Here is a 72,089-nt window from a genome sequence, read left to right on the forward strand (position 1 = left end):
TGTACTTCTAGATATCTGGCGACTGCCTCTTCTGACCACACCGTCAAGATATGGAATGTTGATGGTTTCACATTAGAGAAAACTCTAGTAGGTATTTATCTGTTACATTCTTCAATGGTGCTCGTTTTAGTGTACAATGGTTAGTAAAAATTGAGCCATATGATAATTGATCTTTTCTATTTCTTTTCTTCCCAGGACATCAACGGTGGGTATGGGACTGTGTTTTCTCAGTGGATGGTGCCTATCTTATAACAGGTATTAGTTCTCAACAACTTTGATAATTTTAAATGACCCCATGTCTTCTCAAGCAGCTTGTAGATAAGGATTGACACTTCATGATTAAGGATTTTCACAAAAACTTTAATTTATAAAATATCATTTTCAAATTTGGATTTGGCAGTTTCCTATCCTTATTGTTAACAATGTAGCCTGACTTGTGCTATAAATTAACATTAGTTTTTTTCTCTCTCGTTTTAAAATTAATAATATCAATAATCCATCATTCGTCTTTGCAGCTTCCTCTGATACAACAGCAAGACTTTGGTCCATGTCCAATGGTGAAGATATCAGGGTGTATCAGGGGCACCACAAAGCAACCATTTGTTGTGCACTCCATGATGGAGCTGAACCTTCTCCTTCCTAAACCTCGATCATCCTTGGCTCATCTACATGCGTGTATGCCTGGAGCGTGCGCAATTACATTATTGTGTTTAATGGAATTGCATAAAATGTTGTGGTGCTAAAAATTTCTCAGGTGCCTATCAAGTATAAATTATTGTGAACACTTATTTGGCACCTAATGTGTATTACTTTTGTAACCACAAAAAATAAAATAAAATGTGTATTACTTTCTTCAAAATCCCTCCACAGTTTGCTGCATCTGGATTTGTCCTGCGTTACCCGGCAGTCTTTTTTCCGATGAACTTGTAGCAGTCGTATTGAACAAGTGAGATCAAAAGTTATGGCTGTTTAATGCAAGCAATCTTTTGCTGGTTTATTTATCACGGGCAAAGGGGGTTTTTTTTTGTTTTTTTGGCTACAGCTGTATAATACAAAACTTCGCATTACTAAGTGGAGGAAAAATTATCAAAAATAGATTTTTTTTGGGTTTGTTCCCCTTGATCTTCTTTTGGTGCTTAATAAACTTCCATTTGTATAAAAACAAAAAAAAAACAAAAAAAAAAACATCCAAAATATACTTTTCACTTTAAAAAAAGGTTAGTATAGTCTGTATAGGGAGGTTCCAGCAAAAATTCTTTGTAACACAGTGAATGAATTCTTAGTCGTTTTTATATTTTATTTGATAACTTAGTCATGTTTAGTGTATACGAATTCTTCATGTTGATTAAAAACCATAGGTAGCTTTCTTAAAATCAGTCAATGTTTAGCAGTAGTACTCGTTGATGGTCATAAAAGATTAATTAACCTAGAGACCTAACATATGGCCAAAACAAAAAAACCTAGAGACCTAACATGATTTTAAGGCCAGTTTATGATATTTGTCCCTATAATGAGTTAATTTTTTTTTCATGTTAGTTCATGTGATTTTAATTTTTCCACTCGTTACCTGTTTTTACCCTTCTTCCTCTTCAGTCTAGTAGTGTCCTCGTTGCAAAATCAGATTTGGCTCAATTTGGCACTCTGAGAATTTTACCAAAACCAATCATAATCTTCGGCTACGAACTTTGTCTCCAATCATTGGCACTAAAGCCCTTAATTTGTCCAAAATCAAGCGCTATTTAGGTCAAAACTCTAGTTCTTCCAAATGCGATTTGGTTTCTAGGGACTCTGAATCAATATTAAATTTAACAAAACCAATTAACCGAAAAACCTAAGACAATGTAATTGTGATTTGCCACTTGAGTCTCTATTAAAAAATCAACTTTGTAAAAAATCAACCATTAAAAATTGTTAGTTATCTAATTGTGATAAAAAAAAAAAGATGAATAAGGCATTTCTAATAAACACAAAGATAATCATGGTATTAATCAAACAGTAAAACCATTTCTGATATTTTACAAGAATGATACTTGAGAGATCCATAAACTTAACTAATAACAAATTAATACAAAGTTAACTATGACCTAGTCTCTTCGAACAATTCATTTTTTAAGCACTACTTCGAAGTTAATATTTGCAAAACATCCGATGGCCTAAAAAACAAAACATTTGCAAAACATCAACCAAATCGAAAGTCTTTTAGCTATTTAATTCTAATTACAATCATTTCAATGCGTTTATTAGAAACACTATATCCATCTATTTATTTAATAATGGTTAGATGACTAAATAATTTTTGATTTAATTAATTTTTTACTTTGATATCTTTGAAATGAGGTTTGGAAAATGAATGAAACAGATTATGAAATTATATCCTGTGGACCGACCAAAGGAGTAGTTAACTTTGCATTAACTTGATAATTAATTAATTTTAGATCACCATAGTAAATACATATATAATATATTATTATATATTCAACTTCTAGATAAAATAAATACCATCAGATCTATTATTAAAACAGATGTTGGACAATAAGTGATTTTGACATTCTGATCCGAACTTTGTTAATAATGTTTAGCCCAAAACACTATGTAAATAGCATACAAACAAGGAGCTGCATTTGGCCCAAACATGTTCATACAAAATTGTTATATATTATACATTAAATCTCAATCTTCTGCATCAAATCAAAAGAACCAGTACCCACCTTCACTGGCAACCCGAGACAGATCCTTGCTGATGGGGTTTCCAAGTCATCAATCAGCCCATGATACGCTGCTTCAACAATGAACTTGGAAGCCATCTCAAAAGACATTTTACTAAAGGGAGATGTTGACTCTGCTATGCCTCCATATCTATTCATTGGACGATAACCACCCGAATGAGTCATGTAGTCCGCTATTAGTGTAAGGTGCCGAATGTTGACAGATATCCCATAAGATTTGAAAACATTCATTATTTCTTTGATGATAGTTGCTCTGGCAGCTTCCACTCCGTAAGTGTTCAGCATAGCATGGATGTTGTTTGAATATATATACCTGACATCAAGAACATCTTTCAATTTCCAAAATGTAACAAAATCCACTCCAGTGGTCTGCAGAGCTGGCATCTCCTTTTTCTCACTGGGTGAAAAACTTTCTTTATTTTCAGGATCCTTCCCGAAGCACATAACTTGACTTTCGTCGCAAGTAATTTGTTTACAGTCGGCAATCTTGCCCGATCTTTGGATATAAACCTTCTGGGCTGTCTTCTGAGCAATCTACATATCCATAATTCAAACAAGATCAATTTCAACACAGGGAAGAAAGGGAATGTATATTAATGAAATATATAGAATTCCCCATGAATCATAACAAGTTTTGGACATGCGTTCTTTTCTTGTGCTGTTTTCATTTCTTTAAAAAAAATTATTTTTTTATTTTGAGAGGGTTCTGGCCACATTAATAGCTTGATAGTTGTCGGAGAAGATAATGTTCAAGCCATTGGTACATTAGACTAGAATCCAATGGTGAGTAAAACAATAAAAGGGGATGGGAGTAGGTGTTAATGTGGTAAAGTTTTGCTAAAGAATGAACAAGAGGAAGGGGATGTTATGGCAAAGAATAAAACTGAAAGTACCTGGGCCAGCAAAATATGAGGTTCTGTGGTAAATTTAAAATGGATCTCAAAGTGGAACCCCTTTGCTGACACAAATATTCTCCTGTCATTCTCCTTAAAATCTGCTGGGCGCTTTTGAATTTTGGCTCCTGATTTGCTTGTTTTCTCCTTTGACTTGGGCTTAGACAGGTCTCCAGCTTCTAAAGGACTTTCAGGCATTTCATCATTTGCATCTAAAATCCCAATCGCATCATCCTTACCAATTTCAACTTCATTTTCCTCATCAATTTCACTTTGATCTCCATCTGACTGATCCCCTTCTTTCGCTTCATCTTCACAGCCATCTTCATAATCCATCTCATCTGTAGCTTGCTGCTTTCGTTTTTGTGCATCCAAACCAAAATCCTCAGCTCCTTCATGTTCATCGTCATCTGCACCACTATTGTCATCATCTTCTTCCTCGCGTTGAGATCTTTTGCCAGAACTATCTTCATCTGTCTCATTTGATGCCTCCGTATGTGAATCAAGCTCCAAACTTTTTATACCACTAATTTTAGAAAGCAAGAGAATGTGATTTTGTATGGCATCCTCCAACGCCCTAACAAACTTATGCTCAAGGATTTCCTCCCAATCTTCTGATAAATCTTCAGCAAATTTTGGAAGATGTTCAGGTATGTGAAGTGCCATCTCAAGCTTATAAATACGGCAAGTCTGATGATCCTGAAGGACAAACGGGATGACAGTTACTTTCATACTTTCTATTATTTCGGCCACAGTGATCTGCTTCAGCTTATCAGCTACATGCTTAGCATCCTCCCTGCACATAACAAAAAGATCTCACAATCAATTTGATATAGAAAGAAAGGGCAGGAGGATTAATGAATTCCATAACATCCGACATTTGAACATAAACTGGTCCAACTGTCTATAAAATCCTTTCCAAGTAAGCTAATACTAGAGTCTTCCAAAACATCTACATTTAGACGTTCCATTTTGCAATGCACAATCGTATGATATGTAAAGGCATTTAAAGTTTAACCATCGGATACCACATGCTCAGCAGGTTTTAGGAGCATTAAAAAACAAAGAAATACATAAGCTCTTACGCTGAAAACAATTCTACAATAGCATTTGACTATTATAAACTCTGCTTTTTGGCACCTCCTTCTCCTGCAAACAAAGAACTACCTTCTTTTATCTTTTTTATTTTTTTTCTTGGGATATTACACTCTTCGAATAATTCATTTTCTATAAATTAGAGGCTAGTTTAAGATTTTCAAGTGTAAGCAACTTTTAGAGTACTAGCGGTAAGAATGAGATGAAAATTTCAATATTAACTTAGGCCAAAATAGAGTAGGTTTGGCATGCATGAATAAATTGAGTGCAAGACAATTACAAGGTATCACCAAGGATAATTTTGTATTTTCTCAAAGTTGCAAATATTTGAGACAATAAAAACCCTTATCATCACTATCCCTACTTTAACTATGAAATCAAAGCCCTTTGTAAAAATCTTATAACAAGTTGTGTAAAAGAATACTTCAAGACTTAAGAAAATACATCAATGTACCCAGTCTTTACTACAATAGACTAAAAAAAAAATGAATGTAGTGCACAAAGGCCAATTAAAGGGACTCACATCGATCTCCCCATTTGCAATGGACACGTCATAACTGGAGTCTTGATATCATCTGAAGCAGTCATCAAGATCTCTTGGAGACGTGGGATTCCAAGGGTCACATTCATTTCACCTCTCCCGGCAAGATGGAAAGTATTCAGTCTGAAAAATTGATAGCATTGATCATATAGAAGGGACACCATATCCATATACACAAAAATAATTCTTGCCTACAAACAGAAACAAAGAAGCACCTCTCATTCTCAAATGCCCTTTTGAATAAGGGTTTTGTAGTTACTCACTAAAATTCTGACAAATGAAGTAGCCATCTTGGTTTAAGATTGAACATAGTTTGGAACTCAACAACATTTTTATGGTCTTCCCCCTCCTAAATGTTGTGCATCCAAAGGCAAGGCACATGTTATAAATTCAGTGACCATTCATCCTTCTTAGACCAAAAACTATGTCCAGGAAAGTAAAAGAAGATTGAATTTAACCTTATCTCAATTCATACCCTTATCCAAAGGCCTTAAGGGGATGCACTATCATAAATACAAGAGAGCAACACCCCCTTTCCAAAAAAAGAAAAAAAGAAAACAGATTGGACACATAAGACTTGCAGGCCTTAAGGGGATGCACTATCATAAATAATTTTACACTCAAATTATTTAGAACTTGTAGGCCTTCAATAGTTTGTGAATTTTTTTACGGTGAAATTGTAAGTTTAAACATGACAAACTTGATTCTGTAATACAAAAACCTCAGCATGCTGCTTGTACATAATTGACTTACAATAGGAGCAAAGAAGATTAGATCGTGCAATAATCAAGGATCAATTGAGTTCATGTAGTAGACCAGTATAAAACCCCAGTTCTTCCCAACCAGCATCCTAGGAGGATGAATGTGAAGCCTTCAGACTCTTGAATGAAGTTATTACTTACTCGGGCCAGATGCTTTGATTTTATATCATTCTATTTTGCATTGAAAACTCTGATTATTGTCTCTTTACTTGGAAGGGAAGCTGGTGGATTAAGGTACCACCTTGGGTAGCTTTCTTTGTTTGAGCAGCCTCTTTAGAGAGGATTTTAACTATTGATATTCTCATTAAAAGAGGATGGGTTACTAGTTGGTGTTGTTTGTTTGCACATGCAGTAAACTCAGTAAACCATCTTTTGATGCATCATCCTCTCTCTTGGGAGTTGTGGGCTTAGGCAATGTTGATCCCTGTTCTTGAGTTAATATTGTCTTGGAAGGGAGGTTTTGCAAAGAGGATTAATAGGTCGGAGAGTACCCCCTTGGTGTTTGTTGTGGTCTTTGTTTGCAATGCTAATTAGATCTGTTTTTCAAGGGTGAAATATTCTCAAAGGAAGGTTAGGATTTTTTCTTGAGAGTGTTGTTCTTTGGGTTGAAAGGTTATTCCACTTCACCTTTTTATCTTTTTTTTTTTTTTTTTTTTTTTACACTTTCTAGATGCTTGTGATGTTTGTTCGCATATTTTATACTCTATGACACCCTTTGGCATTTTTTTCAGAAATTTCTATACTGACTTCTCTTTTTAGGGTTTAGGGTGCAACAAAGTAACACTATTTTAGAAACCTTCGGCAAATTGTATAGTTTATCATGCCCTTTGGTGTTTTTTTCAATAACAACTATACTTGGTCTTTTAGGGAAAAAAAAAGAAATAAGCCTTTCATATACTTTGATGCAGCAACCAAGACTTTCACCTTTTAAGAGGTCCCATTTAATTTACAACATAGCATGTGATCCTGTCATTTTAGTACTAAGAAAACTATTTAAGCTGCTTCTTATCATGAAATTATAAGATTCACATAAATAATATTCCCTCCCGAAACAGCACGGAAATGAATATTACGTGGGGTGCAAGTGGTGTCAAAAGATTCCAGACCCCTGCCCCCCACCGTTTTTCAAAAGATTTAAACCTAATACCTACCTCAGTCCCAGCCTATCCCTTGCAACTTGAGAAAAAACTGAGGGCATCTATAAATAGTAGAGAATGAAAACCATTAAAATAATAATGAGAAAAATAGAAAGAAAACTTACGTCATTTGTGTTGATGGTTCTCCCACAGACTGAGCAGCAAGAACACCAACTGGTTCTCCTGGTTGAGCAAGACTAGAGAGGTATTTGTGCTCCATTAACTTCAAGAAATCTTCTTGGTTTAAAAAGTTAAGATTTTGCTCCTTCAAGGACAAATTATGTACAAACTTCTCTGCTTTATATTTGAGAGCAGAAGGCAACTTCTCAATATAAGGATTGAATTTATCAATTTGACGAAAACATTTCTTGTCGAACATTTCTTTATTCTGAGAAAAAGAATAAATTGGAAACAAAATAAATAACTGGAAAAAGGTCTTGCAAGGAATTCAGAATCAGAAACTCAGGAACAAGTTCTTACTGCTGCCAGTGATTCAAATTTTTGAATAAAGCTTGTTAAATGGACATCAACACCATCTTCTCCATAACGAAATTGAATAATGGAACCATCAGCATCACGGACAGTATGGTCATAACAAACTTTAAGGCACTCAAGATTTTTTATTAGGCATCTTTGCAAGTATCCACTACGAGATGTTTTGACAGCCGTATCAACCAACCTATGCAAATAAAGACCGTAGTTAGAGAATAAACAATCAATCACAAGGACACAATCACAGCCCATGTAAACATATGTCAAAGTGATCCTATGATGAAAACTATATCTAAAAAGGATGATCTGAATGGACATTTATATTTAGGAAATTTAAAATTACAGGTAGAGTAAGTGGCTGAAAACAGGGCCACTTAAGGGTCCTTGGCATAAATACACACACACACACACATAAATACCATATGCTACCACAACCATTTGCAGGCTATACCATGTCCATCAACAAGGCCACTTAAGGGTCCTTGGCAAAAACAAAAAATGGGGGACTTTTTTACATGCCCAAAAAAACAAAAACTTAAAAATATATATATATATATTTTTTGTCATTTGTAAATGTCATACATCAATAAAATGAAGGCCAAAATAATTTAGATTAAGAAAATAATTAATTTAAGGAATCAAAGTTCAACTTAGAAATTGAAAAAATTAAACATCAAATCAAAAAATAGCGGTAAACTACACTTTAGGTCCCTGTGTTTTGACCTGAGATCAATTTTGGTCCTTGTGTTTTATGTTGCTTACAATCTTAGGACAATTCTGAAATTTCGTGAGTTAATTCAAGAAATCCCAGTTTTTCAATTCTCATTTATCCATTAGGTTTATTGAAAAAAATTCGATGGAGGATTGAAAGACACCATCTTATGGTTATTTGATAGAGAAATCGAGGCTCACAAATTCTTTAGGTTTTGAGTTCTAGGTTTGGGATTTATTTGATTTCTTATTTGAGTTTCAAGTTTCAAATTCAAGGAATTATACATGATTTTTAAGCCATCTTGAGTTAAAACCTACAAGTTTAAACAAGTTTTGAGTTGTAATTTGAAGTGAATTTGAGAAAAAATAAAAAAATGTCCAACATTGTTAACGGTTTAAACCACATGGACCAAATTGGCAACTTTTAAACCACAAGGACCAAAATTGATTTCGGGTCAAAACACAAAGCCCAAACATGCAGTTTACCCAAAATATAGATAGAAAAGGTGCTTTGCAACGCCAGTAGACCAAGGTCCGAAATTCCAAACAATGTATATAGTTTTGTTAAAGGTGTACACGGATAGATAAGAGGGAGCAGATAGGTTTAAAGGAGAAATTTCAAGATTGGGAAAAAGCACCAATACAGGATCTACACAAGTGAATACAAAACCAATTAATACAAACTCAACCCTACTGATAAGAGACACACTATATGCCTCCACTTTATTCAGTGAACTACAATGCAATCAAGTGTGTAATTACAAAACACGGTCACACAAGAACAGTATATAATTAAAATGATAAATCATAAGATGAAAACTAACAGCTTACAATTTTTTGTTGAAATCTTACATTCAAATTTATATCAAATAATAATATTGTGGAACAGAGAGATTTAGTCACACTCAGCTATTAATTATCCCTTTCTACTATAAAGATTAAAGAGATTTGGAGTCCAAGAAACATCCACAAAGATGTAGTGGAGCACTCACATAATCTAAATCCCAATGGTGAATCCCAAATGTGAACCTTATTTTTTTATACACTAGTTTGTAAATAGATTGTATTATTTCCCCTAGAACCAGAAGGGAATATTTCTTCCCTGTTATGGATAAAAATTTTTTGCATCACCAAATAAGATTGCAGAAGCATAGCAATGACATCACGAATCTCTCCATTAGTAGTTGTGTCAATAAACATTCAAGAAAGCTATAGATAGTAATGGTTACGACATTTGGGAACTAGCTTACTTGCACAATGTGGATTTCAAAAAATAAGGGAAGGAAAAGGGTAGGGGAATGGGAATGGGAAGGGAGTTTCTTCTATTTATCTCGTTTTCCCAGAGTATAGAAGCTTTTTAGAAGAACACCAACGGAGTGTCATCCAAATATGCAAGGAAAAGGAGTGATACCTTTCCCTATGGTTATACAGTACTTATATGTAGGGAGAGGAAGAAGAGAAAAGATGTACAAAACGTTATAAACACATGATACAATAAACATGAAATAAAATAATTCTCATTTATATTTTATGATGGGTGATTTTTTCCCAGTTTGATGTTTCATTTCTCTCCCAATCCACTCATCTAGAGATGGATTAATTGGGCCGAAGGGAAAAGAAACCACCCAAATCCTCTCTCTTTCCTCTAAATATATTCCTTCACTTCCCTTCTTTTCTTCTACTTCCCCGAGGAAGAAGAAAAAAAGATGTCTTAGTTTCGCTTTCTTTAGGTCTAGAAACTCAGAACATGTACCTAAAACTTTGATGGAAAACCGCACAGTTTCATAGCCAGCAGTACAATGATACTTCAGGCAGCACATCAAGTACAAGTACTGACACAAGGCTTTTAACTTCCATAAAAAAAATTAGAAAAAAAAGAAGAAGAAGAAGAAGATATTTGACAGTTTTGCATGATAAGAAAGAAGCTAGTAAAATATATGCATGCAAGACAGGTTATTTGCGTATTTGGTAATGCACAATAAAATCACATAATGCTTAGGAAAAAAAGAGAGGATTATGATTTCAACTGAAGACAACTTAGATAAGGTTGGGAAAGGAAGAAGTTTGAATTACCCTTCACGGCCAGCCATGCAATGGAAATAATACTCCTGAGGACGAAGACCGGTAAGAAAACGATCAATAATAAAGCCTCCAGCTCGAGGTGACCAATCCCATGGGGGAAAGCAAGGTAAGGTCTTTCCAGAAACCATTTGAGGGACCCGTTTTCCTTCTAGCTCTTGCTGACCCAAATATGAAGTTATTTGTTGGAGATTAGCCTAATAAAAATGGTAAAGAATATTAAATCTATATACAAAGTCTCCTGAATTATATTAATAAAATATTTGAAGAAGATAAGTATCTCTTTTTTTAAGAAGAAAGACAATAAATAACTCTTTAGCTCACATATGGTAAAAAGTCGACCCTGGAATCCACTTCCATTGAATCATAACTAACATAGCATGTTGCACTGATCCGAAATGATACAGAAATACGATTACTCTCTTTATCCCTTGAGTTGGGACTTTGGTTTTGGGTGGAATTTAATTGATGTGGATGTTGGGGAATTATCTTTGATGCTACCGCTGTTGGAAAATGCTCGATTTTATCCTTCTAGAAGGTGGAGTTTAGATCCTTCATGTATCCAAATTTATTCTACTGAGTTCCCAATTTTTGATGCTTTTGATCAGACCTGGAAAGTGAAAATTCCTACGAAGGTTAAGATTTTTGATTGGACTGTGGCCCTTGGAAAGGTAAACACTTGCAATATGGTTCAAAGAAGAAGACCGGGCTCTTGCTTGTCTCCAAATTGGTGCATAATGAGTAAAAGGGGAGGGGGGAACTGTGGATCATGTTTCTATGCATTGCCCAAAGTGCTCTAAGTCTATGGTTGAAACTTTTTAGAGAGGTGAACATAAGCTCGGTTGTACTTGAACCAAATGGGTGTCTTACTTTGTTAAGTGAAAAAACATAAAGTTCAAGGGGGTGGTAAGAACTTCTGTGGGGATGCTTGGTGCTTGCTGTTATGTCGGTTATTTGACTGGAAAGAAATAAAAGAATTTTTTAAGATAATTTGGGAATGAGCAGGAGAAATTATGGCACAGAGTTAACTTTTGGGCTTCACCTTGGGCATCACAACTTCAGAATTTAGAGATCTCTCTTTCTCCACTATTTTGCTTGATTGGAAGGATGCAGTGTGTTAAAATGCTTAGAGTCCAAGGTTTTATATTTTGCTTTGACTTGTTTTTAACTCTATTCTATAGTTGCTGAAAGTTTTTAGTTTTTCTAGATGTTTACTTCAAATGTTTTACTGCATTTGTAAGTCATAAGAAATGCATCTGATTATAATAATGCAAAAGCACTATCATATTGCACAAAACTCCTAGCATGAATAAGTATGAAGCAAACACCAAAAACTTACCACACTACCTTTAGCCCCAGATGTTGTCATAAGATAGATACAATTCTTAACAGACGGTTTTGATAACCCTTTCAACAATAATTGTTTGAAGACGTCAGAGTTGGAGGTTTTGTTATTAAGTTGACTAATCATTCTCCTCTCCAAGGATGCCAAGCCAGATTCTCCATTACTGCGTATGAATTTTTCAATAGTCAATTGCAGTATCACTGGATCTGCAAATTTGATCAAGACGTACCACACCATTAAAACAAATTATTTAAGAATAATAGGAAGGGAAAAAACAGTGATGTAAACAACTTTAGCAAAGAAATTTTATCATTGAAAATTTGACTGTTAATACTCTAATCCTTTATCCTATTAATCGTCGGTTTAAACCATAGTATGTATTTTATTAAAACAATACCTTGTACGTGCCTAATTGTTACTATATACAGGGTGCCTAATGTAGGCACCTAATCATTACTATAAACATCACCCTGTAGGTGCCCGTACCCAAAACTCGAGAGTTAAAACCTAAAATATTGAACCATGTCGAGAAATGGATCAAAATGGCAAAAAATCATAAAAGACCCATGTCCACTATCATCATGTCTTTCCATCAGTGCTACACTGGACAAAATCTACACATCGAAGGCTACAAAACTCAAATCATTTCATATCCTACGAATGGCAACTGGTGGTTTTTTGCAGTCCTTTCGGGCCCAAATCAAGAATGGAAGTCCAGCTCCTAGTTCTCTAAGAACATTAGATTTAAACCCTATGTGATTTAACGGGCATGAACGTCAAACATAACTTTTCCTCCTTAAGCAGAGTGAAAAAGCTTAAATACAATTGAGCTCAGGTTCAGGTAAGCCGAGCCTCAACCCAGCCCAACCCAATTTGTTTAGTTGAATTTGGGCTCGGGCTTTTATAAACTCATCAATTCGGGTTCAAAGGCCAGGTTGGGTTTGAGCAGGTTCAGGTTGGCCCAATCCAAGCTGCAGCCTTATCACAACCATCCTTCTCCTCCTCACCTCCTCACCTCCCAACCCACAAACCCATCTCAGCCTTTCATGCAGCTGACATTTCAAAGTCCTCTAAACCACCACCACAGCCCACTGTCCAAGAAGATCATTGACGGCTCAAAGGCCAAGAAGGAACTCAACTCGATCCTCAACACCCTCAAGACCTTCCCAGCAATTCTTTTTGCTGGTGAAGCCAATAACTTGGAAGAGAAATTGGGTCATGCTTTATTCCAAGATACCTAGAAACCCTATCGAAAATTTCAGTCCAGTCCAAGTTGCACCCCTACACAATCATCCTTTTCCTCCTCACCTCCCAACCCACAAACCCATCTCAGCCATTCATGCAGCTGACCTTTCAAAGTCCTCTAAACCACCACCAAAGCTCACTGTCCAACCCAACCCAAGCAGATCATTGACAGCTCAAAGGCCAAGAAGGCCCTGCAACTCCCTGACTGCACAGATCAACTTGATCATCAACACCCTCAAGATCTTCCCAGCAAGTCTTTTTTCTGGTGAAGCCAACAGCTTGGAAGAGAGGTCGGATCATACTTTATTTAAAAAAATAATAATATTAATTCCAAATACCTAGAAACTGTGTTGAAAATGTCAGTGGGTACTTCGGCACAATATTGTGGAAATGAGACATTTTACCTCAGATTTTCACAAATATTAAAAAGAACGGACATCTCAGCAATAGGGTGGAAGCTATATTGTCAACTGGATAGATATACTTCCACCCCTACTGATGTTGGGATATATAAAATCCCGAAAAGTCAAAGGACATTTTGGTGTGTGGCTTCACATTCTAAACATTGCTTCACCTCATTCATACAATAACTTCACAATCATCAACTGACAATATCGTACCTTTTCTTTTATCATCTTTGACCTCGATAAACTCGCGGAAAACATTTTCACCAAGCTCTTCGCAACTTTCAAGTTGTTCCTTCATTTCTGTGTCTTTGCTTTCCATTAGCAAAAGATCATCAACTCCACATGTGAACCCATGCATCTGGACCATAACATCATAATGCAAAGTTTACCAAAGTTGCTAAAAGAATAAATTAATGCTAAACGGGAAATAAAATTCAGAATATCACAGCCAATTAAATATTGAACCCAACTAACCTGCAAAAAAATAGTAAATAAATGACTCAACACAGAAAGCAATTTGCCTGCAGTATTTGAGCCATAAAGCTCCTGCACTGTATGGACCAAACCATAATCACCAAACTGAGCCTTGTCAATCACGCCACGCACCAAGTTGTTTCTATAGATTAATAAATTATTCTCATCTGGCTCCTCTTTTTCCCTTGATGTAACTTTATCAGCTTCCTTTTTTTTTCTTGGTTTCTTCTCTTTCTCCGGTCCATCTTTATTAGATTTCTCTTCTCCTTCAAGAGTTTCACAGTTAAAAAAACCACGCGGGATTTTTGCATCTTTTTCAACAGTAACTGGCGGAGAACCACTAGTAATATGGTTTAGCAAGGCAGTGATGACCTACCAAGAGAGAGATTGATTATTACATTTTAGGTCAAGGAACATGACAATACTACTATTCAACAGCCACTAAACTAAAAAAATAAAATAAGGAGAGAGATCGACTCTTTAAAAGGCCAAGGACATCACAAATAGTTATGCTTTCAAACAATAAGAAAGGTACCCGAATCTTGAGTGGCAAAAACATTTGACCCCAAGTATGTACTACAGAGATGTGTTTTATGAGTTAATTTATAATAACCTGCTTTCCTGTCCAAAGACACTCAGGTTTCCAAATTGCTGGAAGAAGAGGCTGCATTGCGCCTTCAGAGTTAGAAATGAAAACTTTTTGACCTGGTTTTCCAGAGAAAACAACTGAACAACCGGCTGAAACACAAGAACTATAAAGAAGCTGATTAAATTCCTCCCATCGCAAAAAGGTATCCTTTTTTGTAAGGAGTACAGCACTTATAACATGGTCCTGAAAATTCCAACAGAAACAAGCAATAAATATTTAAGAGAAGCCTTGGCACCTGTGATGAAAATATCTCAAGTACAAAATTTCAAAAATTTCAGTAATGTGGTATATCAATTACTAAAATATTTGTTGGAAACCTGAATCAAGGCTCTAATTGGATCACCACTGGTAGGCTTTACGTATTGATTATTTGCGTTTACAATATTGTAAGCTTCTGCACGAGAAATTTCATCTTGTGGAAAATGAACATTCATTTCATCACCATCAAAATCAGCATTGTACGTACTGAAATCACAACACTTCTTAGATGTCAGTATTGTGCCCTAGAACAAATATTAAAATCACAGATTGCCATGTGCTTGGAAGAAAAATTTTCTTTATGTAAACAAATTTTAAGACATAAATCACAACCTGCAATTTGCATAGTGCATGCGAATTGTTTTCTCCCCCTTCAATACACGAACTACATGTGCCATTATACTGGGTTTGTGAAGTGTAGGCTGCAAAATGAAAACATAGATGGAATTAAGCGCTCAACCACATAACTAATGGTTAGTCCAATTATAATCCTGAATTCACATTACACAACCAAATGTTTTTGAAAAGAAGAAAAAAAAAATTGGTCTATCACATTATTGCAAGTAAAAATTGAGAACCTTTACCACATCATATTATTGAGACTAGTATACAAATGCATAACAAGTATTTGAATAAATATAACAATTTTAATTTGCAAGGTGCAACACCATAAACTTTCTTTAAATAGGTACAATAACATATCTATTATAATTTAAAATATCATAGTTTTTTATTAAATGGCAATACATATCTCATGCTTGCCATATAAAGATACTGTGGTGTAAAACATAAGCAACAAGTGATAGGGCTGCACAGCCTGGGCCTTCATTCGGGCACTGGATCAGTCATATTTAAAATTTGAACCATAAACCCATATGAGACGGCTTATTAATGATCATGCATTCCACTAATGTATAATGCTTTTTTGGGCCAACCCTACTATATCTGATATACAAATAAATCAACAAACAAGTACATAACTGCTTTTGTTTACAAGAAAATGGAAGAAAGACAAACAGCATAAGCCATTTATCCCCTAGTATGGTAAACACAGCACTAACTGTTTCATACCATAATGTTGGCAATCAGCCTAGATAGAAAGATAACATTAATGTCCCATCATTGCAAAATATGCATAAGAAATTACAAATATAAGTTGATTAAGTTATACCTGTCGATTGACAAGCACAATGTCCCCATCTTGCAAGTGACGGTATACAATTTTGTTTTCATAGTCATTATCTGAACCCTTCCCATGTTGCGTGACAGCCCCTTTTGAAGAAGGTAATTTTCTTGATATTGAAATGCGGTCTCTCCGGCTTTCTCTCAACATCGAAACAGATAACTTATCAACATAGTGTGTAGCTCCAGGATGAATTTCAGGACCATTGACAATAGCATTCCTCAACTTGAGAACATTCCACGGAGTAACTCTCTGCAGGAATTTTGACAAACAAATAAAAAAATAACAATGACGCTCCATTAAAGCTGCAAAACCCACGAGCCAACCTCACCTCAGGATATGTCAATTTTGATGCAAAGTACGGAGGAATTCCAATCTCATTAACAGCTAAATAGGGATCAGGGGATATGACAGATCGGCATGCAAAATTAACCCTCTTTCCCATCATTTTCTGGCGGAACAGACCTTCCTTCTTCTCAAGCAGCTGACATATTCCAGAAGCCACATCTTTTTTACCTTGACCTAAAATTAAGTACAGAAAGGTTACTTCTTAACTACTATAGAGAGGGAAGAATTTGACAAAGATCATGCACTAAGCCTCAATTAATTAAAAAGAAATAAAGAAATAAATAAAAGAAACATTGGAAATTATGCCCCATTTGATTTAGTGTTTATAGTAAATAATAATTAATTAGTGAGAAAACCATCTGCCCCATATTGATTCTTGAGATATCATCAAATAATTATAAGAATTTGTGCTTGTAGAAAGAGCACGAATACTTGATAAAAAAATTAAAGCATATGAAGAATCAACAGGTTTATCAATATAGCAGATGATCTGAAAATGAAATTCAAAATGCACACACTCATACACAAATATAATATATTATGTATATATACATTATATATTAATAAGAGGTGACCTAATAAGGATCGAAGTTAAGGCAGTATTTTGGGTATTATAGTGGGAGAGAAACAACAGAATTTTTGAAGATTTTAAAGGAGACAATGTGGAGCCTTCTTGATAGCTTTCAGAGAGTTATCAGTTTTGCTGATCTTCTCGGATTGGAAAGCTGCAGTTGGGTAGGGGATTTTTGGGTTTTGAGGAATTTGATGCTGTTAGAGTGTTTGTGTGCTTAAGTCTTTTCCTGTGCGTTTTAGTTTTTTGGGGGGTGGTGTTTGTTAACCTTGGTGGTCATCTTGTCCACTTCTCTCTCTTTCTGTACATCTGTTCTTTTTTAATAAATTTAGTTTCTTATCAAAAAAATAAGGATCGAAGTTAAAACCATTAGAACATATATGAAGAGTGAAATGCATCATACCCACTATGTCAGTCATTCATATCTGATATAATGACTGAGATAGGAGTTCTGAAGTCCTTGACTTAGGTCCTTCTTAAATGTCACAATGTATGTATATATCAACATTATATTGCTAAATTACACTTTTATTCCTTGTAGTTTCAACTTGGATTCAGTTTCGTCCTTATAGTTCTAGTTCCAAAATATTTACCGTTACACTTCGCTAACGGTTTTGATCCAAAATCATAATCTGTTAATACGGTATTGAAAAAAATAGACGTCTAAGTCACATGATCAACATTTTGAAAGATAACAAATAAAAGGAACCTATTAGTCCCGAAATAACCTCTGCTTTCTCTCCTTTCTCTCCCTCTCTCCTTGTTTTCCTTCTAATTATATGACCGGCCAAAGTGAGATAGGATTGATTAGCACCAATATAATGAGTAAATGAGGAAAGGAAGGCTAAAATATGAGGTCACTTGAGTTAAGCAGGTCTTTTTCGTCAACCAAACCAACTTGCAGCAGTTAACAAAATGTAAGAGCAAATGTGTTGAAATTGGAACTACAAGGAAAAAAGTAAATTTGGGATGAAACTAGAGGGACAAAATGTGTAATTTAATCTATACATAACGCAATTAATTGTCAAAGATCCAGGGTACATAATAGATTCAATGAATGCATCACTCTAGAATGGGGGTTGAGACACTAGCACTCTGAACTAACACCTAAAGGTATCAGAGGCATGAAACTATGCGTCAAGTATAACCTTCATGAGCCATGTGAGCAATAGCTATCACACAATTAAAAGCTAGCATCTATATGTAACATCAGGATTGGAAACATGCTAGCCTACATACCTATATTAGGCGTAGGCAAAAGAATTCTAGTCTTTGCTATGGTTCAAGTTATTGATGTTGTTTGTAGTCTTTTCTTTCTTGTCATTTTTGCTTATTGACTTGAGAGTTGAGACTACGAGCATGAAGTTGCCCTAATTTTCCCCTTGTTCCAGTCATTCTCTGATCTCTCACTTTTTCTATTTCTTCTTCTCTTTCCCCCCGCTACTTCTCTTTATTCTACTCTACGTCAATTAGTATAATAGCAATCTTTCCACATCTACAGTATCATGTTTAAGATGTTCAATCAAAGAAGTTTCTTTTCAGAAGAAAAAAAGAAGTATTATAGCAATCTTTGTTCGAAATCAGACAATAACTTAGATTGACGTCTAACTCCATCTAAGTTTTATCTTTATTCTTCCATTGATTTTTTTTATTTTTTCGTGTGTTATCTATCTATTTTTTTACAATTTGCATCATTATTGTTTTCCAGTTTTCTGTCAATGATTCTCTGTCTACACTTCTACTGCATATTGCACACTCCAATAAATCAAAAAATAAAAAGTAACAGAACAGAGATCAATAATGTAATGGAAAAAAGTAACTATAGCACTAAATATTCAACCACAGTACAAAATTTGGCTTAACAGAGGTGTTTGAAATACGCATTCACTCACCCGCAGCAGTTTTGCTATTGAACAGCACATTTATACACTCTTGAAGATCCCTCCACCGCCGAATTTTCTTTGACTGATCTACGTTGTTATCAAGGGCATTTCGCAAGGCAATATTTGCCTCCAGCACTTTACTTAACAGAACAGTTTGAGGATGCTCCATCACCTAATAGAAACATCAAACAGGAAACCATTTTGGATAAACTGTAAAACTATATTTGTCATGAACATGGAAAATGTAAGAACATGATCCAACGGATTTAATTTAGAGGACAAAAATTAATTATCACCCCATACCCTTTTTAAGCAGAATAAAAATAAAAGAATTTCTAGAACTCAAACAATATGCAATCCCATAAAAGGAACTCCTTTCACATTAAAGTAAAGGCCATAAGTTCCTACTTGCACTTTTCAGTTTACAGTAGTCCGTGATATCTGAATACGTCTCATATTAGGTTTACAGTAGTCTGTGATATCTGAATACGGCCAGTATCATGGGTGCAAAACACAAAATAAGAGGTGAAACAGAAAAGAAAATGCTTATTTAAAGAATTATCAGAGTAAGGTAAGTCTCTTTGTCAATACAAACTCATAAAACTGCCTCTTAAGATAAATAGAGAAACAGACAGAGAGATTGGGGTATGGATTATGTTCCTCAACTGCACCGTCCATTTACCAAAGAGCCTGACAATCACAAAGGCCCACAATCATATAGAGGCGGACCCAAATTATCCAATGATCTCTCCCCCATAGCTGGAATCCAGCTATGCGTAAGGATCTTAATGTGATGGATAGATAAACATATAGAAAGGTGTGTATAACTGTAGAAAGAGAGAGGACAGAAGAAAGTCCCTGAAGTAAAATATACGTACAGAATCTCCACCCTTGGATGGAGGACGAAATTTGATTGGTGGTACAAGAACAGTCTGTAAGAAAAACATAGAGTGACTTGATTTGCTTCCACTTCCCTGGCATTGGATATCACTAATAAAAGAGCAGAGTTGAGACTCATTTTCCCACAAAAGCCTTATAATTTCTTTAACCTGAAAGAAAAGAGAAAAGTATAAAACACTTCCTAATAAGAATAAGTTTTATTTTGAAGGTCCAAATAGCACAGACCCAACTCAATGGCAACAATTACAAACATCAATCTCATTCATTTATCATAGTATCATGCCAACAATGACAAGGAGCATACCTGTGTTGGTAATAGATCTCCCGACAAGGAACATTTCTGCTTAAAGAACTCACTGAGCACTTCGTTCCCTTGTACTTTGTGCCTTTTTGTAGCAGTATCTTGAGTTACAGGAGAGGATGCACTAGATATATCAGATATGGCTGCATCAACACCATTCCCCCATGAAGGTGTACTGTTAAGATTTTCATCCTCTGGCAAAGATGCCCCTTCATCTTGACCAGTTAAGGGTCCCTCCAGCTTCCTCCCTCCAATAACATTCTGTCTAGCACTGTTATCAATCTATAACCATATAAAGGAGAATAACTAGTTATAAAGTCATTGAGAAAGTAAACAAAGTTTCAGAGCAGACGCTTCCTTTCACCAAGAATAACTAGTTATAAATTGAACACTTACAAGGTTGAGAACCCTGGAAATTATAATATAGATAATAGACTTGTCTATGTGTTTAAAGATAAAGTTGAGATTATAAAATCTCTCCACCCATTGCCATTTTTGCAATTGGTTTTGGGTTGGATGTTCTAACTTTAGCATAGTATTCAAAGCAGGCAATTCCACATGTGAGACCCAATTGGCCACACGCACTCCACATCACCCAACACAATTAATCTACGCCTTTACCTCAACTCATCCACACGTGTGGGGCATGTTGAGATTATAAAATATCTTCTCTTATTGCCAATTAGGTTTGGGTTGGATGCTCTAACTTTAACAAATAAAAAGATATATAGATAGATAGATAGATAGATAGATGTCTTCTTATCTCATATATAGTACAGGATAACTAACGATTACTCAATATCTGACGAAGAAGTGAGAACATTAGAACCAAGGAGTCTGTGTGTTTTGTGCCAAATAGGAAGCCAAAAATATGCTGATAAATGTTCCAAGTAGAGGGAGGAAAAAATGAAATGAAATGTAAGAAGAAGATAACAATATAATCTAAGAACCAAGAACAAAAAAACTTTCAAAAAGAAATTGGTTCTTGTAGGCATAGAAGGCCTTTTTTTTCTCTACTCTTTCTATCTTTCCATTTTTTTTTTTTTTTTTGCTTACATGAAGATTTGAACCTAGGACCTCTACCCTTATCCCATGTCACTTGAGCTAAGGCTAATGGGAATAGTGATATGACATCTTTACTTCAAGTGTACCTCTTTCCCTTTGTTCTAGGGTAGACAAATGTACTAGTGACCTTCTTTATCTTGGAACTATAAAATACAAAAAAAAAAAAAAAGAGAAAAAAAAAAAGCCCATCTCTGATTAAACATACAAACATAAAAATTATAACTTAGAAGAATAATGTTACAATTAGTTCATAATTCCTGGCCAAGATGAATTAAAGGGGAAATATCCTCAAAGTGCTCTGACGTTGAAGCCCATAAAGACAGAAAAGGACTACTCATTTTCCATAAAAATCCATTTCTTACACCTAATCTTCAAAGATCCTATTATTTCTCTTCATCCCAACAAACCAAAGAACACACAGATAGAGAGGAGAGAGAGAGGGGATCAAATTGAGCGGCGAAGGGGTTGGGTGTCTTTTAGATTTTTTGTGTCTATGTCCAGTAGTATCTTCAGCTTTCAGGCCTATCTCCCTCTTCTTGTCTGTGTCTGTGTGGTGGTGGTGGTATTAACCCATGGAGGGTTTCAAACAAAAACACACACAGACACAGAAGAGGGAGAGAGGCCAGGAAGCTGAAGGTACTTCTGGACAAACCAAAGTACAGAAAAGTGTGTTATTTACTAACCAAATAGAAGTCTTATTACCCACAAATATTCCATGGATGCAATCAAAACTTTTCTTCCAGTTTCCATTGTCATCAGTTTATTGATAGTTTTGTATGTTGAGAAAAGTTCACCAAGACCATAATCAAAAACCTACTGTTTAGAAGGTACAACAGCCTTCCAAAGCATTATAAAGACTCAAAAACCAACTCAACTATATTTTCTAACATAAGGTGAATAAATGATTTACAATAAAAAACTCCAGAAGCATGAATACAGCAAAATTTACTAATGAATCCAAAGGCATTGCAACCCAAACACATAAAAGTGTGTTATTTGCTAAACCAAATAGAAGACTAATTACCCACAAGAATTCCATGGATGCAATCAAACCTTCTCTTCCATTGTCATCACTTTATTGATAATTTTTTGTGTCGATAACAGTTCAATAAGACAATCATCAAAATTTTGGATTTTAAAACCTTGTGTTTTTGTCATAAAAGAAAAATGACTTGACAGGATTCAGACCTAAGAAAATAAACATTCTACAAAACATATATCTAATAAATGCTACATTTCCACCATAAGTTTAAAAATTAAAGCAAATATGCAAGCTTTTTTTCGTAAGAAAGTATACGATAACAGAAAATACATAACTCCTCTGACAGTTCTCAAACATTAATGATGGAAGAGCATACCATATGAAACCATCCAAAAGTAGGCTTAGTGATTTTAGGACTTTCCCCCTTGCATCTCTGGCACTTTTTGTGAGTTTTTGCCAGGCAACTATCCAAAGTAGACATTACTTCCGTAAACTGAAGAGATGTCCATCCTTGCTGCTTTGAATGCTTGTCGCTGTGATTCTCACTACCGTCGCAGTCCTCCATTTTATTTTTACTAGGTGAATCAGAATCCCCTAACCTTCTAGCCCCAATAATGTCACCTTTCATTATGAGTTCCAGTTGGGAAACACATGTTTCAACCTTAAATCAACATTAAAAATAAAAACAAAAAAGAAAAGGGAAAAGAGAAAAGAAATTAGAGAGGAAATGAAGGTGGCCAAGATATAATCTTCTCAAAGCAATACAAGTGAAGGAACACCACGAAGGGCTATGGCCCCTCAAGACACTAATTTTATTTCACTGAAGATCATCAATTACCTTCTTTGGTCTTGTCCGAAACTGGTGGCAGAAGAAACAGTATCTGTTTAGAAGTTTGTAAAGAATATTGAACAGCAAGGGATTATAGACAGGCACAGCAAGATCGATATGACCACAATGACCCGGGCAAAGACGTGCACGCTGACCACATGATTTGCAACTGCATGAAAATAAAAAAGAAAAGGACCACTTCAAAATTGAAAAATAGAACAGAAAACGAGAACTTAGATAACAACATAGATTCTGAAAGAAGCCTCATTTCCATGAAAACAAAAAAAAATCACTATACTATATCAGGCCATAATCTAACAATGCATCCAAGATTTTTCTAAACTTCTTCAATCTATGTATTTTCAGTACACCTTAACACACTGAAAAATATACTAAATGAGTTTTGCAGAGAGCTTAAAACGCAAAGATTGGCGTCAGAAAGTGACAATTACTCTGCTCTATCTTGTGGGCTTCCGTCTAGAGGGCCCATTGCCTGATCGTAAAGCCCACCGGGCACGGGTTTCTGCAACATGTCAAGCAAAACTGGGTTGGTAACCTTCACAACGCTGTGCTTTTTCACCTCTTCGTCGGTTAAGAAGCCAAACCTAACCGCCGCCACCGACTCCGTCGCAGCCTGCAATCAATTAAAGTTCGGATTTTTAAATAATTTTGATGAAGAATTAAACTCCCATAAAGCTCAACACCACAATAATACCACCACGCCTCACTGAATCAAAACTCAAATGCAATACATATGTATAAATATATATATATTTATGAGAGAGAGAGAGGGAGGGAGGGAGGGAGGGAGGGAGGGAGAGAGTGACCTCCGAGGCTTGAGCCATGGCGGTGTATGAAGTGCAGAGAGAGGCGCGGATGAAGAAGCTGCAGAGGGAGCGATGATAGAGAGACGGGGAGGTGAGGGCGGGTGATGAAGGAATAGGTAGGTCGGCGGCAGAGTAACGTTGGAGAGAGAGAGAGAGAGAGAGAGAGAGAGAGAGAGAGAGAGGGAAGTGAGGGTTTAAGAGAGGGTTTTGTGGTTTTAACTCCTTTTTCTTCTTCTCTTTTGAACTCGCCGCAAGCAGGTGACTGTTCTCACTTCGATTAGGGGTCAGCAGTTCAGCACTCTAACACGCGCGAGTGCACATATAAATATATAATAGAGTAAAAAATGCTATATAAATGTACTTTCTCTTTTCTTTAATTTTCTCCGACATTTTTCTCTATTATTATCTTTTTTATATATTTAACTAGTTTATTTTTCAGATCACTCTTTAAATTCATCTTTGCAAATTAAATAAATAAACAATAATTAAATTTGATAATAATTATATAAGCAAATGATTTTTGATATGATTAAATTTATACATAAATAATATTTAAATAATAATATGATAAATAAACAGTTTCAATCCTGAGACTACACTGTAGAATGAGAAAAATAAAACTAAAAAAGTCAAACAATAATGTGGATAGCATTTCTCTAATTCAGATTAAAGCGCAATATTCCTAAGCCAAAAAAATTATTTTTAAATGTAAATTTTAATGTCAATGATCATAGGATAATTTAATTGAATATACCACTTTTATACAACTTAAGTTTTTTTACCCCCTCTTTTCAAAACTTACTTTTCTAATTCTTTTTTCGTGTGAAATATCCGTAATCTCGTTCATATAAAAATCCAAATTGTTGTTACTGTAGCATTTTGATCTATCTCCTTCTCTCTCTTACCATTTGACTGCTACAAGGATCTTTATCAACACACCCATGACTCCATTTGACTGCAGCAAAGCCTAATATTGCTGAGTTCTCTTCTCCAGGCATATATGTACACTTGCTCCCATTTGACTGTAAAAGCAACAAAACCCACATCTGCCTTTTCTTTTGAGATATTGGGTTTGACTCCATTAGATTGGTTTTCTCCCACTCAAATTTGGTTTTGGATAATAGAAAATAAAATAAAATTTTGTGAGAATAGCATAATAAGATTTGCAGGTCGGACGGGGGGTTTGATCTTTGGGGATAGGGGCAACGAGGGAGAGAGAGATTAGATGAAGGAGAGAGAGAAAGAAAAAAAAAATACAATAACAAGAAAATTGGGTTTTATATGAAGGATATTATGAATATTTCACATTAAAAAAGTTAAAAAAGTAAAAAGTAAGTTTTGGAGAAGGGGGGTTAAAAAAGCTTTAAGTTGTATAAAAGTGGTATATTCAATTAAATTACCCATGACATATGGTCTAGTGATGAGTGATGACACTCAATTTCTATTTGTCAAAGTATGTCAATTGTTGATTAACCAAAAAAAAATCAAAACATTCAAAATGAAACATTTAATAACCAATCATCTAGCTACTATAAGAATATATATAATCCTACATTCTCAACCCTCATTATCCCTAAAATATCATTAATATAGCAGTTCAACTACTACTTCTCACTCGAAAGATTATCATCTCATCCCTTTTCATTATCCATATTTTTTTTTGTTCTATCATCCAACAAGTTCATATTTTCATTCTTGGCATTCATCACAAGGTATTGTTATTTTGTGATTGTTTTACCTTAAGAGAGAAACATTTCATGGGTGAAACATCACTTCAAATCCACATTTCCTTGAAATTTGACCAAAGACTGAAACATGTCAACATAGTTCAGAAACATTTTATGGGTGCTCCACATGAAGAATGAAACATTTCCTCTACGTTCTACCCAAAGAGTAGGACATGTCAACGTTGTTCATCTTTTCAAGTTGAACATTTCATGGATGTTTCACCTTGGTTGGCCAAACATGGACTCGCCCTTACAAAAAATAATGGGAAATTTGAAAATGAACTCTTAATTTTTTGTTTTTATTAAAAACTTTTTAACCCCTCTTTTCTTTCTTTAGAATTTAGAAATATAATTTTTAAGTAGTGCTCGAGCTCCTATCGAAAAGTGTTCGAATCTTGCTCCCACGAGTATTACTCAAGAGGGGTTTGTGCACTTCTCGATAGAGCCCTAATACTTTTGAGAGTTTGATTTCTAAATTCTAAAAAAAAAAATGGTTATAAGTCTTTAAATAGAACAATTTTCCCAAAAAAGAAAATGATGATAAATAATTTTTTTTCGCTTACCTTTCTCACTAGGAAAGCCGCCTCCAACATTATCTTCATTACCTTCTCATTAGTAGTCATTTTACAAAGGGACAAGTTTGTCATTAAAAATTTTGTTCAACAATAATTAGGAAAATAAAAGAAGAGCTGCGAATAAGAGCACCCATAAAAGAGCAATATTTTTGCCTTTTGTATGAATGGCTTACATAGAAAGTTTATTGGAAACTGACAAAATAGTTATTTTAATTTCATAACCACTTTGCAAATAAAAAAGTGATTATGTGAGACAAGATTAATATTTACATAATTCTTAACGGAATAGACGAAATGAACTAAAGTAGGGAAATTAGAAAAGTTTAAAGACCCATCGGTTTAAAAAACGAGTTGGAAGACTAAAGTGAAAATCAAGGAAAAATTGAAGGATTGTTGCTCCAATTATCTCTGAAAATTGAAGAACGTTTTTTTTTTTTTTTTAATAAATGGTGTTGCATTTCATTAGAGAAAAATAGCGTCGAGAGCCAAGTTGGATCTTACACAATCCAAACTAAAAACTCAACACAACTAAAGAGTATAACGAGCTACAGAGTCTGCAGCCTTGTTACAACTTTGATGTCGCCATTTGCATGAAAAACAACAAAAAACATCATCAACTAATTGACATATGCAACCAAGCCTGCATTAGCACCATTGTACTCCTCATTTGAATTCAAAACACAAACAATATCTTGGGGGTGGGGTCTGCAACCAAGCCCCACAATATTGGCCATCCCAAGATGGAGATGTTTGTTGCCAAGGTTGAGGAAAAATTACTTTACAAGCGTTCGATCAAATGCTTATCGTTTGTTTTGTTTTAGATAATGAAGTTTTGACTACTTAGCAGCTATGCATATAGATTGTCGTGCAAGATGTAAGATTTATCATGGTTTAGAGCTTAAGATTTAGGCCCTAGAGTCTAAAGATGTGACTAATTTGACCAAAAGATCGATGTGATTGTTGTCATGGAATCATATTTATATAATTGTTAAGCAGTTATAGTTTTTTTTTTTTTTTTTTTAATATTGAATGAGCATTTGAATCCCTGAACTAGCGTTAAAACGCTGAACAGGGTCTTTGGCCATGAATGAAGTGCTTCGTATCTAAAGTAAAACAAATTTGTCTCCCACCACTCTAGCGTACTAAAAAAAATATTTGGTATTTAATTAAGAGATAATTAGACTTAAATTTTTTAGAAAAAAAAAATTTAGATGAAGACCGAGAGTGTTTTAAAATTTATAAGAAATTTTTTTTATTTCAAAATAAAATTCTTTTAATTCATAATAAAGTTCTTCCTCAATTTTAACAATCAGCATAAGCCATATATAGTATGGTAAACACAGTATTAACTGCTTGATACCATAATTTTGACAATCAGTCTAGATAGAACAATAACATTAATGTCTCATGATTGCAAAATATGCATAAGAAATTATACATATAAAGTCGGTCAAGTTATACCTGTCGATTGACAAGCACAATGTCCCCATCTTGCAAGTGACGATATACAATTTTGTTTTCATAGTCATTATAACCCTTCCCATTTTGCGTGAGAGCCCCTATTGAAGAAGGTAATTTTCTTGAAGTTGAAATGCGGTCTCTCCGGCTTTTTGACAACTTCGAAACAGATAACTTATCAACATAGTGTGTAGCTCCAGGATGGATTTCTGAACCATTAACGATAGCATTCCTCAACTTAAGAACATTCCATGGAGTAACTCTCTGCAAAAATTTTGACAAAAAAATAAAAAAACAACATTGACCCTCCATTGATGGCACAAAACCCAATAGCCAACCTCACCTCAGGATATGTTAATTTTGATGCAAAGTATGGAGGAATTCCAATCTCATTAACAGCCAAATAGGGATCGGGGGATATGACAGACCGGCACGCAAAATTAACCCTCTTTCCCATCATTTTCTGGCGGAACAGGCCTTCCTTCTTCTCAAGCAACTGACATATTCCAGAAGCCACATCTCTTTGACCTCGACCTAAAATTAAGGACAGAAAGGTCACTGCTTAACAACTATAGGCAGAAAATTTGACAAAGATCACACACTAACTAATCCAGAGTACCATAGATGCATTTACAAGTAAAAGAACCTTCAAATAAAGTGCCACCATTACATTAAAATAATCAGTTACCTTGCACAGGGACACAACACACCTGGGACTAAGATCAAGGAGATTGATCATTGAAATAATAGAATCAAGTACAGGTAATAATCACCTTGCATTTATTAAGAACATGCCCTTCACAAACATATAAACTTTATTACCTAATATACACAAATGAACATATATTATGCATGCATAGCGAACGTACGAATCCATGTGCCTTTAGAGAGACAAAGAATAGTGTCATTGAGTAAACATAAACTCTGAAACATTCAAAGCACATTATACCCTTTCTTTTAAGGCATACAGAATTGAATACCAACACAATGCATAATCAATTTCACACAAATGTTATTAACAGGGCACCTGATAACCACTGCGTTTGATAATACTGCAAATATTTCGTGACGGCCACACATGAGATCAAAGATAACTCTAGTTCTAGATGTAGGTTTTAAGAGACTCCAACACAGCTCTAAAAGTCAAGTACTCCATTTGGAGTTATGCAGTGGACTAAGCCTCAATTGTTTTTTTTTTTTTTATCACACTTTATCTATTTTTCCAAATTTGCATCATTATTGATTTCCAGTTTTATGTCATTGATTCTCTGTATACACTTCTACTCCATATTGCACTCTCTAATAAATCAAAAAGAAAAAGTGACAGAACAGAGATCAATAATGTAATGTAAAAAAGGAACTATAGGACTACATATTCAGACACAATACAAAATCTATGCCTTGACAGAGTTCGAAATACGCATTCACTCACCTGCAACAGTTTTGCTATTGAACATCATATTTATACAATCTTGAAGATCCCTCCAACACAGAATTTTCTTTAAGCAGTCTAAGTTGTTATCACGTGCATTTTGCAAAGAAATATTCGCCTCCAGAACTTTACTTAATAACACAGTTTGAGGATGCTCCATCACCTAAAAGAAACATCAAACAGGAAACTTTTTTGATAAACTGTAAAACTATATTTGTCATGAACATAGAAAATGTAAGAACATGATCCAATGGATATAATGTAGAGGACAAAAATCATTACCCCATACCCTCCTTAAGCAGAACAAAAAAAAAAAAAAAAAAAAGAATTTCTAGAACTCAAACAAAGCAATCCCATAAAAGGAACTTCTTTAACATTAAGTAAAGGCCATATTATCCTACTTGCACTTTTCAGTTTACAGTAGTTCATGATATCTGAATACGTCTCATATTAGGTTTACAGTGGTCTGTGATATCTGAATACGGCCAGTATCATGGGTGCAAAACACAAAATAAGAGGTGAAACAGAAAAGAAAATGCTTATTTAAAGAATTATCAGAGTAAGGTAAGTCTCTTTATCAATACAAACCCACAAAAATGCCTTTTCAGATAAATAGATAAACAGACAGAGATTGGGGTATGGATTCTGTCCATTTACCAAAGGGCCTGACAATTACAAGGGCCCATAATCCAATAGAGGGGGACCCACATTATCCAATGATCTCCCCCATAACTGGAATCCAGCTATGGGTAAGGATCTTAATGTGATGGATAAATAAACATATAGATATGTGTTCATAAGTGTAGAAAGAGAGAGGACAGAAGAAAGTCCCTGAAGTAAAATATACGTACAGAATCACCGCCCTTGGATGGAGGACGAAATTTGATTGGTGGTACTAGAATAGTCTCTAAGAAAAACATAGATTGACCTGATTTGCTTCCAATTCCCTGGCATTGGATATCACTAATAAAAGAGCAGAGTTGAGGCTCATTTTCCCACAAAAGCCTTATACTTTCTTTAACCTGCAAGAAAAGAGAAAAGTACAAAGCACTTCCTAATAAGAATAAATTTTATTTTGAAGGTCCAAACAGCATGGACCCAAATCAATGACAACAATTACAAACATCAATCTCACTCATTTATCATAGTCTCATGCCTACACTGGCAAGGAGCATACCTCTGTTGGTATTAGATATCGCGACAAGGAACTTTTCTGCTCAAAGAACTCACTGAGAACTTTGCTCCCTTGTACTTTGTGCCTTTTTGTAGCAGTATCTTGAGTTGCAAGAGAGAATGCACTAGATATATCTGATATGGCTGTATCAACACTATTACCCCAAGAGGGCGTACTGTTATAATTTTGAGCCTCAGAAAAAGATGCCCCTTCATCTTGACCAGTTAAGGGTCCCACCGGCTTGCACTGTCTGATAGCAATTCTTCTAGCATCACCATCATCATAACTCTACAACCATCAACCCATAAAGGAGAATAACTAGTTATAAATCCAACACTTACAAGGCTCAGAACACAGGAAATTATAATAGACAACTATGTGTTTAAAGACAATGTTGAGATTATAAAATCTCACCACCCATTGTCATTTGGTTTTGGGTTGGATGCTCTAACTTTAACGTGGTATCAGAGCGGGAAATTGATCCATATGTGAGGCCCAGTTTGGTCACATGTACTACACGTCACCAAATATAATTGATCCATGGATCAGTTCGACCACACGTGAGGGGCATGTTGAGTATAAATTATTTTCTATCATTGCCAATTGATTTTAGAGTTGGAAGCTCCAACTTTATCAAACAAAAAGATAGATAGGTGCAACCCAAGTACATAAAAGTGTGCTATTTAGGAAACCAAATAGAAGTCTAATTACCCACAAGTATTCCATGGATGCAATTGGACCTTTTCTTCCACTTTCCATTGTCAACAGTCTATTGACAATTTTGTGATTAGATAAAATTTCACCTAGACAATCATCAAAATTTTGGATTTTCAAAACCTTCCGTTTTTACCATAAAAGAAAATGAACTGACACACCACTTTTCCACCATAAGTTCAAAAGTCAAGAGCAAATATGCAAGCTTTTTTCCATAAGAAAGTATATGCTAACAGAAATTTTTTAAGCCCTCCAACAGTTCTCAAACACCAATGATGGAAGAGAATACCATTTGAAACCATCCAAAAGTAGGACTAGTGATTTTAGGATTTTTCTGCCCACAATTCATGCACCACTGGTAAGTGTACACAGGCGGTTTAAGAGTACCATCCAAAGTAGACATTGCTTCCGTAAACTGAAGAGATGTCCACCTTTGCTGCTTCGAATGCTTGCCACTGTGATTCTCACTCCTGTTGCAGTCCTCCTTTTTCTTTTTCTTCTTTTTACTAAGTGAATACCTTTTAGCCCCAACAATGTCACCTTTCATTATGAGTTCCAGTTTCGAAACACATGTTTCAACCTTAAATCAACATTAAAAATAAATTAATTAATTAATAAAAAACACAGCAAAAAAGAAAAGGGAACATAAATTAGAGAGGAATTGAAAGTGGCCAATATAAACTTCTCAGAGCAATAAAAGTGAAGGAACACCACAAAGGGCTATGGCCCTCATGACACTAATATGCTATTTTGCCGAAGTTCAACTACCTGCTTTTGGCTTGCCCGAAAATGGTGGCAGAATAAACAGGTTCTTTTGAGAAGTCTGCGAAGAATATTGAACGTCAAGGGATTATAGACGGGCCAAATAAGTTCAATATTACCACAATGACCTGGGCAATGAAATGCTTGCTGACCACATGATTTGCAACTGCATAATAAAAAAGAAAGAACTAAGTGAATCAACAATAAATTCAAATGCACCTGCCAAAAAATGGACCACTTGAAACTAAAAAAAATAGGACAGAAAAAGAGAACTTCCATAACAACATAGACTCTAAAGAAGCCTCATTGTCATTAAAAATTATTAGAGAAAAAAATTGCTATATTATACAGGCCATAATTTAGCAATGCATCAAGATTTCTCTAAAACTTCAATCTTTGTATGTTCAGTATAATTATAAACACTGAAGATATAATAATAGATGGCGTAAAAGGGAAGTTACGTTTGTGATCCTTCTAGAGGGCCCATTGCCGGATCGTAAAGCCCACCGGGCACGGGGTTCTGCAACGTGTCAAGCAAAATTGGGTTGGTAACCTTCACAACGCTGTGATTTCGCACCTCTTCGGTGGTTAAAAAGCCAAACCCAACCGCCGTCACCGACTCCGTCGCAGCCTGCCATCAATTAAAAGCTCGGATTTTAGAATAATTTTGAGGAAGAATTGAGCTAAACAACACAATAATACCACTACGACTCGCTGAATTATAACTCAACCACAATACATATGTAATTATATATATATAGCGAGTATATATATATATAGCGAGAGAGAGGGAGAGAGAGTGACCTCCGAGGGTTGAGCCATGGCGGTGTATTAAGTGCAGTGAGAAGTGCGGGTGATGAAGGAATAGGTATGGCGGGAAAGTGCAGGGGAACGTGAGAGAGAGAGGTGGGAGGTTTAAGAGAGAGTTTTAAATAATACTAGTGCTAGAGATTATAATCTTTTCTTAGATCCGTAACACTATTCTTGTATGCCAAGAAAGAAATTTATTTTCGAAGTGTAAAATTCAATTAGGCTTTAAAAAAATAAAATTTTAATTATTCTTTAATCGAAAATATATCTTTTAAGTATTACATAAAAAGTTTGGCCCAGATTATTCCAATCACCCTAAATTGTTGAGTTGACCATCCTATTTTTAAATTTTAATTTTATCTTTAAAATAAAAAATTTCAATTTTATTCGTCGAGTTATTCGACATTTGTCTGTCGAAATATTTGTAATTAATCGGCACCTAACTATAAAACATTAGAGGAATTTTCGGTAAGTAACCACCAAATAGAAATGAAAAAGACATTTGACAGTATTCTGCCGAATATTGTTATTATATTCGGCCGTAAACTGCCAAACTTCTTATTATATTTTGGTGGCATGCTGTCAAATGAGTTTGAGTGATTTCATAATTTTTTGCAAGAAAAAATAAAATAGAAAAAATTTATCTAAAATATATTAAGGTGATCAACTCAACAACGGAGAGTGGTCGGAATACTCTCCGCCAAAAAGTTTTTAAAAAGGTTCATTAAGTCCCAACAACTACGAGGATAAGAGGCTTGCATGTTACCTTCCAAGCCAATTTTCAAATTGGTCTAAGTGTAATAGATGAAAACACAGAAATTTTCCACTATTTATGTGGATGCCACTGCTAACAACCCAAAAAGCACGAAACCTAATAACAATCTAGAGCCCATGTAGTTTTTTTTTTTGGCCGGGAAGAGCCCATGTATCTTAATTGGACCAAGATCCTTTATCTGGTTTTTTCCATACCTTCTAATCCTCGTCATCCAAACAAATAGAACAACTAAGATGATGCCACATTTGTAATGACATTTTTCTTGTCACTTTTATTTTTCATTAAAATTAGAAGATATTCTTAAAAAAATAAAAAAAAAGTTTCCTAGCTCATCGTTTTTTGAGAGGAATGAGTCTGACCCAACCTCATGAACTCCGGCAGCCCATTCTCACCGACTCCGGCTAGTAATCATGCCACACTATAGTTAGAGTTGGACCACATAGTTTTTCATTAATTTTTGAAAACACTGACAACAAGTAAACGGCATTTGAAACTAATTTTAGTAAGATTACACATGTCACACTATAGTTGAACCATATATGTATACCACATAGTATATATTCCAATTACATACAATAATTTTTCTAATTACTTATATACAATAGTATATAACATCCATGTCTAGATTCGTATCCCACTCGTTTCTACCCAAGGGCATTATGAAAAGTGAGATTGGACTTTTATCCGGAAATGTCTTAACCATCAATAATATGAGGTTACTTGGGAGGAGATTCCTAGTTTGCCAAAGAAATAACAAGGGTGGACATAAGATCTGCATACTTGGAATAAAGCACTCATACTTAAGTAGGTATATAATTAATCTTTGGTCTTCTCGGGTTAACCTCTATCTCTATGGTTTGATTTCTTGCACCCTTGGCCGCCCTACATTAATTGATCGAGATGACACCGAAAAGAAATATATATGCCAGATATATATAATTGATGTTCATCATAATTAAACATCCATTGTGTATAAAAGAGTGATTATATTCTCACCCAGTCACCCCTATGGCCCTATATCATATTTTCTCACCCTCTTTATTTTTACACCCACTATTAAATTTGAAAAAAAATACAAAACACTGTTCCCACTTCCCATTATTCCTATAATATTCTTTGATATACCAACTCAAACACCTACCTACTAAACACTTTTCACACCCCCCTTAACTATCATCTCACTCACCCATCTTTTTTCATAATTATTTTCTTCCATAAATCCTAATTCTACTCTATCACTAAAGCTTAAAATCTATGATACTATTTGGTTGATGCTCATACATATATTAAAATATATGATTATTCTCTACCCTAAACCCTTATTATTTATTTATTTATAATTTTAGATTAAGAATTTATTCTATTTTAATGTTTCTTTTGATTTAAAATTGAATATTAGTTTTATGGATTTAATTTGGTATTTAGAAATGAATTGAAGGATGGGTATAAGATTCTTTTTTCGCTATTTGGAAAAAGATGGATTAGTGGAATGATAGTTTAAAGAGGTAGGAAGAGTGTTTAGTAGGTGAGTGTTTGAGTTTGTATATCAAAGAGTATTATAGAAATAATAAGAGGTGAGAAGAGTGTTTTTATATTTTTTTCAAATTTAATGATGAGTGTAAAAATAAGGTGGGTGAGGAAATATAACAAATTAGTGAGAATATAAAAACTCATATAAAATATGAGCTTTAACTCCTTATCATAAGATTCGTAACTAAGAGGCCATTTAGATTCGTGTTCAAGGATTTCAAGCATAATATTAGGACACGAATTTGTGAACAAAAAGGAAGAAGCTAAGTGAAGAAATTCGCTTCAACAGGTGATGACCAGTAAATAAAAAACAGAGTTTCAAAATAGATAAATAAATGAGTATTGCTATTTACAATTTTCAGCGAGGTGAGTTGGCCAGAGGTTATTCTCACCGAAGCTTTTCTCCCATTTCAATTAAGTGACTATATTATATATTATATTTCTAATAATGGTGAGACTTATCTATGTTCAAATAGTTTCATTATAAATAAACTAGAGTATCAGAGGTTCCAATAAGCACATTTTTAATTTTAATTTTCTTTCTCAATTTATATAAGACATGATACGACTACCTCACATGATTATATTTATGAAAAAAAATATATATCATACATACAGGATCATGATCACATGTTAACCTACTACATTGGTCAAGTTCGAATAATCTTCTCCTAGATAAAAAAAAAAAAAAAAGTGGTAAAAAGAATTAAGTGGTACTTTTGTATCTTTACTTATGAGCAAAAAAAAAAAATCAACTGTTACAACAGCTAGAATTAGAGATTTCTTTCAAAAAAAAAAAAAAAGAGATTTGCCTATTAAGTTTTTTCCTTTTCCTAGCTGTAAACGACTAAATTAATTCCCACACCACATAAAACTAGGAATAACAAGTTTAGAATTATGTACCTCTATATGAAGGGTCACCTAACCCTAAAGAGTCACACACAGCTTATTAAACTTTTTCCCTGAAAAATTTTTAGTTTCTAAATCTTTTTTTTCTCTTCTTATTAATCTTTTGACTCAACCATGAATTGTCGCCGTGGTCGAGGAAGGCCTCCAAAGGGTCCTTGCAGCAGCAGCAACAACAACAACAAAAAGGACACTAATGAAGTCCAACATTCTACAACTGATTATTTATCACAAAATATAAGTCGAAAACCAAGGAGCAAAACCAAGTACTCAACCCATGTTATGGAAATAAACCATCCATCAAGTTTTCAAGATCAAGAAAGTTTGAATGAATTGGTAAAGAAAAAGAGGAGCAAAGGTGATCTTCACAACTACTCCGAAGAACAACAAATTATCAAAAAAGAACGCAACCAAACAACAGAATCTGACACATTCATGGAATGGGAGTCTAATTTCTTCCAAGATGTGCCAGAGGCAGATGATTTGCCTGAGAATTTTGAAATTCCTGGGCCAATTCCTGACTTGGTGGGCTTGTATACTTTTGATCTTGGGCCTAAGAAAAGGAGCAATATTGGCTCGACAAGGAGTTGTACAAAAAGAAAGGAGGAAGTGATTTCTTCTCCCATGGGACAAAACAGACCAGCTCCAGTTCTTGAATGTAAAATTGCAGAGGATGATGAGTATTGGCACAAGGAGTTGTACAAAAGAAAATAAGTATCAAGTGACTTCCTCACCCTTATGGAAAGACGAAACCAACACCTGAGCCATTGATTTTCCAATGTAAAAGGGAAATTTTGTGAAATAACTAATTTTAATGCTAAACTTACTTTTTTGACCTTTAGTTTCCAAATTAATTTTTTTGAATGCTGTTATTTACACTCTTTTTTTCTTTTTGCACACCTCTCTTAAAAAAAAAAATCAAAGTGAAAAGACACCTCTTTCTCTCTCTCTCTCCTCTTTCTTTCTACCTTTCTCTACAAACACACGTCATCCTCCTTCCCCTTCTCGTGCGCCCTCCCAAACCCACTAACCCAGCCAAGCCCGACCCCCCTCCTCCTTCCTCCTTTCTCCCCCGCCCCCTGCCCCCAGCCACCCTTCCTTCTTCCCCTCCCCCCGCGACCCACCTCCTCCTCCTCTTTCTCTCTCCCTGAAACCCAACCCCAGCTTCTTCCCTTCCCCTCGCGACCACCCCACTTCGGCGACCAACCCACCCCGGGCTTGGCTAGGTTGGTGGGTATGGGAGGGCGCAGGGGAAAAGGAGGGTGTGTGTTTGCAGAGAAAGGTAAAAAGGAAGAGAGGAGAGAGGGAAGGGGAGAGAGAGAGAGGTGTGTGCCTTTTCACTCTGATTTTTTTTTTTTAAGAGTGTGCAAAAAAAAAAAAAAGAGTGTGCAAATGTCTATTATATCCATGATTTAAATATCTCCTCACTTGTGCATTATGGTAATTTTTTCCTCCTTCCACTCTCAGCCTGTTTGTCTCTCTTCCCTTCTCTCTCAGATACAATCTTCTCTCGATGATGAGAATAACCCATAATATCCCCCCACTACCCATCTCTCTCTTTCTCTCTTTTAAAAGTGTGTCGTGTGTGTTGATATTGCTGAATCGCTGATCCCTTGGTGCGAAGGCGCTCAAAAGACATCCAAACTGGTGGGCATGTTCTCTTCCATAGATGCCTTGACCAAATCTTTATTTTCCATACAGAGAAACCAATCTGAAATTTTAATCAAAGTTCTTTGTTGCAGGTCTGAAATTTCCATGGACATTGATATTATGGGTGAAAAATGATCGACAAATAATGCTACATCCATTTTAGATGCAGCCAGTTCATCATGTTCTATCTTTTTTTTTCACGTTTTTTACATTTTTGTTAAAGTAGTCTTTTGGTCAGAATGTTGCCATGTGGACCAATGGCAACTTAAAATGGTGTTTTGGTTCAGAAAGTGTCAAAAAAGTTTAATTTTGGAGCTGAGAGTCAAAAAATAATTCCGGCATTAAAAAGGTTTATTTCACAAAATTATCTATTTAGTACTAATCTAAATCTCAATGCATTGAGATATCCTTAAAAATGAAGAATTTAGGCATCTAATCAAAATTAATTAACAATGGGTGAAGACTTGAGAGGTCCAAACACCTTCCAAAATTTTATGCTACATTTTACATTTTCGATTTGAAATTTAGTCCTTAAACGCCCCCTCACATAGGGTTTAGGGACAACTTATGGACAACGGCCTTAGGCCATCCACAGTGGTGAGAGTGAGAGTGAGAGTAAGACATAGCCTGAAAAGTGATTTTTTGGCCTGAAAAGTGATTTTTTGTCCTGAGAGTGAGAGTGATATGTGCTGAAGCTACAGTGGTGCTGAGAGTAAGAGCTGAGAGTAATGTAATTGTATATAATTAAATTAAGCCTAAGTTAGATTAAGTTATAGTTAAGTTATAATTTATAGTTTAAATATTTATAAAAATTATACCATTAGTTTTATTTTAAAGAGATCTTTAATATAAGGTCAATATTGACTATATTTGAAATTATAATTTTATTACCTAAAATATAAATTCTATATTTTGTCTCCACCAATACCTTTATTTCATTTCACCAACATAAAACAAGAAAATTTAAGACAAACATAAATAAACATAAACAAATAAAACAAAAAACAATCACAAACAAACACAAACAAACACAAAACGACAGCCACAAACACAAACACAAACACAAACACAAACACAAACACAAACAAACACACAATGGTATTGGAGACATCTTCAACATTTCGGCGTTCATCGCCGGCGTCGGCCTCGTGCTTGGCCACGACTTCCTTCTCGCGTCCAAAGGTGCTGGACCAAATCATTCTTCAGTTGCCGGTGGAGTGTTGTTGACCGTATCAACCTAACCCGAGAAAGCCGTTGCTCTAAAAGAATTGGCTGATAACTTTGGCCTCCATCATATGGTTCAGTGTCATACCGTGCCACAGCCCGGGAGATTCTTTCCTGAACGTGGTCAATGTCATCGTCCGATTCATCGTCCTCGTTCTCTAGACGCTCGTCCTCAATGATCATGTTGTGCAAAATTATGCATGTCTTCATAATATAGCCCAGATCATTGACATTCCATCCTCTGGCGGGCTTTTTTAGAATCTCCCATCTAGCCCTCAGAATCCCGAACGCCCTCTCGACATCTTTCCGGTAGGACTCTTGATATCTTGCAAATAGCTGACTTGCCTCTCCTACCGGATTCGTTATTGTTTGTATAAGCGTGGCCCATTTGGGATAGATCCGATCCACTAGATAATACCCCATTGTGTAGTCATTGCCATTAACCTTATACTTGATCTGATGGTTTCGCATCTGCTCCTCATCATCAAAAAGGTGTGAGCCATCCAATACGTTGATGTCATTGTTGCTCCCTGGAAAACCAAAATTGGCATGCCAAATCCACGTGTCGTACCCGGCAACGGCCTCTAATATCACAGTTGGGGTGTGATAATGGCCTTGATATGCCCCTTGTTGTCCTACTGGGCAATTTTTCCATTCCCAATGCATGCAATCCAGACTCCCTAGCATACCTGGGAATCCTCTTTTTTTAGCCTTACGCAATAGCCGTTGGAGATCAGCCACTGTTGGTGTGCGGAGGTATTCCGCTCCGTACACCTCCGGAATAACTCTTATGAACTTCTTGAATGACTCCAGCACTGTGGTTTGGGCAATTTGGAAGCCCTCGTCTGGGGCATCAGCCGAGTACCCAGCGGAGAGCATTCTCATGACCGAAGTCAGCTTTTGCTCTGGCGTACAGCCCCATCTTCCAGTAGCGTCTTGTCTTTGTTGGAAGTAGACATCTTTGTTGCACACATCTTGCATCATCTTTAAGAATAGTGATTTCTTCATCCGATAGCGTCGTCGGAACATCTCTTCAGTATATCTTGCTCCAGGGTCGAAATAGTTGCTCATAATAAGACCATGGCCTAGTTGTCGGTCTCGAGGGATATATCGTCGTGGTTGGGATGTGCCTCCATGTATTGGCCTTCTTTCACTTCGTTGTTTATGTCGTCGGTAAGCAGCCATGGCACACGCCGTGATATTTGCGAGCTGGTCATCGTACATGTCTAGTTGTGCCTGAAACATCTCTTCATCTGAATCATAATTGTGGGGGGTAGACATCCTGAAGCAAAGTGTAAACGAATTTTCTGCAATTACTAAGCAGGGTGAATTGGTGAAGGCACGACATGGTGAAATTTATAGACTAGGTGTGATAATGTAAACGAATCAAAATCTTATCATCTTGGAAAATTAAACGAATCAGAATCTTATCATCTTGGAAAGTTAAACGAATCAAAATCTTATCATCAGTCATAACAGGCTATCTTATCATCTTGGAAAGTTAAACGAATCAGAATCTTATCATCTTGGAAAGTTAAACGAATCAAAATCTTATCATCAGTCATAACAGGCTATCTTATCATCTTGGAAAAGTAAAGGAATCCGTGACATATTTAATAATAGGGTATTTTATTTTAATTCATAATAAAATGCATACATAAAGTACACGACAGAAATAGTTGGAAAAACAATGACACGTCAGTCATATTGTGAAAAGTCAGTGTTGGGGAAGTACCCTCCCGAGCTTGACGTGCCCTGATTGGCCTCGTTAGCAGCACTTGCCCTCCACCTCGCCAAAACCTCACGCTGTTGTGCCTCCCAAAACGCTCGTTGTTCTCCGTGCATGTTGGTGAGGTCCTTGCCCATGACCTCATAATCTTGCTGCTTTTGTTTGAAATCGGTGTGCTCTTTGATCAATCGGTCGCGTGAAGCAGCTATGTCCTTCTGCCCGTGGCAAAGAAACCTGATACTATCGGCAAGGTCATCATCATTAGTATCAACTTGTTTGGCCCTCTTGGAGTTGTTTCTACCAGGTAGCCTCGGGCGACTACCGCTAAGTGGTTGAAAGGCCGGGGCATCCTCATCCGCGCTCAATTGAACCGCTTCAGCTTCGGTATCGGCATCAGTGGGGGTGTCGGTTTGTGCATGTTGCCACTTCACAAAGTGTTGCATCTTAGCAAAACAATGGTGCCAAGCAAAAGGACGGTTTTTCGGCTTTATTGCTTGGTATCGTGCGTTGGCAAAGGTCACCTAGTAATATGAAAACAAATTAATGAATTATAAATGGTACTCAAATATTTGAATTTAATTATCACAAATATTTGAGTTTAACTAGCAAAAATAAAGTATACACAATCTCAAATATAGTACACACATATTGATCAAACATAAATATGTGAATTTAATTAACAAAAATATTTGAGTTTAACTAGCACAAATAAAGTATACACAATTTAAAATATAGTACACACATATTGATCAAACATAAATATGTGAATTTAATTAACAAAAATATTTGAGTTTAACTAGCACAAATAAAGTATACACAATTTAAAATAAAGTACACACATATTAATCAAACATAAATATGTGAATTTAATTAACAAAAATATTTGAGTTTAATTAGCAAAACTCACCGTATCAATTTGATTTTGCCCGCTAGTGCGTGATCGTTCGGCCGCCAAGATACATTTATGATATTTCGAGGTGGCTTGCCCTATTTTCTTGAAGTGAGCCATGACCGCCCCAATTTGTCGCCCATTCCTCACGGCGAGAGGACATTTCCGAATAAATTGATCGTACACTTTATTCCAAAATTCCATGTTTCTTTGATTGGATCCGATTTCACAATCTTCCGAATTTTCCATCCAAGCTTCAACAAGCGCTACCTCTTCTTCAATGGACCAATTCTTTTTCCTTGAATTTTCCATGATTGGAAAAAAAGAATTTTCTAGGAAAAGTGAGGTGATTTGAATAGATTGATAAAATGAATGAATTGGATAGATAGATGTGTGAAAAAATGAAGTGTGAATGCTCAATTTATAGGAAAAATTATGAAATAGCCGTTATAAATTTTTCAGAATTTTTAAATATTTTTTCGAATTTTTTTGGTATTTTTTTGGTATTTTTAATTGCATTATAACGGTTAATTAATTCTAGCCGTTGATTTCCAACGGATACACTCATCTGAGCCTCCAGACGCTGCCACGTGTTGCAGCCTTCCTTTTTTTTTTTTTTTTTTAATTGAAACCGGGCTTAAAAAGAGGACCGTTGATCTGCAACGGGCAAGTGATCTGGGCCAACGGTGTGAAGCAAGCGCGAGTGTGGGCGAGTGGGAGGCAGCACCTGCGATGAACAGTGGCGTGTCGGCCACTTGCATCCCTCCCTCCGAAGTACTAATATGCCCCTGCCAATAATTAAAATTCCGGACCGTGCCTCAGCTTTTTGAATTTGTCAAAAGCCCTTTTTCGTCTTTTCCATTCCGGTGCTTTATTGGGTGAACAGTGCTTGTCGGCCACTGTTTTCTCTCCCTCCGCAAGTACAAAAATACCCCTGCCAATAACGAAAATTCCGGACTGTGCTGAAGGGTTTTAATTCTTCTCTCTGCCCTTTTTCGTCTTTTCGATTTCGGTGGGACCCACTGTGATAAAAAACTCACACACTCTCACTCTCAACCAGATCCTCTCCTCACCCTCAACTCTAACCCTCACTCACCCTCACTCTCATTATTCCGGCCCATTGTAGCAAAATTAGACCTTCCAATCACTCTCACTCTCACTCTCAATATCATTGCTGTGGAAGGCCTTAACACATGGATAGCTTTCACACTAACACATTCAACCACCAGTTGACGAGAGCGGATTTCTTACCCGCTTTTTGGTACCAGACTGGTACAACTCTTCATCTTAGCCCTTCAATGCATCTAATGGTGAGTAATACCCATATTTATTTTCATCCAAATAAAATAATATTTTTTTATTATTGACAATGTAATTCAGATTGCATTATTGACAATGTAAGGAATCCGCTCTCATTGACAATGTAATTCAGATTGCAAGATTTTTTTTTTCTTCAGATTCTATTGAAAAATGTAATTCAGATATGAACCAATGATAGATTTTAAAGATTCACATTCCAGCTTAATGGTTCTTCCTCTAAGGTTTTTTTTATTTTTTATATTAAACTTCATTATCCGATAAGTAGTTTTTTTACAGAAACAAAAAAAAAAAAAACGTAAAAGCAAAAAGTCAGTCAACCAGACAACCACGAACTGTTAATTGTGAATTGTGATACTAGGACACAAATCTTGGTAGTGAAACTCGTACGTACTAAAAAAAATAACCTCCTACCACCTCTTCACTTGCAAACAAGCTTAACCAATTCATATAAATTACTCGATCATATAAATTACAAGGTACAGAATTGAAAAAAGCAAAAGGGTCACGTCCAAGGCCTCACCCCTATGCCATTGATCACTAATGCTGATAATTTTATGGATTCTGATATTAAAAATAGCAGTGGTCAAAGAGAGTAATTTCAGAGAGGTATCCTAGACCTAGCTAGCAGTGCTGCTACAGCCATTTTTCTGAGTTTATACAGGAATTACCCCTTTCAACCAGTGGTTAATGAATTGATATGCATACAAAAATATGTGTTTTACAAAATCAAAGGGACGCCACGGGAGAAAAGCTTTAACACTAGCCCACACCAAGGTAAGGCCAGCAGGGGTGACAAAACACAAGCAACATGAACCACAAGTTGCCCAGTTATAGAAGAGGCTTGAAAATGAGGCTGTAATCTATTACTGTTTGTTTTGTTTGCCAGAAGATTCTCCTCCGTTCTTGTGCTTTGCCGGAGCTACCTTGGCGGGGGTTGAACGCTCTGATTGAGAAAACCGTATCAAGATCTGCATAAGGACGGTGACAAGGCCCAAACCCAATGCTGAGAATGCGATACCCTTCCATGAGGATAGAAGTGAAGACCAATGGAGAAACTTTAGAGCCCCCAAAACAAGTAGACATACCCAAGATGTGACAACCTGTACCAAGCATAAGTTAAATTAGCAATACTTACAAGACGGCCGGTAACCCAAATATAGAGAAAGATAACATGCTAATTAAAATGAATTGAGTTGCAAGTTGGCTAATTTAGTAGAAACAAGTATCCCACCAAAAGAGACTTCACTGGCCGACCAGTAGCTTGCAAAACTTGATCGCCAAAAGTTTGCTCTACTATATGCCTTTCCAATAATGCATCCTAGTATACCGGTAGCAAACAGCAAGACAACCAAAATTAGGAAATTAATACATGAATTATTGGAAGCAATACCAGATTAGTGAGGTTTTTGACCAATAACCAGATTTGTAAGTTCAAAATGCTTCAAGAAATATTGTGTGCAAAATACATCTTCATCTTTACTTTGATAACAGAAATGCCAGAGAAACAAAGCCATGCAACACATTATATAGTAACGACCTTGGCCACAAATATATCTTTACACCATTGTGCAACATCATCATCAGTTTCAGGCAAATCCTTCATCTCATGCCGTTTGATGTGCACATGCACCTGCAAGAGAATAACAACCAGGAAATTTTATATAACCGAGAAGAAAAAACCCAAATATGAAGCTCAGTGCACAAGGCTGCAGCCATTGCAGTATGATTCAATTATCACTGATGTACATAATTTTATTTTAATCCTTTGAAATTTTCAAATCAAGTTCAAGATGAAATGCCGGCTTCCATTACCCACCAAAACAAAATGAAAACCAAATGATTGGACAATGCAAATCTAGCATTATCACAGTCAAGGAGAAGAGCTTCAAATTCTGTAGTAGTCGACATCCAGATATGACATGAACCATTTCTCATAACCCAAATGAAAATTTTCATATAACCATAAGACATTTAAAATTACGTGCATAAGCCAAAGGACCCAGAATTTTGAAACGAGCATAAAACAAAAATCATTGCCCTTTTCCTTCTACCAGAACATTTAAGGGAAATGCCAAAAAGAACTGATATGAAAACAAGTGATCCAAATCCACAATGTATAAGAGAACTCATATTGCAAATCGACAGTTTCACTACTCCCACTGCATCATGCAACTATCTATTCTGGACAGATCGTTCTTGGGTCTTCTCATCTGAAGCATTATATATATATATATATATATATATTCGTTCATAAATAACAGTCCAGGGCCTCCAGGCCAAAGCCTTAAATTTCAGAAAAGCCTTTCAAATAGAACTAGCATATTGGAAACATGAATCTCATTTCAAGGAGTGAATGAAGGATGAATCTAATGAGAGGAGCCATAACATACAAACACCCCCCCCCCCCCCCCCTAAAAAGAAAAAAAACAAAAAACAAAAAACAAAGAAGAATGTGAAGCTATTACCAAAAGTTAGCTCAACTTGTGAATGGCTTACACAAAATGCCACAAATGTGTGTACCCAATAAAACAAAAATGTTGATTTAGCATTCCTTTTCAGTACTAATAAATGTGAATCTAAACGTTCAAACCTACATGCACTTACTACACACAAAAAAAGTATACATTATTTCAACCTCTAATACAGTAATAGTCTTTTTGAAAATCTCAAGTACAGTAGGCTTACCACAGAAGGTCGCCCCTCAAAGAGTCTTAGCATTGTAGGTGCAGGTGAATTTTTGGGAATAGCCACTGTTACATCATAGATGGCTGGAACAAATGAGCGCATGTGACTTACTGCAGAGACAAAACCCTGAAAGCAACATAAATTAATTAGATTTTCCAGACCACGTGTAATAGGGAATAATGGGTCCTGTTATAAGGGAGGATTCTAGAACTTCATGCATTTTTTATGCTGATAGGGAGTTACATTAAGCATCCAGGAAAGGGAAAATTTATTCTAAGGAAACAATTGTTACTGTTTACTTAAAGTAGTAGATGAGCAGATGCAATGAGAATTTTACCTTAGTACGAGGAATCAAAACATTTCTAGGGACAGGCAGCCCCGTTGAGGCTGCATATTCCTGTGCTGCTAAAAGCTTTGCCTGCGTAAAACGAGTTCCTTCTACAAATAGAGCCAACCAAAAGGGCTGAGGGAAGTCCTTCAGCCGTTGAAGACCTGACTGCAAATACATTACCACAAGATTCAAATGAGAACAAGGATACCATGCCACCACTGTCAACAATAGCCAAGCCATCCCACAGATAGATTCGCTCTCTCTTAGTATTTCTAATAGTCTTTGGGAGTTCTATTGGAAGCCTATAAATAAGGTATCTCTTGTAAAGCAAGTCAGATTTTGGATGAAATTAAAATTAAGCATTGTTGAAAGACTAGGTGCTTTGATATCTCCTTACTCTCTATTCTCATTTCTCCTAGCTATTATTCACTATCTCCCTAAATTCTTTAAAATTACAAACTCTAAATCTTTCTTTAATCTAAACCTCTTCTAATTACTAAAGTTTCTACAATCTAAAGTCCACCAAAATCATCAACCCACCTTGTGTTCTCCTACATCAACCTGATGGCAGAGCCAAAACATCCTCTACTTCCTTCAAAATTCCTCTTATATCAAGTAAAATGGTTACAAAAGCAGACCATTCATCTAGAGTAAAGGATTTTTTTCAAGAATGTTAAGGCAACAGGAAGGCACTTGAACAATTGATTAGAAAAAAATGAGTTCATTGATATTTAGCTATGGAGGTGGGAAAAATGGAAACATTACTATTTGGGGTAGATAAAGGTGTGACATTGGAAGTTATGATTTCTGCGGGGACAACAATCGAGAGCCTCCTTAAGAGTTTGATTAGAAGGAAAAACTCTACATTAAAGATAAATGATGTGTGTGCATGTATATTGTATGTATATAACATTATATATATAACAAATACACCAATACCTTTAATGTGCTTTCATCTCTGACCCAACTTCTTTCCAAGAAAAGATATTCAGAAAACCACATTGACCACCCTATTACCTGCATATATAAGTCATAGAATTAACTGACAGGGAGTAAGGAACACTCAAAACAAGGCAAATGAAAATGATTATAGTGAATGACAATTTGATCACAAGACAACGTTGACAATTGCGTCAAAACTTCAAACCAGTAATTATTTCTTACTTTAATAAATCATTTAGATTATGTTTCTTGTTTTTCAAAATAAGATGGATGGCATCCAGTTTCAGAAATCAATTAATTCTTTTCTAGTTTTCTTCTATAAAGCAAAGATCAATCCAATAGTAAGGTAAAAGTACTTCTACAACGTATGATATTATCTTTAGTTTTACTTCCAAGATGGAATTTGTGTGTATAAAAAAGCGCCTTCCTCCCTTAACAATGTGGACTGAAATTAAATATTCCATAAAACCTAAACTCTATATCTAAGGATCTTACCATAATCGCACAGTATAAAATCTTATCCAAGTTTTTTAAGGTTACAAACTACTCCATTTTGAGAAAAGATCAATTATATATATATATATATATATATATGAACTGAACTTAACAGTCAGTGACTTAAAAGCTTTATCTCCACATGCTGACAGGACATCTTAGGTTGGAACATACCGGAAGGAATTTTGATGATTTCTTCATTACAGCTAATGAGCTGCCAAGGCAACCTGATCTCTGCATAAGTTTAACTCTAAATCAGTATAAAATACACCAGAGCCCAATATGGAACCAAAATTCTCAATTCAAATAGTGTACAACATTTACAAGTGCATGCGAATAAGTCCAGAATGTAACTTTTGTGTGCCTCTATAAGTATAATGCAAACAGATCATGTACATTGATAAAAAAAAAAAAAAAAAAAAAACAAGTATGGGAATGCTTTTTAATAATTATTATATGTACGAATATGAAGACATTGTTCGCCTGGTTGCATGTATTTGTGCACACATGTAACTAAAGCCATGACACATAAATGGTGTACCTGAGCCAGAACCCATCCAACAAGCCAATCAATATCACTTCTGTGATTAGATATGACAAGTGCATGCTCTTTACCTAGAAAATACAAAAGATGAGCAGATAAATAAACTATTCTGCATAATTTTGAAAAGGACAATGTATATGTAGTCCTAAAAACAAAGAAATATCAAGCAAACGGAAGAAAATAGTTTAAGCCTTACCCATTGAATGAAACGTTTCACGGTCTGTGTATACTTGGATCTGCAGCAAATAAAGATTTATTTTTTAATTTCAAGATATTTTAAAGTGATTTTTAAACCAGGTCATAACTCATAAGAAATGCCCTTCATGTTATTACTACTAATTTTAAGTAACTAAATTTGCAGAAGTCACTGAAAAGATAAAAGAATAGCAAAGCAAATGAAAAGTGAAATTCCTGACTGAGATAGAACAAAGAAATCATGGTTCAACTTTGAAATAAGTTAGTTAATCATATGTAGGCAAACTCTCATTTTGAAACAAATCAAGTATAAAGGATATGTATGTTATTCCCCTTATCACTACATGTTTTCATACTAAAAAGGTTCTCAACCAACTGTATTTGAAATATCATGACTGAAGGATGCACTCACCATATTAGTGTGATGCCCCTCTAGTAATTAATGTAGCTTTTAACCCTAGTAACTACTGAAGCTTCCCGTAATCGCTTATATAACCCAGATCAACCAAACACACAATCAATGTGGGACTCAGCACGAGCTTGCACAATGCACACACCAAACAAAATTCCGGATTCACAACCTCCCCCACTTAAATCCCTATCGAGGCCAAACACGAAAATCAAATCCTTGAATTTCTCGTCAAGCCCAAACTATTTGTATTGAAGTGACCCAAGCCCAAATGGCAGCATTAGGTTTGGCTCTAACAATATTTGTCATGACTCAGAGATGCGCTTGTCACATCGACACGATATCCCAAAAGGATTAGTCGCTAATGAAGCTCCCCATAATAGATTATATAGACGTGATATGTGACTTAAGACATGCACACACTATCCACACACAAGTATAACAAGCTGGGGTATAATAGGGAAAATCTACCAGACCATGACGCAAGGCAGCATTAGGATATCTTAATCTATCTCACTTTTGTTTTTTCATGATAAGTCAATCTCTCTCACCACCTTGAAACACACAAAAAAGACAGTGCATCATTAATACAAGCAAATTCCAAATCCCAACCCCCCACCACCGCCCGCACAAACAAAAGTGTGAGACCCAAACTTCCTTCTTTAGGAACTGCTCTGTATTTTAGGGATTTATAGAAATTTCTAAGAAACAAAATTTGATCCTCATGCTTTGATTTCTTCACCTTCTAGTCTTTCTTGCAGTAACAATTTCTGCAGTCAGAATCTTTCAAAAGCCAGCAATAACCTTCATGATGCATGGGTTCATACCAGTTTTATGGATAGGGATTTATTTGAAAAAGACATGGTTAGAACTTGGAAGCTAGCAGAATATATGGGGAAGACCTCAATAACACTAAACATACAATAAAATCAATTGCATTTAAGAGCATAAAATGAATTGAAATTACTAAAATAACATGATATGGGGTTTAGCTAACACCTTAACGCCTGCCCACCAATCAATGAGCCACACGAGCTCCAGCCATAACAATTCTGCCACCACTCTGTTGATCCTTCTGTATATATTCTTAGACAGAGGCCGAATAAGAACGAAGAAAATTGCCTGAAACAAGGGACCAAGTTGGCTAAATTGACTAAACCCCCCAATACACACACACACACACACACACACACACAAAGATATGTGTATGTACATATACTATACAATTGACATGTTAATTAAACAGAAACAAGTAAATAAAAAAACTCCTAAATATCAAAATCTCACTCAGTTTTGAATAATGGGTCCAACAGCATGTAAGATTCAATAAATTGTACGCTTTCTTTTCTTTCCAAAATTTTATCGGGAATCAAATGAAGCATGCAGGTCAAAGTCGAATAGTATAAACAAAACCCAGATTCACATGCAAGCTGAGAGACGTACCCTGCCCAAAACCCACTTGAGAACGAACCCATTAAGCTAAAATCATTAACCACAAGCAACTTAAATTGAACCACCGAAAAGAAAACAAAAGAAGCAAAACCCTCGTAGAATACAGGCCAAAATTGAAGAAATCAATAGCAAAAGGAGCATAAATGAGCTAACTGAAACCAAATCTAGGCAATTGGGATAAGGAAATACAGAATCATGAAGCGAAAAACATAAGAGAGAGGTTACCTGAATGAGATTGACAACGAGGCCTGAGATGAAGAAGAGCAGGCCCAGTGGAACGATGACAGCTGCCGCTGCAATCGCCATGGCCCCAAACCCACAAGACACAGACGCAGAGAAACGAATAGATTCGCAGAGACAGAGATTCAAAGTGCTCGAGAAAGAATCAAATTTGATTAATAATATGAAAAAATAAATAAATTGGGGATTTAATTCAATGAGATGTGAGAGTGTATGAGGAGAAGGCAAGGCAGTCTCTCGCACTCAGGCAGAGAGTGTGAAACGTGAAATGTGAATGTGGAAATGCGTGTGATATGAAGCGCGCTTTAAACGCTGTTTCTCGTAAGAGTTGAAGGGAATGGGCTTTTCTGGTTTTGCCATAACGCTCTCTCTATTTACTCTCTTTTTATTTTTATTTTTTTATTTACTCCTCTTATTATTATTATTATTATTATTATTATTATTATTATTATTATTATCTCATTCCTGTGGTCGGCATCATTTGGTTGGCTTGATTCTCGATGTTGATGGGAATGGTGGGTCCATGGCCCACATTTTATCTATATCCCAAATAGTCATATATTTGAGTTTTTCTTGTCAATAATTCTTCAACGGCTATGCCTTATGGGTATCTTCTCAAAATGGGGTGTTTGCTTATTATGGAAGTTTTCTTCCCAAACAGTCTAGCATTGTCGTATTTTTAATCTAGACTAGTTATTATGTGATTTGTTGTTTTGATATATGGTGTCAAAATTGACACTAACAATATACCATGTTAAATATGAGAACATTATTGTACCCAAATAAGTATATATATATAATATACAAGAATTCTCTAAAACTAACTAGTTAGTAAGTTAATACAAAACTAACGACCTTGTTGGGCCCACTGCATAATGTAATTTCAAAATTCAAACAGTTTATTTTTTAGGCCATACTTCAAAGATCATTCATGTAAAAAATCTTCAAAATCAGAAGTCATTTAGCCATTTGATTATAATAACAACTATTTCTATGCTTTTATCGAAAATACTGATCGTCTATTTATTTGATCTCAATTAGATGACTACATGATTTTCGATTTAGTTGATTTTTTGCAATGATGATCTTTGAAGCATGGCCTAAATAATTGATGGTTCGGATTATGAGATTAGTGATGTGGTGGGCCCAAAAGCATGGTTAGCTTCGTATTAACTTGCTAACTGGTTAGCTTTAGAGCACTCCTCTATATATATATAGACCATAATGTTGGCATCCGTAAATTTTGAAAAATGCGGACAATCTCTCTAGAGAATAACTATATATATATATATGAAAACATGCATTTATCATATGTCATATAAATATATTTGATGGCAGACAATCTATACTCTAGTAATGAAAAGATATATTCGTCAACGACTAGTACGGTTACAAATCATTTACATAACATGTAGTGTTTATATTGTAGAATTTTATGTCAAATATATGATAACAGACATTATCCTTATTATAAGTTTACAAATACTCAATTTGAATAATTGATTAAGTAAATTATTATTTGAATGCGTATCTATATTGATAATTCAATAATTTCGTACAAAATTTGATAAGAGAAGATGACCTTATTAGTATAACCAAGCTTTTATTATTGCACATTGACCCCTTAATTGTCCTTACTATTGACTTGCTCTTACACTAGTGGCATTGTGTTGATGGCATTTAAGCTGATTAATCAGCCTTAATAATAAATCATTTGAGTTTGACATCACCAAATATTGAATGAGTCAATTTGGCCTCAAATGGTAGGAGAATACATGTTGGAGTGCAGCAGGTTTGAAAAAACTGTTGGCAGTTGTCACGCTGAAATGTGAGGCCTTGCTTAACTTGATAACAGTGACACCAGAAAACACCAGGACAGGGGTCACCTGTCATGCATGTGTATGGATTACATCGATAAGTTTCTTTCTGTTTTTTTTTTTTTTGTCTTTTTATTCCATGTATGGGAAATGGAAGATAAATCAAAACTGCAATCATATTTTATATGTGTTTCTGAGCTTGGTTTTCAAAGCTGTGCCACTCTCTATTTTTAATGCCAATATTGCTAGCTACTCTCATCAATACAACACCGTACAATTCAAGTGTACTATTGAATATTATTGGATGATCACTAATCAGTCAGATTATAGATCTGTACAGATGAACTTAAATTTGGTTTTTTAATTGTGGTTGATCACGCTCTTCTTTAAATGTGGTTGGCCAACCATTTTTTGCCTAATTTACCTGCAAAACCAAAACCTTGACAAGGGAAGCTTCTCTCATCATCACTTGTGCAATTACTCTCACCCATCCCAACGGCCTTCATTTCATGCGTGTGGATGGCGCTACCCCACTTATAAATAATTAACTTTTAAGAAAACTATAGTGATTCCACCTGATTTTGGTGTGTGTTTGACTTTGTTTTTTTTTGTTTAAATTATTATATTAAAAGGAATCGAATTATAAATTTAGCCTAATTCTAATCTTTATCTCACCCACTCTCACCATTTGGGCTAATCCCAAAGACTTTGTTTTTAAAATGTCAATTTAACTTGATTATTAAGAAAAAAAATCACCTTAATTAGGGTTGACCTTTTAGAAAATTACTTGCAAGTTAAATTTGTGTGTTATGGTGATTTTGGTTAGGTTTTTAGCTTGTCAATACCTTGAAATTAATGCACTTTTTTATTTATTAAAAGAGTGCAAACTAACTGAAAGCATACAATAATAATTAAATGCTATGCTATAATCAAGACGTGAAGCATGCATATGTAAGAATAGCATGCATAATGATCACATAAAACAAGTCAACTAAAGCCCAAGATATCTCGGCAAAAAGTGAGAAGGGCTTGAGAGGAGCATATTGTTAGAATAACATAGATGACCTTAATTGCATACAAGTTAAGAACCACATCAATCTAATTAAATTGAACAAGATCATAGAAAGAATTTTTACCTGTAATGCCATTAGTTTGATTCACTGCCAGAGAAGAGGTTTTCTGCTCTCTTCAGACTTGATTCTCACTAGCAATAGGAACTAGATAATATTGAGCGTGTGTCTTCTGAGAGAGCAAGGACCTCCTTATATATTAGCTATAGCACTTATCTGTTCTCCTCCTATTAAGGAAACACAACTAACCACTTCCTGATTTGTAGTTGAGTCAGTAGGATAAGATAGTCCAAATGTGTAGGACTCTTTGTAAATTCAAACAGCTGATTACATGGTAAACAAACGGTTAAGTCCACTTAAGATTTCTAACAATTTCCCACTTGGACGCAGACCAATTTTTCATTGCATATATCATAACATGATTGAATCACAAACCTTAGTGATCACTTAAGACCACACATTTGAACAAAATCCTAAAGCACCAGTCAAAACTAATTCTTAATACAGAACCATAAGAAAGTTCATGTTAAATAAAGCATTAGTCTCTTATGATCACATGTATCAAAAATCAGAAATACAAGGCACCTCCAATCAGATGTTGACATAAGAAAACGAACCTGATTTTCATCTATTGGTCCAGCCGAATGATTTCTTAACAGAAAACTCTTTATGCTTCAACTTAAGAAGCTTGAATGTTTTGTCTAGATCAAAACAATTCATTAACCTTATTGGTATTAAAGTAACACCATCAAAACAACAACAAAGAATGCTGTAAAAACATGAACTCAGACTTTATTATGTAATTCACAGCTATACAGAACATGAAAAACACAAGTATAGCTGTTAAAACCAAAACCTTATTTGTGAACCAGAATGAAAATATAAGTACAAAAATAAAATACTTATTTCATTCCCACTGACCTGCAACATCAAAAGATTCAACTAAACCCATGTGAGTGACATGATTTTGAAAAACACCTACTAGTAAACCTTTAGTAAGAGGGTTAGCAATATTCATATGAGTGCTAATGTGCTCAATAGTGACTTGTTGCTCTTTAACCATGTCTCTGACCTTCAAGTACTTAATATCCATGCTTCTAGAAGCAACAGTCCTCTTATTGTTTCTGGAAAAGAATACTGCTGCTTCATTGTCACAATAAATCTTGAGGGGCCTGGAAATCGAATCTACAACTTTCAAATCTCCAATGAAATTCTTTAACCATGCAGCTTGAATTGAAGCCTCAAAGCAGCCTATATATATATTCTGCTTGCATAGTAGAAGTCGAAATGATTGTCTGCTTGGCACTTTTCCATGAAACAACTCCATCAGCCAAGAAAAACAAATATCCAGAAGTCGACTTTCCATCATCTTTGCACCCTGCCAAATCAGAATCTGTATAGGCAAAAACCTCAAGCTTCTCACAATTACCATACACAAGCATATACTGTTTTGTCTTTTGCAAGTACCTTAAAACTTTTTTAGCTGCAATCCAATATTGCAACCCAGGATTTGATTGAAATTTGCCCAAGACACTCACAACAAAAGCTATATCTGGCCTAGTGCATACTTGTGCATACATCAAACATCCTACTAATGAGACATATGGTTTATCTTGCATGCTCTTCTTTTCTAACTCATTTCTTGGACATTGATCTAGGCTGAATTTATCTCCTTTTCCAATAGGAACTTCACCACAAGAGCAATTCTCCATATTAAACCTTTTGAGAACACGTTCAATATATGCTCTTTGTGATAATCCCAGCATGTTCCTTTTTCTATCCCTGGTAATTTCAATGCCAAGGATAAAGGAAGCTTCACCTAAATCCATCATCTCAAAACTATTAGACAACATGGATTTTGTTTCTTTCAGTAAAATTAAATCACTGCTGGCCAGAAGAATATCATCAACATATAATATCAAGAAAATGAATTTAGAACCACTAACCTTCAAATAAATGCATTCATCCAATCTATTTTCAGCAAAGCCAAAAGAAGTGACAATTTCATCAAATTTAATGTACCATTGTCGTGAAGCTTGCTTACGGCCATATATAGACTTTGACAGCTTGCAGATCATACTTTCTTTCTCCTTTTCAACAAAACCTGGAGGTTGCATCATATAGATTTTTTCAAATAAATCTCCATTCAAGAACGCGGTCTTAACATCCATTTGATGGAGCTCTAAGTCAAAATAAGCCACCAAAGCCATCATAACCCGCAAGGAGTCCTTTGAGGAAACTGGAGAAAAGGTTTCAGTATAGTCCACGCCTACTCTTTGAGTAAAACCCTTCGCGACCAACCGAGCCTTGTACCTCTCAATGTTGCCTTTCGAGTCTCTCTTGGTTTTGAAAACCTACTTGCAGCCGATTGGTTTTACAGCTTCACTAGTTTCTACAAGTGACCATACCTTGTTCTTGTACATGGCATTGAGTTCCTCTTCCATTGCAGACTTCCATAAATCAGATTGTTCACTTTCCATTGCTTGTTTATATGTTAAAGGATCATCTATATCTCCACCATATTCTGCCTCTTGAAGATAAACTTGATAATCTGTAGAAATAGCAGACTTTCTTACCCGTTGTGATTGTCTTCTTGGAGCTGGATCAATAGGCTGAATGGGAACTTGTGGTGGTGAAGAATGATGATTAAAATCTGGTTGTTCATCATGAATAGCCTGATTCTCTGGGGCTGCTAAAATAGGCACTTCATCATTAGCAGAATCACAATTTAAATGCAAAGGTATGATGCATGAGGATGGTGTTGATGTACTAGCAACTTCGGAATTATCTTCATCAAAAATAAAGTTGTCATTTGCCTTATTCCCTGCATCCAAATCTTCAAGGAACTTTGCATTATTAGTCTCAACAATCCGGGTATGCAAATGTGGACTATAAAATCTGAAACCTTTAGATTTTTCAGAATATCCAATGAAAAAACAACTTTCAGTTCTTGAATCTAGTTTTTTCTCCATGGGATTATATAATCTAGCCTCTACCCTACAGCCCCAAATATGAAAATGTAGCAGACTAGGCTTTCTTCCAACCCACAATTCAAAAGGAGTTTTCGGCACAGCTTTACTTGGTACTTTATTGAGAATATAATTGGCAATTTTCAAGGCTTCCCCCCACAAAAATTTAGGCAAAGAGGATCGGCTTACCATACTCCTTACCATGTCCTTTAGAGTTCTGTTACGCCTCTCAGCCACTCCATTTTGTTGAGGGGTTCCAGGCATGGTGTAATTAGCCACAATGCCACATTCTTCAAGATATTTGGCAAAGGGTCATTTCTGCTGTCCTGCTTCAGTGTACCTGCCAAAATACTCACCACCCCTATCTGATCTCACAACCTTAATGTCAATTCCCATTTGTTTTTCAACTTCAAGTTTAAAAACTTTGAAACAATCAAGAACAGAAGATTTTTCTGAAATTAAAAATACATAACCATATCTTGAAAAATCATCAATAAAAGTTACAAAATAACTATTTCCACAGATACTTTGAATTGGGAATGGTCCACAGACATCTGTGTGAATGACTTCTAACAATTGTGTGCTGCGTTTGGCAACCAATTTTCTTATATTTGTTAATTTACCCTTTATGTAGTCAACACAAGTGTGGAAATCATCAAAATCTAGTTTTGACAGAATGTTATCCTTTATTAAACGTTCTATTCTAGCTTTAGAAATATGCCCTAATCTCCTATGCCAAAGCATAGAAGATTTTTCATTTATGAGCATTCTTTTGGAATTAGAACATTCAACATTCAAACATTCATCACAAATAGAACATTCAAGCTGTCATAAGTCATTATTAAGAAAAGCTCTGCCAAACATAACATTAATTTTATTCTTCTCAAAAATCCTCAAATTGTCATCATCCAAAATAAATAAATAACCAGCTTTAACTAGTTTAGATGCAGAAATTAAATTCCTTCTCATGGAAGGTACAAAAAGAACATTATTTAGTTTCAAAACATAACCAGAACCTAATCTAAGCTTGACAGTGCCAATTGATTCAACTGCAACTTTCTTTCCATTTCCAACAAAAACTTTGAATTCCTCTTTATTTGGTGCTCTCTTGTTTGTCAATCCCTGCAAAGTATTGGTGATATGGACAAAAGAACCAGTATCAAACCACCAAGAATTCATAGGGACATCAAGAAGATTTGACTCAATGCATACAAAAACATTAAAATTACCTCTTGCAGCAAGCCATTTCTTATGCTTGTCACAGTTTTTCTTCATGTGACCAGCTTTCTTGCAGAAGTAACATTTAGAAACTTTCGTTTGGGTTCCAGATTTATTGACTTTAAAGTTTTGAGATCCTTTAGATGATGATGCAGATAGTTTGACAGAAACATTAGAAGAAGATTTTATAGCATTAGGAGACTTACCAGAATTTGAGGCACCATCCTTCTTACCACTGGTCGAATGAAAAAATTAACATCTAATTTCTCATTTTTCAGCCTCTCTTCTTCTTGTGTACAGATTGAAATCAACTCATCTATGTCCCAGGTTTTCTTTTGTGTGTTGTAAGAAGTCTTCAATGGGCTGAACTTAAGTGGCAAGGAGTTGAGTGCCACATGAACAAGGAAGGAATCTGAAATCTCAACTTCCAGTTCTTTGAGTTTGTTTGATATGTCAATCATTTTCATGACGTGTTCTCTGACATTTCCGTTTCCATCATACCTCAAAGTAGTGAGTTGATTCATTAAATTGCTAGTTTCTGTCTTCTTTGATTCTCTAAATTTTTCACCAATAGCCTCCAGAAAAGCCCTTGCATTGGTATTGGGTGGAATTCCTCCCCTCACTGTGTCTGTCATGGATCTTTTCATGATGAGGAGAGACATCTTGTTAGCCTTTTCCCACTTCTCAAGCTTGAGAGCATGATTCTTCTTTTGTTCATCAGTGCAAGGTTCAGTAGGAGCTTGTGGTTCATCTTCCCTCAAAGCTAAATCGAGATCCATTAGTCCAAGCACTATCTCCACATCTTGCTTCCATTTCTTATAGTTGCTGCCAGTCAAAGTCTCAATAGAAGAGAAATTGAATGATGAGGAATTCACAATTGTAGATGCCATTGGAAACAAGATAGGTACAAAAAAATCATTAACAAGGAACTGAAATATTCAATAATTTTTTTTTTCGTCCTTTTATAACCTTATGCATTGTTATAGATCACCTTTGGGTAGAAAAATAAAATGCGTCAAAAAATGTTTCCTTATGTACTGCCAATATACAAGAAACTGAGATAACAAACAATTCCCACACCTTTAGGCAGAAGAAATTATTCACAACCTAAGTATCCATATATCTCAATACACTAATCTCAAATCCAACCAGAAAAAAAAAAAAAACAACCTTCTTTGGGAAAATTACTTTATCTGTTATGATTTAGAGATTACAATATTTTTAGCCTATGTTTCGAAAACAATGAATCAAGACAATAAACTATCCACTTTGGTGAAAGGTTTAATTATTCTCTCAAAAATCAGACCAAAATTTTTCTATACTTGCTGTATGTATAGACAGAAATCGTGTGGGTATATCATGCGTTTATAAATAACCAAATGATGTGAATGTAATTAACTGTAAAGGTTATGTCAATAAAAACTAACCATCGATCATAGATCAAAACAGTTAATTATCATTCATTTCATAAACCAAAACCCACAATATTTCTAACTTTATTCCTTGCAACCTGTAGAAATTTGCACATCCAAGAAAAACATATACAAAAAGATCTAGTTTATTCAAATGAAAAAGGGTCAATAACCAACAAGCACCTCAAATAAACCAAAAACGACACCAAATTGTCGTTAATATTCTTGCTCAATACTTGCAGAATCGAAAAATGTCAATTGTAAATGATGAATTCAAAACGAATATGCGTAGCTCTGATACCACATGTTAGAATAACATAGATGACCTTAATTGCATACATGTTAAGAACCACATCAATCTAATTAAATTGAACGAGATCATAGAAAGAATTTTTACCTGTAGATGCCATTAGTTTGATTCACTGCCAGAGAAGAGGTCTTCTGCTCTCTTCAGACTTGATTCTCACTAGCAATAGGAACTAGATAATATTGAGCGTGTGTTTTCTGAGAGAGCAAGGACCTCCTTATATATTAGCTATAGCACTTATCTGTTCTCCTCCTATTAAGGAAACACAACTAACCACTTCCTGATTTGTAGTTGAGTTAGTAGGATAAGATAGTCCAAATGTGTAGGACTCTTTGTAAATTCAAACAGCTGATTACATGCTAAACAAACGGTCAAGTCCACTTAAGATTTCTAACATATATATGTAGATATACTCTCTGCCGAGTGTTTATAAAAGACGAACAATCTAGAGGTTTTGTACTGATAACATGTTATAAAATAAGGAAAAAGATATGAGAGATGGAATTCAGTGTGTATATATTTTTCATTAGCATAAAGCCTCTATATATAAGCTCTAGGATGACTAGGGTTATGCTCCCAAAGTCTCCTAATTATTTAGCTGAGATTTAACAACTCTCAGTAATTATCATCTAGATAAATACAAGAGATAAATATTAAATAAGGTTTATGGACATCCACACAATAACAATATTTACAACAATAAACAATAAAAGTAATTTTAAGATTAAAATATGATTATATGAGTTTTTTAACCCTAGAATCAAGTCAAAACCAATTAAGAATCAAAACAAGATTTTTTTGAGAGATTCTTCACTAGGGCACGTCTCTTGTATGACCTTCAATCATATACTTACGTTTACAATTTTTTAATATAAGCATTACACATAGCGCCACTGTGTAGAATAATGTTAGAGAAGATTTCTTGGTTGACAAAGGTCTCCTAGTTTATAGAGAATTAATTCCTCTTGTAACTTATTGTATAGGAATATGGCACACTCATGTACTATAGATACTTGTGTATTCGTTCAATAAAGATTATCCAAGTTACAAAGTTTTCATGGTATCAGAAAGCAAATTCGACCATCTTCTCTCTTTTTCTGGCTATAGCACATTCCACCAGATCTGAGTTTTCGAATTATTTTTTTTTTTTTGTTATTTTTTTCAGATTTGGGTTAGGAGATAAGGGGAGAGAGATAGAGAGAGAATATGATAGGTTGCTGGCCGGTGCCCACCACCATCCTCCACCTCCTCCACCGACCTCTCATCTCTATCTCTCTTTCTCTTTCTTTCTCCCCTTCCCTCCCAGCCCATTTAGAGAAAACTCATATCTGGGTTTTCAAATTTTGTTTTTTTTTTTTCTTAGATTTGGGTTGAGAGAGAAGGGGAGAGAAATAGAGAGAGGAGATGATGAGTTGTTGGCCGGTGAGGGAGGTCGCTCTCCATGGCTGCTGCAGAAAGAAGGTGGAAGAGGGTTTGGCTGCTGCAGAAACTTTTCGAATTTTTGGTCGACCCATGGTGGACTGTGGCGACATTTTCGTATATAAAGGATATTTTGGTCTGGAAAATACAAAAAGGTCATTATTGTTAATTTTGGGGTTAGGGGGTCAAAAAAATTAAGGGGTATTTAAAAGGGTTATTGAATAAAATTTCTCATTTTTCAAAGGATTAATTAATAGAACCAGTTAGTTTTTGATTTTGTGTGCTGATGGATAGTGAGCCACACAGCCTTATTATCTCTTGAGCCAAAGTGGCAGTTCTTTTACACAGATCTTGACTCCAAAAAGCTTAGAGGTTCCCCAATCAAAGCTTGAATTTTATTATAGTATTATATATTTTCTTAGGGGTTTAATTTGGAATTTGGGGTTAAGTAAATTATTCTATATACTATTTTAATTTGATTTTAATCGTAGTATACTAGTACGTAGTTGGGCAAAGGATAAGTTTAGTGTGTTAATTTTATTCTATATGCACAAGTCCAATATCCTATTACTTGTAGCACACTCTGGAAAAAGCAGGTAAAAAGAATATATACAAGTCCAATGTGCGTCCAGACGTTGTTAATTGTGCTGGTCCAAGCTGCAAGTACTCACACTTCTGCAACTAGTACTCCAAGTCCAAGCTGCAGGAAAAGATGAAATATTTATTCCATATGTAAATATACTATAAAGACAAAGAAACATAAATCTCACTCTATATATTTTTATTTTCCACATCAAGACTCAAGAGGCAGGTCAGCTTGCAACTTGTTTATCTCCCAAGTCCCAACCATGATCTGTAAAAAATTCACCAATTACCTCCTTTAATATATATGTCTTCTAGTCTTCTGGTCATATATATGCCTTCTAGTCTTCTGGTCATATATATGCTTTAACATCTTGGTTTAAGTTCTTTTTTTTTGGTCGAATCTTCTTCTTGGCTTAAGCTATTTGCTACATAGGGCTGCAACATCAGAATCTCTATTTAATTAATAGTTAATTAGTCATCATCCCCACCATCCACGGTCCGATCCTGTACGTAAATGTTGGTAGCAAGCTAGTCTTGGTTTGGAGAAATTAATTACTATATATATATATATATCAAATACACCACGTGGCTTAAACACTATTAAATTAAACTTGCAAAAAATATTACACATTTTTATAATTTGGAAGTAAAATTATTAGAAAGAATAGGCTAATAATTAAGGTATGCAAAAAAAATCAACAGGGGAAAACAAAAAATGGAAAGAGTCTGAGGGCCACTCAAATAAACCATCTAATTAAAAGACTGGGCTTCTTATATTCCATGAAAGAATACTGAAATTCACTTGTAAATAGTAATTCCATAAATACTGGCCAAAAAAATAAAGACAGAGAAACGTAAATCAAGCTAGCTATTGTTATTTCCCACATGAAGACTCAAGAGGCAGAGCAGCTTGCAACTTTTTTTTTTAATTATATCTCATCCATGAAGTGTAAGAAATTTAATGCATAAAAGCAGTTGAGTACAAGTCTAATATATTTAATCCAAGGTAAGTAACTCTATGAGTACTACTATACTAGTCTGAGAGAGACTCTGATGTGGATGGAGGCAGAGCAAAGGAGCAAGAATTGCATGTCTGACTGTCCTAAACTTTTTTAATAAAAAAATCCTTACTGTTTGACTGACCAGCTGCAGCGGCACAAAATGCATGCAGTTGGTTGCACTTTGTACACAATGCAGCTATATATATAAGGGGTCATTCCATTCCATAGCAGCAACTCAGCAAGCAACATGAGTGAAGTTGGCCAAAAGAGGGAGGGTTCCAATCAAGAGGCAAGTCATTGCCATAATCTCCATTGCCATCATCCGGCCCCTTTGTTGCCCTCTTCGTTTGTCCTCTTCCATGCGGTCGTCTTGCTGGTTCTTGTCATCCTCGATTTTCTGCTTGACATTTCTTTGGTCCCCATCTTGATTGGAACCCTCCCAGCTCTTTTGACCAACTTTAAGCAGAAAATGTGGAGGATGACAAGAACCAGCAGGACGACCGCATGGAAGAGTACGGCAGCGAAGGGGCCGGATGATGGCAATGACCCGCCTCTTGATTGGAATCCTCCCTCTTTTGGCCAACTTCATTCATGTTGCTTGCTGAGTTGCTGCTCTGGATTGGAATGACCCCTTATATATATAGCTGCATTGTGTACAAAGTGCAACCAACTGCATGCATTTTGTGCGGCTGCAGCTGGTCAGTCAAACAGGAAAGATTTTTTTATTAAAAAAGTTTAGGATAGTCAGATCGACATGCAATTCTTGCTCCTTTGCTCTGCCTCCATCCACATCAGAGTCTCTCTCAGACTAGTACAGTAGTACTCATAGAGTTACTTATCTTGGATTAAATATATTAATTAGACTTGTACTCAACTGCTTTTATGCATTAAATTTCTTACACTTCATGGAAGAGTATGTCGCCGAGATATTGGCAATGTCGCCAAGAGATGGGCGAATCTGCCGAGGGATCGGCAATAGAATTATAGTCTAACTGGAATTATGATACTCAGACCCAGATCACAAAGACTGAAGAGGAAGAAGTTCATTTGAGTTAAAACCATTGACTGCCTGTTCTTTCTTTGGCTTTGGCTTGGAGGTCATTTGGGGCCCAATGAATTAATGTGTTTCGATGTCTTTGGCAAAATAATTAAGAATAACATTGAGTTTGTTATTTGGTTGTGATTTTTCTTGGAGGATAGAGATGGGAAAGGAGGGGAAGATGAAACACCGAAAATCATAGCAGAAATTTTTTTTGTGAAATTTAAATTGAAGCCTACAAACCACAGGAAAGTCTTCCCCATAATGACTAAACTTTATGCTAGCTAGCCTAGCTGTCTGGCTGACGTGGCATGCTATAAAGCATAGGATTATTTGAATGGACTAGATGTTATTAAAGGCATGCCAGCAGAGCTTTTAAAGGCAGAGGAGCATGATCCTTCTTTATGAATACGCTTGCTTTTTTGCCCTTACAAACTATATGTTCTTTTCTATAGAAATGTCTGTCTATGCAGGCATACATGTTTAACATTCTGTGTCTCCCAAATGACTGTACCTGATACAGACTCGATCTTCAATATTCCATCCACCCTGAATAATAAACAATAAAATAAACAAATTGGTTCCTTGCAAAAGCAACACTATTTCATCAAGTTCATATTTCTGGATGTAGATGGACTCTCTTTAATTATCATAGCTGCGAATTATATCTTCTTGCATATCATATATTCATCATAGAAATAATAATTTATGCAATTTACTTGTTTATTAATATATGAATTGATGGTTGATTTTATATTTCTTAGAGTTTCATTAAAATTTATGTGTTTTTTTAACTTACACTGCTAGACATTCCACATTTTTATACCATAATTTTATCCACTTTATGTGGCAACTTACATGATATTTATACATTGGACACTAAAAAATAAAATAAAAAACCCAAAAAGAAAAAGAAAAACCTTGTCCAATAAAGTAATGACACGTAACATGATATAAAAATGTGGTAAGTATAATATTATTGATCCACAAATTTAAGGACCGATATTTTCAACATTGGTGGAGACTATAAGGTTTTTTTTTTTTTTTAATAAAGCATCTCATTGCATTAGATTAGCCAAAAGGCAGAGTAAATACAAAGAAAGAGCCCAAAGGCTTACAAGATTGCAAAACCCTACAGAAGTGGAGCATCAAAGCCCACAGAAATTCTAAAATTTCATCACAGCGGAGTTGAGCAGACATTATAGCTACCAAACGGAGCTAGTGAGGTGCCGAAGGACTTAGCGAACTTGTCGCGTTAGGGTCCATGATCCTACTAACAACTCTAAATCGAGGCCGATAATAACTCATAGTGGCAGATCGAGCAATAGTAACCGGTGGAAACATGAACAGTACCGGCGAAAATAGTGCCAACCAAACATCTTGAGATGAGCGTTCGAGAAAACCTGAGAGTATCAAAGCACCAAACAAGCCATAACAAGTGAAAATAAAGGAGAAAAACAAAGCTGCAAGATACAGTAGGAAATGGCCCGTCTAGTAACGTTTTACAGAACAATTTTTTAAAAACTGTATTGTAAAATGAAAATGACAAATTAAATTTTGCATTCTCAAAATATGAGAAAGCGTATGGTAGCGTAATTGAAAAACAATTATATAAAACAAAAATAATAAAAACACATTTGATATTAACCAATTATTACAACCAAATAATTATATTCACAAAACATATTAATTATAAATTATTATTAACTAATTTCATAAAATATATAATTAAAAAAAGAGAAGTTTTATAAAACCCAAACCACCTTGGTCGGCGTGACTACCTTGGAGGTGGAAGAGTTGTTGGTGGCCATATTATTAATGGAGACAAGACTGCAAGCACATATGATCTAGTTGAACGGATGTATTTTTTTCTATGTAAGGGTTGTTAAGGCTCGCGCGTGAGCTTCCTGCCATAGATATTATGGGGAGTCTTGATCCGTTTATTGAAGCGAGAATTGGAAACTATAGAGGGATTATAAAGTATATATTTTGAGAGATGGGTAGAGAGAGAGAGAAAGAAATAGAGGAATAGAGGAGAGATGAAGACAGATGGGTGAGGTGGGCAGCGGCGGGGGGTAGGTGAGTCTAGCTAGGTGGGAAAGAGGTGCATATCACATGTTTTTCATTTTTCTATTTTTTTTTCAGTTGTAAATTTTTTTTTATTTGTATCTGTGTTCTCTATGTTTTCTAAATTCAGTGAAAACATCATTTAGTCGTTTTCTGAATTTACACTGTAAACTATAAATTATATTTTGTGTTTTTCAAAAATTATTTTCTCAATACGACAACTAAACGCATTTTTGTCATTTTTTAAATTTGTAAAATAAAAAACTGTTTTGTAAAACGTTACCAAATGTGCCACAAGACTTCCAAAATGGAAGTACGGAAAAACTCTCACTATTGAGGGAGGAAAGTATCCCTGAGTTGGGGGGAGAAGGGAAAGGGAAAGGATAGAAGGGGAGAGAAGGGGAGGGGAGGGGAGGCCAGCTACCCTCACCCTCCCTGAAGTGTGAGACTGTGGGAGGGTTTAAGGAGAGAGAAGAGAGAAAACAGAGGTGGCGGCTAGGGTTACAGATATGTTGGTCATTGTCATAGACTATAAGGTTGATTGGTGGTTGGTTGTTGCTGAAGGCGAAATTATGCATGTGCAATAAACTATTAGTATGTTTGTACTGTTATGGACATGTTTAAATTGTGTCTTTTATTATGATGGAATATGTTTATTTATGTTTGTAATATTTGTTTTTAGGGTTGAATACATTTTTGGTCCACGAACTTTGAGCGGTTTCTCAATTTGGTCCACCAATTTTGAAACGTGACAAAATTAACCCCGAATTATCCAATTTGTGTCAATTCAGGATTTTCCGTCCAAATATCTAACGGAAGCTGACGTGGCCGTTAAACGCTGACGTGGCGCACTGAATGTGCGCCACGTGTCACCTCTTTTATTTTATTTTCAGATTTTTTCTATTTTTCTATTTTTATAAACTTTAAAAATTAATTAAAAATAGCTCCAGACTCATAAAAATACATGGAAAATTCCTACAACCTCGTCTTAACTAGTCCAAATTTATTATGGGGCCAAATTACCAATTTGCCCTCTGAGAGTTTCTAAAAAATTTGGTAAGTCCAAATTTATTTTATAGAGGAAAATTTATTTTCCTCTAAGACCGAGGGGTCTTTTGGGTAGTAAGTGTTCACGAGAAAGGTAGTGTTAGTTTTTAGAAGACCAACGGTGCAAACCTCGTATTTTTTGAAGCTCGGGAGATTATTCTATGAATTTCCAAAGATTCTAGAGTATTTTAATTTTTTAGAAATAAATTTGAACTTCCCAAATTTTCTGGAAACTCTCAGAGAGCAAATTGGTAATTTGGCCCCATAATAAATTAGTACTAGTCAAGGCGAGATCGTAGGAATTTTCCGTGTATTTTTATGAGTCCGGAGCTATTTTGAATTAATTTTTAAAGTTTATAAAAATAGGAAAATAGAAAAAATCTGAAAATAAAATAAAAGAGGTGACACGTGGCGCACATTCAGTGCCCCACGTCAGCGTTTAACGGCCACGTCAGCTTCCGTTAGATATTTGGACAGAAAATTCTGAATTGACACAAATTGGATAATTTGGGGTTATTTTTGTCACGTTTCAAAATTGGTGGACCAAATTGAGAAACCACTCAAAGTTCGTGGACCAAAAATGTATTTAACCCTTGTTTTTATGTTATTGCTGGAGACTTAAGAGTTTCGGGGTAATTATGTTGGCTGGAATATTATTGTGGAATCTGTTTTATATTATGCTTCTAAAGAGTATTTGGTATTATTTATGCTTGTGGGTTTTATTTTTATTAATTATATGCAAGGAATGAAATTTCGAAAATTTTGCCGAAATTTTTCGTTTTTTTGGGATCCCAAAATTTTATCACAGATCCGTTATTTTTCGTAAAAATTTCGACGAAATTTCGGGCGAAATTTCGAAAATGCTCCAAGCACATTTTTAGTTAAATTTCTCTAAATTTCGCTGAAATTTCGCTGAAATTTGGCATAGAGACCGAATGGAGGCAGAGACCGGAGGGAGAGAGGGCCGCCGTCGCCGGAGGGAGAGGAGATCCAGGGAGGAGACAAGCTCTGGAAGAGAAGGAGATCGGGGAGGGGGAGGGAGAGGGAGGGAGAGAGAGAAGAGATTAGGGAGAGAGGAGGGAGGAGTGAGGGGGGAGGGAAAGATTGGAGAGAGAGAGAAATGTTGTCTGCGTGAGAACTGAGGAAGGATAAAAGAAAATGAATACTGGAGAGAGGAAGGGAAGATTGGAGAGCAGCTGAGCAGGAGAGGTCACGACTCACGAGTGAAAATGAAGAAGGAAAGAAAAAAAAAAGGAAGAAAAAAGAAAAGAAAAGAAAAGAAAAGAAAAGAAAAGAAAAGAAAAGAAAAGAAAAGAAAAGAAAAGAAAAGAAAAAAAGAAAAAGAAAAGAAAAGAAAAAAAGAAAAAAAAACACGTTTCATTTGCGTCTATGCGCTCGTTGACCCGAGACTTTTCCAACAAGACTAAAATCAAGACTGAGTCTTTCCTAATTTTTATTGTTTCTCAATGACTCGCCGAAATCACTTAAAATTCAAATAACTTACCAAAATTAACTTCGAGGTCCAAAAAATGTTCTATAAAATTTCGTGAGCTCGTCTCGATAAATTTTATTTCTCTACAACTTCAAATTCATTTATTTCCTTCCAAAATTCCTCAAAAAAATTATAATATCTCCGAATTAACAAGATAATTATCAATAAATCACTATTTACTTCAAAATAAATTATAAACCAACTTTTCGGGATCTCACAATCTATTTAGATTGTTTTTGGTTATTGGATTAAGTGGTTTAGAAAATAACAATACATGTCATTTTCTTATTTGTCCACATATGTTTTAAGGACAATTGGATTCAAAATGATTAAATATCCCTTAAAAAGAGGTCATTTTTATATAATTATTAATTAGTGAACTATTTTTATTTAACAGTATTTGTCTCCAGCGCGCATTATATTTACCTTATATCACATGAAATCTACTATATTATTTGGTTTCTTCAATGTTTTTTATCAATGTAGTAGATAATATGTTAAATAAACATATGGTCAAGTTTCATTCAAAATTTCAATATTTTGATAGTAATTTTCGTCGTTTTTGTCCAATTTTATCGAAATCGAAATTTTAACCGAAATTTCCGTCGAAATTTCCATCGAAAATTTCCTTGGAACCGAAATTTTACTCTTTGATTATATGTTCATTAATTAATGAACAACACGTGTAGTCCACTCCATCCGTGTAGTCTACCCCCGTACACGTCATCCACCCCCTCCGCGTGGCCGCACCGGCTATCCTCTCCGCTCGTCAATCCCCTCATCTTTCTCTCTCTCTGTCTTTTGTCCCAACTCCTCCTTCGGCTCGAATCAAAGGAGGACAGTGGAAATGATGGAGGTCCTTACCAAAGCTTCTCAGAGTATGTTTCAATCTACTGCTTTGGGTTTGGAGTTTTGGCATTCATAAATTTTAATTTTTTATTTTATTTTCTGTATGGTGGGTTTGTTGTTGCAGATAGATGGAAGAGAGAGAGAGAGAGAGAAAAAGAAGGGTCGGGGGGGGGCTGTTTGTCGGCAGGGGAGATCACTGGCACGGGGGAGATTGTTGGTGATTCAGTTTCAGTGATCGATTTAGTTTCAATGATCGATTTAGTTTCAGAGTTCGTTCAGTTTTAGTAATTAATTCAATTTTAGTGATCGATTCAATTTCAGTTTCAGTAATCAATTTTAAATTTAGTGATCGATTCACTTTCAATTTCACAGTGCATTTTGCATGGATACCAGAAATATTAATAATTCAAACTCTTTTCCACCAAAACGTACAGGATTCATGAAGTGAATTAATGAGAGCTGATTTCCCAACATTGGGAACGCCAACGACCAGAACAAGCAGGGCAGGGTATCAGTTTATACTCCACCAGCTCAGGAAGCTTTGATACATGAACCATTGAAAAGAAACATAAAACAGAAAAAGCAAGCTAGAAATTAACCCACACCCAGTTCACAATTCTTGCTATATGCACAAATGGGAAGGCAATCTCCAAAAAATGAGTCCATTTCTGCAATAACAGCTTGCTAATTTATATTTTGGTGGAGTCCTTGATATACTAAAGGAAGAAAACTAAAGGAATGAGTTGTATTGTAAGATTTAACTGACATATATATAATGCGAGTCACCAATTAAATTTTTGTGCTTCTCGATCATAAATTATTAATCCATTGCTAGATTAATTAATATGCAGGGGCCTCTGAGACTTACCATTATGCAAGTAGTGGGAAATGTCTGAGGGCAGCAAATGCACTTCATAAATAGCTAGGTTTAAATCACCTGAACTAGCTAGTATATATATTTGGCAAAATTAATATCCAAATTCCACTGCCAAATAGACATGTACGTACAAGGCCACTGTAATATTAGTGGTGGATTGAACCAGAACCTCAAGCACTTCTAAGTCACGAAATGGGATGATTGGTGATTTGGTGACAGTTAGATATCCATGGAAACATGCACACTAGCCAACCATTACCACAATGGTGAGTGTAAGCCAACTGTTACAAATAGTGATAGAGTTGGGCCACCATAAACCATTTGGTTCTTTAATTAATTTATGGTAGAGTAATTTTTTAAAATTTGCAATGCCAAACTGAATTAGCAACTAAAATGAAACTAGTGCATGTTAATGCACCAGACTGCAGCAATAGTGGGCTCGCGCGGAAATGTTAGAATACATTGCAGACTTTGTCTTCTCCATCGATCCACCATACCCAAAAAAGGGTTTCTCAAGGCATTTTGCCACCTTAAGCTTAACAATCAACAGGCCATGAGTGGGTTTAAGCTTAACTAATGATGAAAGCAACTAATAATAATTTCCCAAGTAGCAATAGCAGTGGAAAAAAGTAGTGATATATAGTAGGCAGAAAATGCTGTATTGCTCTTTCAAAAGTTGAAAAGTATGATGTCTTTAATTCCTTCAAATACTAAACATTCCAAATACTACGTTCATCTTTATCAATTCAACATCCATGCATTTTAATTGGCCGGGCTACCATTGGTGGATCTAGACAAACCAAAGCAATTAAATTGTAGATAACCGAATACAACTGCCACTAGATCTCTAGAATATTCAATATTACAGAATATACTGCTTCATAGAAATCCAGATATTGGTTATACCGCAAAAATATACATGGCGTCCACTAATCACTATATTATTACACAATACCTAACTTTGATCGAACTTCCAATTTGGACTAAAGATTGGTAGCGGACTTAACCACAAGGGTATTAGTAACATTACATTACATTTCGAGTAATGTAATGTTTTACCGGATAGGATCTTGTAATGTAATATACAAGATTTATAAAACAGTAATTTCAAAAGGCCAAGTTTCAACTTTCAAGTTCGTAACAAATTAAATATACAAACCTTGCATGCTTCTCATCAATATCATCTATGACAACTATATGCATGTTCTATCACAAAGTACATTATATACATCCAAAGCATATGTCACGAATGATAAATACCATTAATTAGGAAACTAATACTTTCTTACCATTGCTCTTCAAACATTTTATAGTTCTTAAATCCTGTGTACCAAAATCCATGCCCGGAGCAACAAAACATATTCTCCAGAAAATGAACAATTAACAGTTCTTGAACCAAAACCAGCAAAGCAAAACCAAAAATACAAAAAAAAAAAAAAATAATCATAAAAATAAACTAAATTAAACTACCAAAGATTTGGCATGAACCAGGTGGGTTTGTCATGTAACCGGGAATGAGAATGATCTTCTGGGAATGTATGGCGTTTGATGCTCTTGTCTGTCAAGGAAAACACTCCGAAATCACGCCTGCTCGACGACAACAATGCTACAGTACAAGGAAAATCAAAAGCAAAATAGATGCAGTTTCTTTGAACAAGTGTGTTATCATGGGGACCATTACTAAGGTCTGTGGCAGGGATGAATTTGCAACTGGTATCGCTTATGAACAGTATCTGATGAGCAAGATCAACAACCTCTACCCAACGAGGGCCATTATTAAACTCCAGTCTGAACACTCGGAATCCTTCAGTATGAGGTGGAATGAAGAACTTATCATTTAAGAACACATGCCAAGGCATTATTGTATTCTTCTCACGAGCAAAACTGACACTATGGCGAATCATAAACAACTCATTTGATGCAGAATCTTTTGATAAGTAAATGACTTCATTTTTCGTAGTATATTTGACTCCTTTTTTGGTTGAAATGATGGGACAATAATCAACTGGTGTGGGATCAAGCATAACCAACCTTTCAATCCTATAGCTAGGAGGGCCTTCATTGGCATCTTGGATGTGAAACACAAATAGATTTCTTGATCCATTCTTTGTTGCAGCATATAGTTTCCCATCAATTATTACTATATCATTAAAATGTAGTCCTCCAACCGCTCTCGTAATGGTGGTCCATGATTTATCGGTGGGCCTACAGAAAGCCAAACGACCTTTTGTACACATGCTAGCCACAAGACAGTGTTGGCTAGTTGGTATTGAAGAGGCTACTACTTTGTACAAGGTACAATAACTGTTGTCATCCCATTGAATGGTGGACTGTGATGGGAGCATCACTCGGGCACCTGATATTGGATTCAAGAAGAAGTTAACAGTAGAAAACCTTTTGTGATTCCGATCATGATCATCATGCATTGAGTAGAATGACCAGGGTTTCATAAAACCCTCAGGACGCCAAAAAGCACTGTCAACCATTATCAACCACCCCTCAATTGACCCAACACAGTTGAGCCTATTCATATAAGTGGGAACTGATTTGTAAATTTTATGATTGCTTAGATTTAAAAATCGATGACCTTTGAGGGAAAAGGGATTAGAACGGAGCATCAGCCATGGAAGTTGATCAGGATCAGCAGCGCAACCCTTTTTGCTGGCAATTGCCATATCAACAGCTTTTCGCCAAGAAAGGCATACTGCACCACACCGAACATAATCTGCTATGCATAGTCGTCGTAGAATCAATTGCATTATGTCTTCTGGTAGTTGCTTGGACCAACTGTTGTGCCTCTCCTCTAATTCAGAATGTGTTAGTAGTTTGCTTCCCATCCTTTTAACAAAGGAGATAGTGCTCATCAGCTTGCGGGCAATGAAATCTCGAGTCCTCAGTAACGACATTCTTGATAGGCGGTTGTACGCCAATATAACTAGATAATTTCTAGCAGCAACCTTAGCCAATTTCTTCCTTTTGCGCTTAGAAATCATCTTCGCCATCTCAACCGCAAATTTTGCCCATTTCTTCCTTGTGCGCTTCAAACTCAGCCTCACCATCTTTATTATTTAATTATCTCGCTCCTTTTAAAAACCCTGAATTCAGCAAAACTCAAAAGTTATATGTACATATTTCTTCTTGAATTAGCTATTTAGATATATGATGGAAGACACATATATAATGATGACAATGTATATATGTATATATGTGTAGCTGCTATAACAGTTGAATTAGCTAGCTATATATATATA

General features: G+C 35.4%; 6 protein-coding genes across 7 annotated transcripts in view; 1 reads left to right on the forward strand and 5 right to left on the reverse strand.

Moving 5' to 3' along the window:
- Positions 1–859, forward strand: part of LOC147282378 (target of rapamycin complex subunit LST8) — a 4,372-nt gene extending 3,513 nt beyond the window's left edge. Inside the window, exons 9-11 of the mRNA XM_086246919.1 lie at positions 12–91; positions 196–255; positions 516–859. Of these exons, the coding sequence (XP_086103045.1) occupies positions 12–91; positions 196–255; positions 516–643 (268 nt within the window). The 3' untranslated portion in view covers positions 644–859. The remainder of the gene's footprint in view (positions 1–11; positions 92–195; positions 256–515) is intronic.
- A 1,672-nt stretch (positions 860–2,531) lies between these two features.
- Positions 2,532–23,937, reverse strand: NRPA1 (nuclear RNA polymerase A1). Its single transcript, XM_086249150.1, has 21 exons — positions 23,702–23,937; positions 23,327–23,508; positions 22,884–23,043; positions 22,422–22,706; positions 20,002–20,280; positions 19,676–19,846; positions 18,807–18,969; positions 16,327–16,517; positions 15,984–16,247; positions 15,146–15,234; positions 14,872–15,019; positions 14,519–14,737; positions 13,906–14,277; positions 13,645–13,789; positions 11,774–11,985; positions 10,429–10,631; positions 7,633–7,831; positions 7,278–7,540; positions 5,238–5,378; positions 3,620–4,415; positions 2,532–3,260 (listed from the first exon to the last, which is right to left on the reverse strand). The coding sequence occupies exons 1-21, from the start codon at positions 23,717–23,719 to the stop codon at positions 2,664–2,666; spliced, it is 5,097 nt and encodes a 1,698-aa protein (XP_086105276.1). The 5' UTR covers positions 23,720–23,937; the 3' UTR covers positions 2,532–2,663.
- Positions 23,938–27,458: 3,521 nt separating this feature from the next.
- Positions 27,459–32,365, reverse strand: LOC147282380 (DNA-directed RNA polymerase I subunit 1-like). Its single transcript, XM_086248205.1, has 9 exons — positions 32,348–32,365; positions 32,005–32,174; positions 31,550–31,709; positions 31,071–31,361; positions 30,071–30,355; positions 29,745–29,915; positions 28,894–29,056; positions 27,805–27,995; positions 27,459–27,725 (listed from the first exon to the last, which is right to left on the reverse strand). Exons 1-9 carry the CDS (start codon positions 32,363–32,365, stop codon positions 27,459–27,461), a joined length of 1,716 nt encoding a protein of 571 aa, XP_086104331.1.
- Positions 32,366–42,923: 10,558 nt separating this feature from the next.
- LPAT2 (lysophosphatidyl acyltransferase 2) lies at positions 42,924–50,003 on the reverse strand. 2 transcript variants are annotated; one of them, XM_086247303.1, is made up of 11 exons: positions 49,655–50,003; positions 48,977–49,099; positions 47,570–47,609; positions 47,371–47,444; positions 47,004–47,063; positions 46,332–46,409; positions 45,399–45,557; positions 45,062–45,187; positions 43,914–44,006; positions 43,608–43,694; positions 42,924–43,476 (listed from the first exon to the last, which is right to left on the reverse strand). In XM_086247303.1, the coding sequence occupies exons 1-11, from the start codon at positions 49,733–49,735 to the stop codon at positions 43,240–43,242; spliced, it is 1,158 nt and encodes a 385-aa protein (XP_086103429.1). In that variant the 5' UTR covers positions 49,736–50,003; the 3' UTR covers positions 42,924–43,239. The 2 variants fall into 2 exon arrangements, with proteins under 2 accessions (XP_086103429.1, XP_086103431.1); XM_086247305.1 differs by lacking the exon at positions 48,977–49,099.
- A 3,460-nt stretch (positions 50,004–53,463) lies between these two features.
- On the reverse strand, positions 53,464–57,633 carry LOC147282382 (uncharacterized). Its single transcript, XM_086248206.1, has 6 exons — positions 56,980–57,633; positions 56,452–56,944; positions 55,866–55,977; positions 54,965–55,454; positions 53,829–54,910; positions 53,464–53,728 (listed from the first exon to the last, which is right to left on the reverse strand). Exons 1-6 carry the CDS (start codon positions 57,631–57,633, stop codon positions 53,464–53,466), a joined length of 3,096 nt encoding a protein of 1,031 aa, XP_086104332.1.
- A 12,671-nt stretch (positions 57,634–70,304) lies between these two features.
- LOC147282383 (uncharacterized) lies at positions 70,305–71,897 on the reverse strand. Its single transcript, XM_086248207.1, has one exon. It carries the CDS (start codon positions 71,895–71,897, stop codon positions 70,305–70,307), a length of 1,593 nt encoding a protein of 530 aa, XP_086104333.1.
- Positions 71,898–72,089: the final 192 nt, after the last annotated feature.

Source organism: Dryas octopetala, chromosome 6 (genome assembly GCF_963921425.1).
Source record: "Dryas octopetala chromosome 6, drDryOcto1.1, whole genome shotgun sequence".
In the NCBI taxonomy this organism is placed as follows: domain Eukaryota; kingdom Viridiplantae; phylum Streptophyta; class Magnoliopsida; order Rosales; family Rosaceae; genus Dryas; species Dryas octopetala.

What these genes read in the sequence shown, in the direction of transcription:
- LOC147282383 (XM_086248207.1), bottom strand. Translation starts at nt 71,897, where the DNA reads ATGGTGAGGCTGAGTTTGAAGCGCACAAGGAAGAAATGGGCAAAATTT.
- LOC147282380 (XM_086248205.1), bottom strand. An exon ending in CCTCTAGAAGGATCACAAAC is followed by an intron (nt 31,710 to 32,004) that starts GTAACTTCCCTT and finishes TTTATTATGCAG; the next exon opens with TTGCAAATCATGTGGTCAGC. An exon ending in CAAAATTAACATATCCTGAG is followed by an intron (nt 27,726 to 27,804) that starts GTGAGGTTGGCT and finishes AAATTTTTGCAG; the next exon opens with AGAGTTACTCCATGGAATGT.
- LPAT2 (XM_086247303.1), bottom strand. Translation starts at nt 49,735, where the DNA reads ATGGCGATTGCAGCGGCAGCTGTCATCGTTCCACTGGGCCTGCTCTTC. An exon ending in TTGGATGGGTTCTGGCTCAG is followed by an intron (nt 47,064 to 47,370) that starts GTACACCATTTA and finishes AAACTTATGCAG; the next exon opens with AGATCAGGTTGCCTTGGCAG. An exon ending in AAGATATATTTGTGGCCAAG is followed by an intron (nt 43,695 to 43,913) that starts GTCGTTACTATA and finishes CCGGTATACTAG; the next exon opens with GATGCATTATTGGAAAGGCA.
- NRPA1 (XM_086249150.1), bottom strand. An exon ending in AGCCCACAAGATAGAGCAGA is followed by an intron (nt 23,044 to 23,326) that starts GTAATTGTCACT and finishes ATTTTCATGCAG; the next exon opens with TTGCAAATCATGTGGTCAGC. An exon ending in CAAAATTGACATATCCTGAG is followed by an intron (nt 16,248 to 16,326) that starts GTGAGGTTGGCT and finishes AAATTCCTGCAG; the next exon opens with AGAGTTACTCCGTGGAATGT.
- LOC147282382 (XM_086248206.1), bottom strand. Translation starts at nt 57,633, where the DNA reads ATGGCATCTACAATTGTGAATTCCTCATCATTCAATTTCTCTTCTATT. An exon ending in ATCTAAACTAGTTAAAGCTG is followed by an intron (nt 55,978 to 56,451) that starts GTTATTTATTTA and finishes TTTTAATTTCAG; the next exon opens with AAAAATCTTCTGTTCTTGAT. An exon ending in GGTGGTGAGTATTTTGGCAG is followed by an intron (nt 55,455 to 55,865) that starts GTACACTGAAGC and finishes TAAAGGTTTCAG; the next exon opens with ATTTTATAGTCCACATTTGC.